Here is a 57,275-nt window from a genome sequence, read left to right as displayed (position 1 = left end):
TCAGCTAACCACAGTCCTCAGAGCTGGGCAGCTGGTCCTTTCTTGAAGGGGGATCTAGAAGTATATCTCCATGTCTTCCACAGAGATCTTTCATTGGCAGGAAAAGATCAAGAATTTGGTTTTAGACAAGAGGAGTCTAAGACAGTTAATTAGACTACTCATTCACTGAATATTTACTGTGCTGCCACAAAAGGCCATCCAAATAGAAATGTAGATAATCTGAGGCAGTCTAAATTTCATAAAAGATGTTTGGGCCAGAAACACTTTTTAAAAATTTTATTAGTATATGTTTGCAGTTCATGCAGTTTACCATCATCTTGGGGGATGGTTACATGTACATATTACAACTTGTTTTTTTTTAATCCCCTTCCCTTATTCTTCCTCTCCCCCTTATCCTCCCCTTATCCCCTTTTTTATACTTGTTGATATTATTTGTCTTAGATCATGTTATGCCGTATAGTGTTTACATTAATTGGGGCTACTAGTTTCCTGGACATTTCCTCTCATTTCCCCTTCCCCTCCTCCATCCCCCACCCTCGTTCCCTTGGACCACTTCCCTATTGCAAAACATCTGCCCCCATACCCCTTTTTATCCATCTTTTATCATTTTCTTTATTTGTACTTTTGCACCACAAATATTTGGTAATGATCACATGTGTGGTGTTTAAGGTCATGGACGGGCTAGAATCACCAAATGGGAGACAAGATGGTTCTTAACCTGGAGATACACCACTTCTCTAGGGATTATTTGCTTATTTTCTTCCTCCTCCTCCTCTTCCTCTTCTTCTTTCTTCCTTCCTCCTCCTCCTTCCTCCTCCTCCCCCTCCTCCTCCTCTTCTTCTACTTCTTCTTCTTCGTCATCTTCGTCTTCTTTCTTCTTCCTTCTTTCTTTCTTCCTCCTCCTCCTTCCTCCTCCTCTTCTTCTTCTTTTCTTTTTCTTTTTTTTTTTTGTACCAGGGATCGAACTCAGGGCCTTTGGCTTGCCAGGCAGGCGCTGCACTACTGAGCTACATCCCCAGCTCAAGGGATTATCTGGAGTCAATTTGGGTTGTCACACTGATTGTGGTTACAAAGAAGAAACTACTGGCATTTAGTGGGTAGGATATAGGAGGGTAAAACATCCTGCAATGTATGGAAAATCCTGCCCAATGAAGAAGTGTCTCTCACACACAAAAATATTAATAGTATCACTATGAAAACAATTGGTTGTAGACAGAGAAGAGGTGCCAGAATCAATTCTTGAAACTTCCATCTTTTAGAAGCTGGATGATGGAGACAAAGCTGACAAAAGAGACTAAAAAGGAGTAGTTAGAAAAGGAGAAAGAAAATTAAAAGAGAATGGTATCAGTTGTCAAGAGAAAAATGTTTTGAGGAGAGGTTGGTCAGCAGCAAACAATGCAGTTGAGTAAGATAAAAGAAAATTGTCCATTCAAAAGTGACTTCAGTAAGAGTAGTTTTAGAAACAGAAAAGTGGTGTTAGAAGCCAGACTGGCACAAAATAAGAGTAAAAATGCAAGTAGAAAAAATTTTCAACATATTTGAACAATAAGATCAACAATTTGAAGGGTGATTTGGGGGTCAAGGAAGAATTTTATTCCCAATGTTACATTAGGAAAGTTCTCAGCATACCAACAAGTTGAAAGAATTTTTTTTTTTGGTACCTAGGATTGAACTTGGGTCGTTGCACTTGCATAGCAGGCGGAGAAACTGCTGAGCAAAATCCCCGGCCCTGAAAGAATTTTTTTTAAAAATAAATTTTATTTTATCCCATTTCTCCCCTACCTCCCCCTTCCTTGTGTACAAAAGCTTTGTTTCCATTTTTTCCTTCTATTTTCACTAAGTTGAAAGAATTTTGCAGCAAAATAACTAAATTTTATAATTAGCATTGCTCTACTTGTTTTTTTTTTAAATCCTTGTTTCAAACTTTATTCCCAGGCTTCTTCATTAATTGCCTGCAAAGACTGAATTGTATGTAAGCAAAAACTGAAAAGAGCTGCAGTGTCCAAGAGGCTTGGGCTTAAAAACATTAGAGATCTAGATTTTATCAGATCCATAAACAAAAAACAATTTTAAAAAGTAGTCATAATATAAAATAGCAGCTCCCAGTAACTTCTTCCAAGTTACATCTTCTTCATAAGTTGACTCAATTCAGTTTGCCTCATTCTTAGAAGCCTCATCAAAATTCTCCACAAGATCTGGAACTTCATCATCATCCTCTCCAGTAGCAAGTGGTGCTTTTCCATCCACAGATTGTTTGGGCAGAGCTTCAGCCAGTCTCCTTAAACTAGTCAGACTGTCTGCACCGAGCTAGTTCAAGATGCTGGGTAGCCAAGCTCCTAGGGCAGAGAAGGTGAGCTGGACGGGCACCAGAAGCAACACCCCCCCCTCCATGGAAATGAGAAGACATGTAAACAAGCCTCAAAAACAAACTTCTGGATCACCTATAGCAACCCCAAAGGGAAACGAGATGGAACACTCTGATACTCAACTACCTAGACTCTCTGAACTGGCAACAAAAGAGGATCTGGGAAAAATGAAATCAGAAATAATTACTCAGATAACAGCAAAGATTGTGCTCATGGTGCAAGACAGGATTAATAAATCTAGAGAGGACACAGATAAAAAAATAGAGGATCTGAGGAACATGATGGAATCCCAACATAGGAAACAAATGGAATCCATAAAACAGATGCAAACAGATTTCCAAGAGATTAAAAACTCCATCGAAAGTCTGTGCAGCAGAATGAACCAATGTGAGGATAGAATTTCAGATATAGAAGAAAAGATTGCAATTAGTGACCAGGAAAAGGAAAATTGCTGTAAAATTGCAAAGGAACACGAGAAATCAATCCAGCAGCTCCTAGACGATGCAAAGAAGAGTAACATAAGACTGATTGGAGTCAATGAAGAAAGAAGAGAGAGTGCAGATGACATAAAAAAACTATTCACAGAAGTGATGGCAGAAAACTTCCCAAGGAGGGGAAAAGAACTTGACGTACAGATAAGTGAGGCATATAGGACTCCAGCTAGCCTTGATCAAAAAAAAAAACTACACATAGGCATATAATAGTTAGGATTCCGGAAATCCAACAGAAGAACAAAATTCTACAAGCAGTGAGAGAAAAGAAACAAATCACATACAAAGGAAAGCCCATCAGAATCACAGCAGACTTCTCAATGCAAACCCTCAAGGCAAGAAGAGCTTGGAGTGATGTATTTCAAGCCCTAAAGGAAAACAGCCTCCAACCCAGATTGATGTACCCTGCAAAACTATCTTTCAAAATTGATGGAGAAATAAGATACTTTCATGATAAAGAGCACCTCAGGAACTTCATGAATATCAAACCGGCACTCCAAAAAATTTTAGACAATACCCTAGGAAAAGACAATGAGGATCACAACCCCAGGAAACCCAGCAGAATGAATCCATTGGGCATGACAAATTAAACGCAAAGGAGGAGAATCCAACAAAAAGAAAAAGTCATGACAAGGCTTTTAAAACTTTTAACTTCATCTCCCTAATGAGTGTATAATTCAATCTTGTTATTGTACTGATTAGTATTTTTCTGATTCTAGAATTGCACACTATTCCTTGTGCTATACTGGCTATTTACCATCTTCTTATGTCTACATTTTAATTGGGTTGTCTATTAATGAGCTCTAAGAATTCTTTATATATTCTGCTCATAGGTTATATACATTGTAAATATGGTCTGTTTAAGGACTACTTTTCATTTTAATGATGTCATTTAAAGTTCTAAATTTTGATGGAATCTCATTTATCAATTTTTTTTCTTTTATACATCATGTCTTTTGTATCCTAGGTAGTTCTTGCCTACCCTGAATTCATAAATATTTTCCCTTATAATTTCTTCTTAAAGTTTTATACTTTTAGTCTTTCTTATTTAGGTTCATAGAGCCCTTCAAGTTATTTTCATGTATGGAAAAAAAGAGTTGAGGTTAATTTTTTACGTACGGATACTAGGTGTTCTAGTGCCGTTTGTTGAAGACACTATCTCTTCCTCGGTTCTTGAATCAAGTTTATATTCTATAAAATGCTAATGTTAAATAATCTTTCAAAACTCAGTGGACCATATACATGTGGTTCTATTTCTAGATTCTCTGTTTTATTCAAATGATCTATGTCTTTCCTTACACCAACACTGCCTTGATTACTGTAGCTTTAGAAGAAGTCTTAAAATTGGGTGCTAAATGTCTCACAACACTGTTTTTGTTTTTGTTTTTGGCTTTTCTGGGTCCTTTGTACTCCTACATAACTTTTAAATTTCAATATCCAGTTCTTCATTTATAGTAAGTATACACAGACCTGAATTTTTTATATATAGCTTGTGTTTTCTAATCCTGCTAAATTCAAATACAAGTTCTAGGGGCTCCTAGAGATTTCTTAGTATTTTCTCTGTAGATGATCATTTCATCTACATATAAATATTTTGCTTCTACCTTGCCAATCCTATCCTAGTTGTGTCATTTTATTGCCAGACTATTTTGGTTTAGACCTATGTTTCAAAGTCTAATGGACAGATGAAGAGTAAGCATATCTGCCCTTGTTCCCCACCTTAAGGAGAAAGCATTGTATCATCTCCATTCATAGAAGGAGTTTTTGTTGGAAGTATGGAGTACATGTCTTTGATCTGTTGAGAAGGTTCTATTCTACTTCTAGTCTCCTGATAGCTTTTACCATGAACAGCTGTAGAATTTAGTCCAATACTCTTTCTCCAACTAGTGACAGGATCATATGGCTTTTTCCTTTCCTCTGTTAAAATTATTGCTTTTGGGGGTGGATCTTTCAATGCTGAACCAACACTGCCATCCCTATAATAAAACTTTCTATATACTGCCAGATCTGACTTCTAAGAGTTCATTTTGTTAAACAAATTTCTATCTATGTTCATACTTTTTTCTTCTATTATCTTTATCCAGTTTTAGGATTAGCACAATGTTGATTTCCTAAAATGAGGGGAGAAGTGTTCCTTCTTTTTTTCTGCTTTAAATGTTTGATATGATTTATCAGTTAAAATGTTTATGAGCCTGCTGTTGTCATATAGGTAGGTTTTCAAGCTAGGAATATACTTTCTTTAATAGGTGCTATTCAAATTTTATATTTCCTCCAGAGTTACTTTCATTAATTTGTCTTCTAAGTTACTTCTTAGAAGTTGTCAAATTTATTTTTAAAAAGATTTTTGTAATATGCTTTCTATATCCTTTTAAATTCTGTAAAATCTGTGGTAATGTCTCCTAGATCTTAATATTGTAAATTTAAAAATGTATAACTGATATTGTGTAACAGGAAGAAAACGTCTAGAAGAGCAGGGGAATTGGGAGGGGTAAGGGAAGGGAAAAAAGGGAAAGGAAAAAATATGAAAAGAGGAAAAAATGGAAACAAGGTCTTTGCAAATAGGGAAGGGTGGAGGGGGTGAAGGGAGGGCAAGGGAAGGAGGAAAAAAATAAGAACCAAGAGACTCACGTAATGGTACAAGATCCCAATAATGAATGTAACTGTATTTTATACCTAAAATGTACCAATAAAGTTAATGGGGAAAAATAAAATAAAATAAAATAAAAAATAAAAATAGAAATGTATGGAAATATGGGGTTGAGGTTAATTTTTTATATACAGATACCAGGTGTTCTAGTGCCTTTTGATGAAAACACTATCTCTCCTTGGCTCTTGAATTGAGTTTATATTCTATAAAATGCTAATGTTAAACAATCTTTCAAAACTCAGTGGACCATATATGTGTGGTTCTATTTCTAGATTCTGTTTTATTCAAATGATCTATATGTCTTTCCTTACACCAACACTGCCTTGATTACTGTAGCTTTAGAAGAAGTCTTAAAATTAGGTATTAAACGTCTTCCAACATTGTTTTTTTATTTTAACTTTTCTAGGTCCTTTATACTCCTACATAACTTTTAAATTTCAATATCCAATTCTTCATTTATAGCAAGTATACACAGACCTGAATTTTTATACATAGCTTGTGTTTTCTAATCCTGCTAAATTCAAATACAAGTTCTAGGGGCTCCTAGAGATTTCTTAGTATTTTCTCTGTAGATAATCATTTCATCTACATATAAAGACTTTGGTTCTACTTTGCCAATCCTATCCTAGTTGTGTCATTTTATTGCCAGACTATTTTGGTGGGGCCTAGGTTTCAAAGTTTAATGGACAGATAAAGAGTAAGCATATCTGCCCTTGTTCCCCACCTTAAGGAGAAAGCATTGTATCTTCTCCATTCATATAAGGCGTTCTCGCTGGAAGTATGGAGTACATGTCTTTAATCTGTTGAGAAAGTTCTGTTCTACTTCTAGTCTCCTGATAGCTTTTACCATGAACAGCTGTAGAATTTAGTCCAATACTTTTTCTCCAACTAGTGACAAGATCATATGGCTTTTTCCTTTCCTCTGATAAAACGATGACTTTTGGGGGTGGATCTTCCAATGCTGAACTAACACTGCCATCCCTATAACAAAACCACTTTCTACATACTGCCAGATCTGATTTCTAAGAGTTTGTTTTGTTAAACAAATTTCTATCTATGTTCATACTTTTTTCTTCTATTATCTTTATCCAGTTTTAGGATTAGCACAATGTTGAGTTCCTAAAATGAGGGGAGAAATGTTCCTTCTTTTTTCTGCTTTAACTGTTTGATATAATTTATCAGTTAAAATGTTTATGAGCCTGCTGTTGTCATATAGGTAGGTTTTCAAGCTAGGAATATACTTTCTTTAATAGGTGCTATTCAAATTTTATATTTCCTCCAGAGTTAGTTTCATCAATTTGTCTTCCAAGGTCCTTCTTAGAAGTTGTCAAATTTATTTCAAAACAGATTTTTGAAATGTGCTTTCTATATCCTTTTAAATTCTATAAAATCTGTGGTAATGTCTCCTAGATCTTGATATTGTAATTTAAAAAATGTATAATTGATATTGTGTAACAGGAAGAAAAGGTCTAAAAGTGCAGGGGAAGTGGGAGGGGTAGGGGAAAGAAAAAATATGAGAAAAGGAAAAAAATGGAAACAAAGTCTTTGGAAATAGGGAAGGGAGGGCAGGGGAAGGGGAAAAATAAAAGAACCAAGATACTCATGTAATGGTACAAGATCCCAGTGATGTTTGTAACTGTATTTTATACCTAAAATGTACCAATAAACTAAATGGGGGGGGAAAAAAAAGATGCTGGGTAGCATTTCTGTCAGCTGTTTTGTCTCAGCATGGCCTGTAATGGTGAAAGTGTTTGCTGCCAGAGATGCCTGAACTTTTGGGTTGTTGAAGTGGATCACTGTTCCTTCGTTTGTAAACATATTCACCTCTTCAATACCAGAGATATTGTTTAGCCCTAACTTCTTTAATGAGAACTGAAGTTTTTTATAATCTGCTGTAGCTGGTCTGTGAACCACCTTCTTCTTCCTGCGAGCAGCTCCTTTCCCACCAATGCGCACTTGTGCCTGGAATTTGGCGAGTTTTTCCTGGTTCATGATAGTTTCTTTCATCTTGTCGGAGTGGTTATGGGGCAGTGCAGGGGACTAGGGCTGGCGCTCAGGGGGTCTTGGGCAGACCAGCTGAGAGTAGGTGCACACATGCGAGGACTCAAGATGGCCTGCTCTACTTGTTTTATCACATCTTTTTATTCATGAGAAAGGGATTTATAAAAGATGGAAGACATTTATTTCCTTTTTTATTTTGATAGTAGGGTGGAACCTAGGTACTTTTCACTGATGTACATTCCTAGTTCTTTTTTATTTTTTATTTTAAGATAGGGTCTCACTAAGTAACTAACTGCTCAGGCTGGGCTTGAACTTGTGATCCTTCTGTCTCAGCCTTCCAGAATGCTGGGATTATAGGCATATGTTAACACGCCCAGCTGGAAGACATTCCTTTAGCATGCTTGTATGCCTGGACAGTGATTCTATAACCAGGGAAAAATTAATCATAAAGGACAGAAAAGGAATAGTAAGATGAAGAAATAAAGTTCTTGAGAGTACTGTCTTTTGCCATTACAAAACAGGAAATGGATCACACAATCATGTGGCATTGTAGATTTTATACTGGGAAGATGTGGCAAGCATGGTGCTGCCGCCTAACTTACTGCTAGACCCTCTTCTTCCCTGTTCATACACCCCAAAATTCGGTGTGGGCGTAGCAATATGCCCAGACCCAGGGGATTAATCTTGATTGCTTCTGTGTAATCATGGCCACTGCATTACCCTTTACAGTGGTACCTTGGTTCACAAACTTAATTCTTTCCATGATTCTGGTTGCAAACTGAATTGGATGAGAAGCAAATCAAATTCAATGGTTAGATTCAATGGGGAAATTTGATTTGGTTCTTGCCCAACTTGCTTAGCGACCAGAATCATGTAAAGAATTAAGTTCACAAACCAAGGTACCACTGTACCAGACACTAACTTTGTTGTCATATCCTGTAGTAAAGACAATGGCCATATAACCTATTGCTAATCATTAGGAGGGTTGTTTGTGGGGCCCACACCGAGGTATGGGGGTTCTGTGAAGGTTTTTCCTTTATTGACAAAAGGAAAAGAAACTTTTCACATAAAAGTTCCTTTTGCTGCTTTCTCCTCAACCCCTATTTTTTCAAATGTGTTTTCTATTTTTAAAATGTGGTCATGATTCATGTCAGAAGATATGGTAGCTATCTTTTAACCCAAGGCAATAAACTTGAGGGAAGAAATTCAGAGCTGAAGAATGGAAATGGCTGTGATGATACTAAAAGCCAAATGAAGCCAACAATTACCTACCTCCAGATTTATTTTTATCATAGAAAAGTAAATGAAATGTATTGTAGCTTCTGGATTCAGGTTATATGTTACCTTAGCTGAATACAAATACAGAATATTAGACACATGGTAGTTATTCTTTTTTTCTGCTCACCATGTCTTCCTAGCTTGAATCTGGTTACAGATCCTATACTCAAGGCCACATCAGCTGTGATCTAGAGGCGACTGTATGAGTTACTGCACTATCCTCTCAATCAATTGTCTTTTTCTTTAAGTTAGCTGAAATTAGTTTCTGTTATTTTAAACTAGTGGTTCTCAAGTAGGGGAGATTTTACTCCTCCATGAACATCTGTCAACATTTACAGGTATTTTTGGTTGACACAGCTGGTGGTGGGTGTTAGTGCCATCTACAGTAGAACCTAAGGGTGCTGCTAGCATCTGAGAAAGCCCAGAACAATCTCCCACAACAAAGACTTATTGGCCCCAATTGTGAACAGTACTGCTATCGAAAACTCTGCTTTAAAAACAAGAGTGACTTAAATGAACATGGATGTTCTCAACAAAACTGACTTAGTCACCTGCTGAAAATAAGTGGGAAGAAAGATTGTAGGTTTGAGGAGTTGTGGGAAGTTCAATGAGGATATGTGAAAGGGAAGACAATAGAGACATATCAGAAGATTGCTGAGTACTGGTTAGGGCCTGTCTGAAGTTGGTGACCATGAATTAGAGATAAAGGTCTAGTGATTTTTCTCCTGCAATGTAGAACAGAATTGGTTTGTGTTGGGTTCATCCAAAGTTGAGTTATTGTCAGGTAAGAGTAACAGAGGGCAAGAAAGCCAGAGGAGTTAATTGTATGGGAGTAATTTTATTCATGAATCAAAGAAATTAAGCTAGATAATGAGGGGAAAAGTGACAGGGGTAATTGATAACAAAAAACCGAGGGGATCAAGTTGATCCAGGAGCACCCTAGAGCAATGGTGGCAAACTTACGACATGTGTGCCACAGCAGGCACGCAGAGCCATCTTTGTCGGAACGTGAGCCAAGTCACCCCAGCTAACGTTTGACAAATTATTAGTATGAATAAAATAGCAAAGATCACATTAATTGTGCAAAAGCCTGCCAAGTGCAAACTTTCACCTTTCAATAAAAAGCTGTTTGTATCATTGAAAACTCTGTTATTGTGTTTTTCTTTTAAGACAAAAGATGTTAATGTATGAGTTGTTTTTTCAAACTAAAACCTCAGAATTCAGGTTTAATTGCAGTATTGGTACTCTGTAATAAATAAGTGGGTTTTGGGTTGCATTTTCTGCACTTGGTCTGTAAACGGTTCGCCATCACTGCCCTAGAGCTAGTCAGAAACAGAATACCTTCTCAGAGTCCTACAAACTCAGCATTTGCACTTTAACAAGATCTTTAATAAGCTCTTCAAATGATTTGTATGTGTATTAAAGACTGAGAAGTATGGAGTAGAAGACTTGATGAAAATGAAGAATTTTTGCCCTGAGGATACTTAAAATAAAATTCCAGGCAAATTGTGTAGACCAGGGGTTATTAATTTTTTTCTGTAAAGGGCCAAGTAGTAAATAATTTTGGTTTTGAGTGCTATAGGGTCTTATGTGTAACAACTTAAGCTTGCTACTGTAGTACAAAAGTAGCCAGAGAGAATATGTAAACAATTACATAAGCTGTGCACCTGTTGAGTGTGGCTGTGTTCCAGTAAAACTACAAAAACAGGTAGTAGGTTGATTTGGACTCAGGGCCATAGTTTGCTGATCTCTGATCTAGACCTTAATAAAACTATAAGTCTTGGCTTCCATGTTAAGTTTTCTGGCTTCTGACTACTTACTGCCTTTTGAGAATAAGTACTCTTCCTCTTTCTTCCCTCTTCTAAATACAAAGAACTTGCCTTGTAATGAATTGGCCAGCTGATGCTCTGCGGGATTCTAGAAGAGGAATTGAGATGGGTTCAAACTGAAGCACTAAGAAGCAGAATCTTCTTAGCACATTTTAAAGCCTGGAAGTACCAAGGGATGGAACAAGGAGCAGGGTTTACATTTTTGGTTCCCTGGGTTTGTCCCCCCTCCTTTTTTTTTCTCCTGGACTCCAGCAAATTCATTTTGAGTTTCTCAACTGAGCTAAAGGAAATCAAAATATTCCTTGGAAATCTAGGAATTTTAAATCAAAGAATCAGTTGCTTAGACCAAGCAAGATCCCCTTGAAGCCAATAGCAGCAATAATCAGAGTTTCCAAGGTAACAAGGTGTAGGTAGGGTGATAAAGAAGGAAAATAAAATCTATTAAGCATCTTCTCTCTAGCATCTTACATACAGCATTTGAATCTTCACAGTAAGTCCAGTATTATGATCTCCAAGTTATGGGTGGAAATTTTTTTGTTTGATTTGAGACGAGGTCTTGCTATGTAGTTCAGGTCTTGAGTACACCTTATAGCCCAGGCTGGCCTCCAACTCACAGCGATCCTCCTGTTTCAGCCTCCCATGTGCTGGGATTACAGGCATGCACCACCATGCCCGGCTGGGAATATTTTAAAATCATTAATCTAACACTTTATGCTAGTTACCCTGTAACTGCTTTACAAATATAGAGACAACTGGGTGTGGTGATGTGCACCTGTAATCCTAGCACTCAGGAGGCTGAGGCAGGAGGATTGCCAGGAGTTCAAGGCCAGCCTGGGGTACAAGGTGAGTTCAAGGCCAGCTTGAATTGCATAGGGAGATCTTGTCTCAAAAAACCAAAAAAGCAAAACAAACAAACAAAATATAGACTCATGGAAACTTCAAAATCTCTATGCTGTGGGAATTGTTACTGCCTCCATTTTACAGATGGAACAGCAGTGCTATGGAGAGAGGTTAATTAGCTAATATGGGTGGAGATGGGCTTTTAATTCAGGCACCCTGACTTTCTTTTTTTTTCTTTTTTTGGTACCGGGGATTGAACTCGGGTCCTTGCGCTTGCGCAGCAGGCGGCAAAAACCACTGAGCTAAATCCCCGGCCCAACCCTGACTTTCTTGTTCATGTTACCTCTCAGTTCAAAAGTTCACTCATTTGATACTTGTTGAACAACTACTCTACTAGAATTCGCATCAGGGGTAGAGTTAGATAACTAAGTTAAGACCACATGTGTGATAAAGAGTAGAGCCAGGGTTGGGGCCCAATTCTGACTCCAAATCCTATGTTGTTTTCCTTGTACGATGATGTGACCATATTCTTCAGTCCTCCTCCTCATCAAGAGATTTCCATCAGTGCTAAAAGTCTAAGTTTGAGATTTTACTTATTAAGTTACTTTTCCTTCTCTCTCTTCTTCCTCCTTCCTCCCTTCTCTGTACTGGGGATTGAACCAGGGCATCACACTTGCTGGGTAAGCATCCTACCACTGAGCTACATCTCCAACCCTTTTTATTTTTGGAGATAGGGTCTCACTAAATTGCCCAGGCTGGTCTTGAACTTATGATCCTCTTGCCTCAGCCTCCCCTGTATATGAGTTTATAGGTGGGTGGCACCAGGTCTGGCTTAACACAGAACAATCGTTATTAATACAAGAATTGCTAGTCTCTGCTTCAATATGCACATGACCTTCTGAAACACTTTCCCCAACTCTCTCCTTCCCCACAGCTTCTTGCTGTTTAATCATTTTTAGCCTTGTTTTCATTGTCTCTGTTCCCTTTGCTGAGAATAATCCTACCCTACCATTTTAGTCACTAAGTTCATGTTCATATCCTTTTCCTTTCATTCTATCACTGGAATAAACCAATCTCTTTATTGGCCAGGTTTTGTTTATCTCCACTGGATTACTCTGAATAATCCAGATTACTCTTGGATCTTTCAAATTTATACCAAAAGGGCCTATACTAAATTTTAGTTCTTAATTTAGACACTTTGTATTTGTTTCTATGCTCCAGAATAGGTAATAAAAATGTGCAAGACAGTTCCTGCCTGTAGTGTATTTACTGTCTAGTACTTTTTACAGCCTTGGAATGTGGCATCATCTCCTGATCTGATCTTACCAATAGTTACTAATAATACCTATCCAATACTTAGGTAATATTTCCCATGTTTTTCAAGCTAAAATTTAGTGTCCCTACACCATAACCTCCCAAATAATCTTTCTTTCTCAAGTGACTTTACTCTTCATTCTATCTCAGTAGAATAAGAATATTTTCCTTACATTTGCTTCTGCCAATAGTGGTAGAGCCACAAAATTCTCAGGCTTTCATAAGAGGGAGACAGGTTGAGATCTTGATTTTTTATTTTTTAATGGACAGAGCTCCTTTTTTTCTGGAACTTCAAAAAAGGAGCTTAACCTTGACACTCTAGACTAAGTATGTGGATTAGAGGTGTTGGAGGCAAGATAACTTGAAGTCCACAGACATGAGTTATAGTCGTACTTTAGCCACTAAGCTGAGAGTGGTTAACATTTATTGAACATCTACAATGTGCCAGTTATTTTTCTATTAGTTTGCTATGCTGTAAGCATGAGGGTACTTGATTATCACAATTTTACAGACAAGGAAAAAAGCAGAGTGCTCAAATAACTTGCCTCAAATGGTGCTAGGGGCAAAGAGAGTTTCACAAGAGGTAGTCTAGCCCCACAGTGGTGCCTGCAGCCATGAACCTATATTAGGTCTTTTTTTTTTTTTTTGGTACTGGGGATCAAACTTGGGACCTTGTGCTTGGGAGGCAGGCGGCAGAACCACTTAGCTAAATCCCCAGCCCCTATATTATATCTTGATAACAGTAGCTTCCATTAGTCTTCGTCTATATCTGTAGATTTCCACTGTGGATTCAACCAACTGTGGATGGGAAATATTAGGGAAAAACATGTCTGTACTGAACATGTACACATTTTTTTCTTGTCATTCCCTAAACAGTATAACAACTACTTACATAGCATTTATATCATTTTAGATATAATAAATAATCAAGATGATTTGAAGTGTATGGGAGGTGCATAGGTTATATGGAAATGCTATGCTTCTTTATCCAAGGAGTTAAAGCATTCCTGGATTTTGGTATCCTAGATGTGTGTGTCCTGGAACCAAACCCCTGTGGATAACGAGGGACAACTGTACTAACATACTGTGCAACAGGTTCTAACTTTTGTTCTTATTTAATCACTAACACCCTTAGATTTATTTTTTTATCCTTTTTTTTTTTTACACCCTTAGATTTATAATACCCAACTTTTTCGGATGAAAAAACAGGGTCTCGGAAAGGTGCTAATATTAATTGAAAGATTCAAGCTTGGAAACCAGTTTGGAGGCTGGCTCCAAACGCTTCTCTAATCCTCCAGCCACGTACCACTTTGAGCCTCAGTTTCCCCGCCTTTGAAATAAGGAGTTGGGAGGTTATCTCAGGTCAATGAAGGTGGGGGTGTAGAAATATATTTGTAGATGGGTGTGAGATAAGGTAGGATGCTGCAGTCAAGGCACAGTGATCCAGGGCCCAGCATAAAAGAGATGAGTGAGATTACAAACACCAGGACCCCTTCTGAGGCCTGTGTGAGAAAGAGCCTGACAGCCCTCTCCGACCCTTAGGGCGACCAAGGCCATCCCTGGGGGTCCAACCGGGTCTCCAGACCGCACCTCACCCGCCCAAGTCCTGCTCCACAGGCTTCTCCAGTAAAGTTAGGGAAGGAAGAGGCGCGGCTTCCTCACCGCGTCGCAGAGCGCCACGTCCCTCTTGGCTAAGCCTCGCCTTGACTCCAGCTCTTAGGCTCTCCGCACCGCCCGCCTTCAGCGGCGCCCGCGCGACTTTGTACCCATCCCGACCAATCGGCGACCTCCGCGATTCCGAGCTGGACCAATCAGCGGCGGCTGGGAGGCGGGGGCTGTCGCCATGGCAGCGAGGAGGCGGAGGCGCGCTCAGTGGGCAGAGGTCCAAGGCAAAGCCTTGGGCAGCCGGCTGAGGAGTCAGATCTGTTCGCGGTAGGCATCCAGCAGGCGGAGGCTTGCGTGTCGAGACCCCACCAGGTGAGGCTGGTGGCCTAGAGGTGGGTGCGGATGGGTACAGCGGGAGGCTAGGGCGGGTGCTGCGATGAGACACAGGTCTTCTCGTGCTGCCAGGGAGGTGAGCATGGCGGGGGCTCAGTGGGCCCCGCGGGTGGAGGGGGCTCCCTGCTCCATCCCGAGGCTCGGGGTCCCCTCCTCCGCTCCACTCGCTGCGGGGCTTTCTTCAGAGTCTCTTGGCGAGAGCAGGCTGGGATAGATGCAGGAGCAAGACTGGGCTGGTCCACCCGGGTCCCGGTGGGTCAGGGGGCGAGGGAGGACCCCGCTGGTGGGGGGTTCTCGCCACCAATCGCAGCTGGTGCTCCCCACCTCTCCGCCGCGGGCGAGCTAGGCCTGGGAATCCTGCTCGCTGCCCATTCTGGGAAGCCAGCGGTCCCTGACACTTAGGAGAAAGTTCGTGCCTTTCTTGTACTATCTACTTCCCTCAAGTGACACATGAAGTGCGAGAGGAGCCCTTTCGGTTTTAGGGGGTCAGGAAGACGGTAGTTCCTGTTGCACCTGCTAAGTGTTAATTAACCCAGGGAGTAAATGTGGTTATTGTGGTTGGTGTCGGTAGCGGTTTTACGTGGCAATTATTTTACAACACGAGAGAGAAAGGGATGGAGGGGGAGACAATGAGAATGAACCTGAGATCTTAATTCCGCTTTTCTTGGAGACAGAACCTCTTGAAAATCTTCGTGACCATTAAATTTCTATGTTGGATAATGTACCTTTTATACAATTGAATTAGTAAACACTATCATCCAAATCTGTTATTAAGGTTCTGTTATATCCATGGATGAAGGTGAACATTAACCCATTTTTAAAACTTAGGTTAAAAAAAAAGGCAGGGGAGAGTAAATGCAAATATTGCTGATAGTTTTATTTGAAGGAAATTGTGGGCTTTTCCTGTAGCAACGTTTAAAAAACCGAGATTATTGCCTAAGGAATTGGCCGAAAGCAGTATGACTAGTGGTAGGGTAGATTTGTTTCAGATAACCTATTGCAGCCTTTTTTACTTATTTCAGTTTGTTTCTTAAGGTCTTCTCTGGTGGATTCTGTTAAATAATTGGACTCTGGAATATCCAGGTTCTTGTAATTTATTCCTCATAGAAATTCCCCGAGGATTCATTCTGATTTTTTTTCTTGGGTACCGGGCATCGAACTCAGGACCTTGTGCTTGTAAGGTAGGTGGGGGCACCATTGAGCTAAATCCTTGGCCCATGGATTCATCCTGATTTAATCTGAGTGTGAATCCTTGTTTTATAAAATCTGAGCAAGTTAAAGAAATATTGGATAAACAAATATTTCAACAAGTGCTCCACAGTTAATAGAGTAAAAGATTTAAATCACAGAAATTTAGAATTATAAGTGGAATCTCAAATAATATCACTGTTGTTATTAGGGTGAACTTTCTCATCTTGGTCTTCACACTCTCCATGGTCCCATCCAGCTTCTAAGGGTGAAGCCTCCTTTATGTATCCCTCCCTCCGCTCTCCTCAGGTACTTATTATTCATGTCATACTTTTTTTTTTGCATTTTGGATTGCATTTTTTGTGCTCTGAATTGAACCCAGGGCCTTCCTACTGAGCTACATGTCCACCCCTTTTTTATGTTTTTATTTTGAGACAGGGTCTTGCTAAATTGGTCATTTGGCCAGGCTGGTCTCAAACTTGTAATCCTCCTACCTGAGTCTCCCAGAGTGCTGGGATTACAGGCATCCACCACCAAGCTCAGTTCATATTATACATTTTATGTATCCTTTCAGCATGCCTTGTGCCAAGTTGATTTGTGATCTGTACATAATAATTGAAATGAAGTCACAATTGAAGCAAATAGGGTACTTTGCAAAAGCACTAATTATTAATTATGGGTACTAACTTAGAATATCAGTAATATGATCAACTCCAGTGTCTTTTTGTTTTAGGATATGTTGTATGTCTCTGAAAATATCCCAAACCAATTTTGTGTTACTTAGAATTATCTAAATCAAAATCACACTAGGCTGGGGATGTAGTTCAGTGGTTCCACCACTAGCCTTGCAAGCGCAAGGTCCGGAGTTCTCAATTCCCGATACCAAAAAAAAAAAAAAAAAAAAATCACATTTTATTCCCTAAGGACCTTTTTTGATAGCTGGGGTAGCAAAATGCACTTACTCAAAAGTGTTAGGTTGGGGCAGGGATTTAGCTCAGTGGTTCCGCCGCCTGCTTCACAAGCACAAGGTCCCAAGTTCAATCTCCAGTACAAAAAAAAAAATGTGTTAGGTAGCTGGAAGAATCAAGTATAGGATATTAAAATGTATTGAAAAAAATCTTTAAAATAGATAATTTTTAAGTGTCATGAATAATTGAGTTGACTATATTTGTTGTGATAGATAACTTTTTTCCCTACAACTAAAGGTCTAATAAGGGAAAATTGACTATTTTTATGTTTAATACATGAAACTAGCTTATAAACTTTAAAAAGCAGGATCCTAGTAACTTAATATAATTTATTCAAGGAAAAGATCTCAATCACTTCAATTTAAAAGTTTTTTAAAGCCCAATGTGGTGACAAGTATATTTAATTCGAATTTCAAGGCCGGATTCCAATCTTTGTTCTGGCAGTTGATCTTAGTGAAGTCAACTTCCTTGTGCTTTTATAACTTTTTATTAAAGTAAAGACTGAACTAGATTACCATTAAGATTCTAAAATCTGGGCTGGGAATTTAGCTCAGTGGTTTCGCCACCTGCTGTGCAAGCGCAAGGACCCGAGTTCCAGCCCTGGTACCAAAGGAAAAAAATAAGATTCTAAAATTCTCAAGCAACCTAAGGGAAACTGAGATATCAGCCCCATGCTTTTATTTTTGGCAGAGATTTTTTTGGACGTATTTTATATATGTAAATATTGAGGTCATTGTAATTTTAATAAACATATTTTTGAGTGGTGCATTTGAACAACAGTTTACGCTTTTCATACGTCTATTTACCAAGCATACTGGAAAAAAGGAAGCTATAATGGTTTCCTTGATTGCTGTCCCTTACTACTGATAGGAACATCAGAAACAAAGCTCTATAATGATGTCTTGATTAAGGAAGAGTTGAAGCCCAGATCAGCTGGTCATACACTTGCTGTTTTGTTTTAAACCTGACTTTTTCACCAACCCTCATTTTCAAAGAGCAAACCATCTGAGCACTGGATTAACTAGTTGCCCTTGTTACTGATGCAATCCAGAAACTCAGAAGCCGTTTATTTTTCCCTGCCCCACCCTTTTCACCCTATGACAGAAAGAAGAAGCAACCCAGGTTTCCTGGCTCAGGAGAGTGCCTTTGCGAAAAAACCCTGGGTCTCTTGTTTCAGCTCAGTGTTTTAACAGGTAGGAGGAAGAGATTGTGTTCTGTTCTTGTTGGATGTGTTCTTGACTTATAGCTGCAGTAGAGCTTTGGTTATAGCAACATTCAGAGAAAAGCTTTAATGTGGCCTTTCAAAAATAAATATTGTATGTAGACATTAATACTTGAGCATTTGCTATTTTCATATACCATATTAGTTGCTTTGTATTCATTCTTATTTTCATCTTGTCAACAAACTTATGAACAAGTATTAATTAAATTTTATAGGTAAGAGAATCAAGACTCAGAAAACCAAGTAGTGCAAGGCATGGTTTGGAGGCTGCTGCATGGGCAGGTGCTGACCAGGAGAGAGAGACAAAGGGTAGGAAAGACTATCTGAGCAAGAAAACCATGATATCAAAATGTACTACCTGGGGTGCTGGAGATTTAGCTCAGTGGTTCCGGCACCTGCCTCGTAAGCGCAAAGTCCCGAGTTCGATCCCCAGTACCCCAAAAAACCCCCCGAAACAAAATGTACTATCTGGGAAGCTGGATGTGGTGGCTTCTGCCTGTAATCCCAGCACTCAGGAGGCTGAGGCAGGAGGATTGCCATGAGTTCAAGGCCAGCATGGGATACGTAGTGAGTTCAAAGCCAGGCTGAACTACAAAGCAAGACCCTGTTTCAAGGAAAAAAAAAAAAAAAAAGAAAACCAAGTAGAATGCTGGGGATATAGCTCCAGTAACATGATAGACCACTTTATTAGCCCTGGGTTCCAGCCTGAGCACCTTAAAAACAAGGGAAAAAAGAAAGGAAAACAAATAGCTTGCCAATAAATGGAAGAAGTTAGGATTTGATTTACCATGGTCTATAAATAAAAGTTATGTACCTTTACAAGCTCCAACATTCATATGACCACTCTGCTGCATAGATGATTTTATATTAAATATAATATCTAAAAAATGAACAGCTGGGCATGATGAACTTTTATAACCTCAGCTACCGAGAAGGTTGAAGCTGGAGCATTACCAGTTTGAAACCAGCCCCGGCAGCCCAGTGAGACCTTGTCTCAAAATGAAAAATTAAAAAGGACTGGGGAGGTGGCTCAGCACTCCCTGGGTTCACTTGCCTGTATTGAGGGGAAAGATGTGTGTGTGTGCATGTGTGGGTGTTATTAAAAATTGAAAATATTTCATTTGCTTATTATTTTTTGGACTACTTAGAAATAATTGATTATGTTCACCAATGAGTTTGTATATGGGCTGTCTTGTATTATGTAGTGGAGTTTCAAAAAAGAATATGAGGGCCGGGGATTTAGCTCAGTGGTTTCCCCGCCTGCTGGGCAAGCTCAAGGACCCAAGTTCGATCCCCGGTACCAAAAAAAAACAAACCAAAAAAGAATATGAAATGTCTTATTGCTGATCTCTATGACAGACTGAATCAAGGCTAATTAAAAAAAATGATAACAGTAAAGAAAGATTCCCATTAAGAATTTAACAGGAAAAGTTACTCCATAACTTAAAGTCTTATTACTGAAAAAAAATTAGCTTTTCACCTGAATTCCTCTTTGTTATTTAAAGGGGGAGCAATGTGGTAAAACTTGGGCACAGTAAATTAGTATCATTAGTTATTCTGGTCTTTGATTCTGTTTATTTTGTGTATCTCTCTTCTCCACTCAAAAGAATGTAACTTAGTCTCCTACATCATAAAAATTTGGTACTTTTCCTTTTCATACCATGTGACAAATGCATGTAGTGTAACGTACCATTACAGTATACTATGTCTAACTGTATTATATTTAATGTGTCTTTATATTTTTCCTTTTTAAAAATTACATTTAGAGCCAAAGAGTCAGTTTGTCATGAAAAAGCATTGGACTAGGAGTCAAGAGTAACTCTTCACTAGCTTGGTATTGTGCAAGTCATCCTACCTCTCTGGATCTTAGTTGCTTCATCTGTAAAAAAGAAGATAAAAATTCTTTACCTGCCTGAAGGTAAGTGCTCAGTTAACTGCTTTTGGTTGGGCTGGGGATTTAGCTCAGTGGTTCTGCTGCCTGCCTTGCAAGCGCAAGGTCCTGAGTTCGATCCCTGGTACCAAAAAAAAAGGGGGGGAAATAACTGATTTTGGTAACAAACCAAAACAACTACCACCAATGACATTAATAAAACCCAGAAAGAAAAAAAAAAAACCCCAAAACAAACTTAATAATGGCTTAAACACACAGTATTTATTTTCTCATTTGAAATTATTCTTGAAATAGGCAGTCTGGAATAGGTATAGTGGCTTCATAAAGTCATAAGACCTAGTCTTCCAGCTTGTTGACCTGTGATTACTAAGGTGTGGCCCTGATTCTCATAGCCCAAAAGGGCTGCCAGATCTCAGCCATCAATCAAGTTCCAGACAGCAAGGCAAAGATGCCTCCTCCTTCTTTCAGGAGATTTTCTCCAGGTTCGTGCTACAAGGGAGCAGGAAAATATAGCTGAGTGCATGGCTGCTCTCAAAATTGGGCTTCTGCTACTGAGGAGGAAGAGAAGATTTGGGTATTAGTGGGAAAATAGCCTTTACCACAGTATGGATCTATTCCTCTTCCATCTCTGAGACCTATAAACTGATAAATACTCATAGAAGCTTCAGTAATTTGCTATAGAAAGAATCTTCTACTGAAAGAATCTGCCTACAGATTTCGTATTTCCAGATTCCATATTTCCTCTAATAAATTGTTTCTCTTTTTCTTTTATCCCATGATTCATTGTAGAAGCATTTCGGTGTTGTTTAGAGTTTTGTCCTGGTTACTACTCATAAATGCTCAATAAATGTTTATCGGGCAATTTATGGTTGTGTTAAAATGAGCTAACATTTATTGAGCTTGCTGTTAGCAAGGCGCTAAAATGGTACAAATAAGTTGTCCCAAGGGTGTCACATCATTGGGAATTAAATTTTAAGTATAATCCATCTCAACATATGTTTAAGTTCAATATGGTCACTTTTACCTCCCTTGCTAGTTAGAAATATATTTTTTTATAAACCACTTATCTGTCACCTGTCTTGAAATCTTTTCCCACTAGCCCTTGCTTAACTTATTTAGGCATATCAACATTTTATTTCCTTCTAGAATTTTTTCTTTGTAAATATTATGTAAATATAGCCTGTCTTATGAGAAATGGTTCAATTGTCATTATTTTTGTTGAAAAAATAAAATAAATACCTTTGAGAAAAGGAAATTGAAATTCAGGGAGTCGAAATTGGAGTGAGGAAGAATCTGAAGACTGAATCAATCTTTTAGGGTTTTTATAAAGGAGATAGGAGGAGCAAGTTAATTTCTGCAAATATTAATTTCTTCAAAGATAATTTTTGCAAGTTAATTTCTGCAAATTAATCTCTGCAAAATATGTACTTTGCTGTTGAGGTACTGGGGATTGAACCTAGGGCCTTTCCACTGAGTTACAACCTTACCCTTTAAAAAAAATTTTTTTAGACATGGTCTCATTAGGTCACTTAGTTGCCCAGACTAAGCTTAAATCTGTAATCCTCCTGTCTCAGCCTCTTAGTATATTTATGGTATTTTTGCAAGCTCTTGAACTTTTCCTTATATCACTTAGGTACAGACTACAGTAATTATTTTGCTACTAGTGCTATAATTTTCTTTCTTTTTCTTTTTTCTTTTTTAAAAACAATCTAGAACCATTCAGCCCAAATAAGCAAAATAATAAAGAGCCTTATTGGCTGGGTATGGCAGTGCTTGCCTGTAATCCCAGTGTGCAGAAGGCCAAGGCCAGAGGAGCACCGTGATTTCAAGACCAGCCTGGGCTACATCATGAGTTCAAGGCCAGCCTGAGCTACATAGAGAGACCCTGTCTCAAAAAAATTTTTTTTGAAGAAAAAAAAGAGCCTTATGACTATAAAAACATACTAGTTCTGTTTTAAGAGACATTTAAGTCACCTGATTAAAAATACCTATTTCTGAAAACCATTTAAATGCCTGTAAATTTTTTTTTTAATTAACAAAAAGGATCATGGTATGTATTGTATTTTGAGCAGGTTTTTTCAAACTATAATTACTGATTGAATACTTGTCTTGCTTGCTAGATTAAAACTCTGTGAGCAGCCAGGTGTAGTGGTGCATGTTTGTAACCCCAGCACTCTGTGGAGCTAAGACAGGAGGATTGCAAGTTCAAGCCCAGCTTAGGCAATTAAGTGACTTGGTGAGAACCTGTCTCAGAATTGAAAAAAAAATTTAATAGATCTGGGTTGTAGCTCAAAGTAAAGGCCCTGGGTTCAATTGCTAGTATTGCAAAACAAAACAAAACAAAACAAACAAAAAACAAAAAACCCCACTAAACAAATAAAACAATACCCTATGAGGGAAAGGATTATGTCTGTCTCATTTACCTTTGTCTTCCAGCACAATATCTGGTGTGGGTACTTAGTACATATATATTTGTTCAAAGAAAACATTCTTTAGCCTTCAAATGAAAAGGATGAGAAAGCAAAAGAAGAGAGTTGAGGGAGGGAGAAAAAGACACTAGGGAGAACAGACTGTTTATAAGAAAAGAGAGACAAACTACTTTCTCCTTTCTGGTCTTTTTTCACCTCTTATCTATGATAATTCTTTTTAACCACTTCCAGAATATCTTGCCCCACAATCAAAATAGGAAACTATTTATACACACACACACACACACACACACACACACACACACACAATTTTAATCTGAATAACTACTGGAGGGAATCAATAGCTGAGAAATCTGCCTTTGTGTATGAATGTCAATTTTAATTTCTCTTTTTAGGACTTGGAAATTCAGGGAAATTGTGTGTACTGAATACTAGAAGATTAAGACGTCTTTTTGCTTTGTAATTCTGCCTGAGGCACTGATGCCTTAGGGATCAGTGCTTTCCCTGCTGCCTTAGGGATCAGTGCTTTCCCTGCTGTCTTGAGATGACCCCTTGATTTACAATTTCCCATCATCCCTACTTTAGAGAATAAATTATCAGCCTATCCAATTTGGATCAGTCTGTTTCACCCTCATCCAGCTCAGTGTCTCTGGTTATATCTTTCTTATGGAAGAAGTGGGTGGTAAAGGAAAGTAGAAGCCCATTCTTCCTGACCTGATGTTGGAATAAAAGTAGGTTAATCTTCACTTCTTTCCTTGGACTCTCTTTATCACTCATCTCTCTTTTTTTTGTATGGGTATTTATATATTTCCCAGGCCATGAAAACCTAGAAACCTGTACGTGACATATTTGACATTACATTTGTAAAGAGACCTTTGTGCCATTCCTCTTCTACTTAATGTACATGAATGCTTTCCATTTCCTTTGTTATTATAGCAGCTGACATTTATTGAAGCTTTATTAAAGAATAAAGTCCTAGTTATGTCTAGAATAAACACTGACTGATTAGAAACTGGTGGAAGGGAAAATAAAACCTCCTTCAAAAAGATAAAGAAACAGGACATGAAAGGAAAGAAAATAAATATTAGAGACAGGGTAAATAAGAGGCCCTAAAGAGGATGGTTGATCTAGAATCAACGTACAATACCTGTATTTCATTGTCTGTAAGACCTCATTGATGATACATCATTGTATGTGAGTAGAAAAATGCTGCCAATTTAACTATGATGCTGTGCTTTATCACTTACAATTCCATTTTAGGTTTACTCAAAAAAGCATTTTATTTATTTATTTTTGGTACTGGGGATCAAACTCGGAACCTTGCGCTTGCACAGCAGGGCCGGAACCACTGAGCTAAATCCCTGGCCCTCAAAAAAGCATTTTTAAAATTAATTTAGAGCTCGGGGTGGTGGTGCACACCTGTAATCCCACCACTTGGGAGGCTGAAGCAGGAGGATCACTGTGTGTTTGAGGCCAGCCTGGGCTACATAGTGAATTCAAGGACAGCCTGAACTACATAGTGAGACCCTGTCTCAAAAAATAAATAAATGTTAATTTAGACATATAGAATTTTTTGCACACCGTTTTTGAGCATAAATGAAAAATTAAAGTAAATTGGTTAAGGTATTCATAAAACTTCTCCACATTCATAGTCTGACTCTTTTGAAACACCTTTAATTGTCATTGTCTGTGTTTCTCTCTACCAGAAAGAGGGAGGGTGATTTTCTTTAAGCCTCTTTGCCTGGGATTTTCTTTTCTTTTCCTTTTTTTTTTTTTTTTTTTTGGTACCAGGGATCGAACTCAGGCCCTTGCGCTTGCGCAGCAGGCGGCGAAACCACTGAGCTAAATCCCTGGCCCCCAACCTGGGATTTTCTTTAAGCCTCTGACACTCATTTTGCAATCTTTGGAGTTGGTGCTTTCTTGATCTTATCAGAAGATGATAATAGAAAGTGTTCAGATTCATGTTCTTTCCTCAAAGCCTCCTTAAGTGGTTTGTTGACCAAAACACTGAAGGCTGGCAGTTGTCCTGACATAGCACCAGGGACAACAACTTATATTACTTTTCAGGTGACCTGCTTGTTGTTGTTGTTTGTGGATTTTTTTTGTGTGTGTGTGATACTAAGAATTGAACCTAGGGCCTTCACACTGAACTATATGCTCACCCCTTCTTAAACTTCCAAAATTTTGAGACAGGGTCTCACTAAATTGTCCAGTCTGGGCTCAAACTTGCAATCCTCCTGCCTCAGCCTCCCAGAGTGCTGAAATTACAGGTATGTGCCACCACGCCTGGCTTCAGGTAACCTGTTCTTTAGTCAAATACATGTTTTAAGAATGTATCCAGACCAAAATCAACACACTTGACAGGTTATTTAGGGTTCTTGAACATTCAAAATAGCTTTAGCTATGTTTTCTTTACTCAGCTATCAGCTGTCTTCCCTTTTATTTTTTGTTTTTTTGGTAGCGGGAATTGAACTTGGGACCTTGTGCTTTCGAGGCAGGTGGCGGCACCACTGAGCTAAATCCCCAGCCCCCATCCTCCCTTTTATTAATGCATACAATAACGTCTTTGGGAAATAATTTTGTAATTTACAATTTAATATTGTACCAACTTCTGTCCAGAGACTCTTATGATAGTTCTTACAGTGGAATGATACAGAGGTACAGGGAGAGTACTATGAGTGATATTTTGCAACCCATTCTTTTATATCAATATCTTTTGCACCTTTAACATTAGTGTATTATTTTGAGGCATATAAAAGTCCATGGTAATTTTGTCAGTATTTCCCATTGACTAAAATCAGCTTTTGCTTTGATTACACATTGCTAGAAGTTATGAAACTTCAGTTCAGTATTAGTAGAAAGTTTCTAAAAAAACCTGACATTTGCCTTAATGATGTTTGAATCCATCAAATCAGCTTCATGTTTCTGAAACTGTTTTAGGGGGCATAGTTTCTGCTGCAGTCATTTGCATCGTTGGCCTGCGATAGGTAATCATATTGTATCTCAGTAACAAAGTACTGAGCTTTTCTTTGTAACAAGTAACAAGCTTGGTCTACTTCCAAGAATCTTCCTGTCTAAAGCCTGGTAAAATATTTAGTTGTTCTTTTATAAGAGAAAGTAAAGTTGTTATTATATCAAATATTTGCTTCACTAACAGCTGCTTCATTTCTGTGCTTATCAGAGAACTTTTCACTTTAATGCCAAATTGTAACAATATTTTGGAAGATATTTAAAGTGACAAGAAGTAGTAATGGAAAAAAACTAAAGTTATGACACAATAATGTTCATGCATGTGCAGATGGTAAAGACTTGTTACTATTGCCACTTGACCAACTATAGTTGTAATTTTCCACTAATTAAAAGACAAGTCAGAGATGCTAAACTGAGGAATTATGTGTCTAAGAATTAAGTACAGAATCAGTAGTTGAAACATCAACAGAAAAAATACCCAGTAGAAGGCAGATTGTCAGGCTGGGTAAAAAAATGGAGTGAGTGTGTGTGTGTGTGTGTGTGTGTGTGTATTAACATACTAATCAAAAGAAAACTGGGTTTACTATATTAGTAACAAATAAAATAGATCTTAAAAGCAAGAGGAGATAATAAAGGTCACTCAAGTGTGATATAAGATTAAATCTACCCAAAGGCTAGGAAATTCTAAATTTGTATATACCTAGTATTTAAGTAAAAATTGACTCAATTATAAAGGAAAAACAGAAAAATCCAAAATCATAACATCAGGTTTTTTACATATTTTTCTGGTAATAGTAGAGTAGGAAGACAAAAACCATTAAGAATATAAAAAATTATAATTATGAAAAATTATAAAGCATGGCTAGTATAGATGGTTGATGATTTATAAACTGTATTTATTCTTTTTTCGGGGGTAGTGGGGACCAAACCTGGGGTGTTCTCCCACTGAGCTACATTCTCAACACTTTTTATTTTTTAAATTTATTTTTATTTATTTTTTTGGTACTGGGGATCGAACTCGGGACCTTGCACTTGTGAGGCAGGCAGTGGCACCACTGAGCTAAATCCCTGGCCCAGCACTTTTTATTTTTTAAGACAGTGTCTCACTAAGTTGTCCAGGCTGGCCTTGAACTTGCATTAGACTCTCAAGTACCTGGGGTTACAAATGTGTGCCACCATACCTGGCTAGTTCTTCTTTTTTTTCTTTTGGTACCAGGGATCGAACTCAGGACCTTGTGCTTGCAAGGCAGACATGGTGCCACTGAGCTAAATCCCCAGCGCTCTGGCTACTTATTCTTTACTTTCATATCTAAATTTTTTTTAGCTTAGATTTTTGCTGTATTTTTGTTTTTAAAAATTGAAATATAATTTACATATCCTGTAATTTACTCTTTTAAAGTACCCAGTTCACTGGTTTTTAGTATATCCATAAATTTATACAACCATTGGGCTGAGGATTTAGCTCAGTGGTTCTGGCGCCTGCCTCAAAAGCACAAGGATCTGAGTTCGATCCCTGGTACAAAAAAAAACCCCACTTATACAACCATCTCTGTTCTCTAATTTTAGGACATTTTCATCACCCTCAAAAGAAAGTACCCATTAATACTTACTGTATTTGTCAATTTCTCTCCACCAACCAAGAGTCCTAGGCAGCCATTAATCTATTTTCTTTCTTTATGGATTTGCCTATTTTATGTAAGCCAAACCATATCATATGTGTCATTTTGCTTCTGGGTGTTTTGTTTTGTTTTTGTTTTTGTTTCTTTGAGATAGGATCTCACTACATTGTTTCTTCCTGCCTCAGCCTCCTAGAGTATTGGGATTATAGGACTGTGCCACCATGTTTGGCTTTGGTGGTATTTTATTAATCAGTTCTGTTGTATTTGATTTCAAAACAAACAAGTTTCTCCTTTAAAATCTCAGTCTTTTGTCCTGTAAAATTATCAATAAGTGAAATAGCTTTTGGTTTTGAAGTGGCAGTAACAATTCATTGTCTCTTTCCTGCAAAAGTTAAAAATAAATCCAACTTGAATGAGATGCAGTTCTGACAATCTCTAAATTTGTTTTTTTTTCCTACTTCCACAGAAACCAGATCTAACTTTGATTAGAGGGTGTAACATTTCGCACCTGTTTGCAATTGTGATGATTTCCTGTTTTTAAATTGTATCTGGACATGAACTTCTTTTCATAGTTGATAGTTGATTTTTGTTGCTGTTAATCTTTGGTTACTGTTAAACTTTATAGTTCATCACCCAAACCTGCTTCTTGCTCTACCAATATAAGTTTAATTTTGTTGAATAAGCAATAATTAAAGGCAATATAAATCATATAAATTAATCATTTTATATAGTTGGTGTGAGTACAAGCTATTTTATTAGTATTTCTGAGTAGGTAACAGAAAAGATCTATACTTTTATTCAAAAGAATAAATAGATGAATTTAAGCTGAGAATAACTACATAAGAGAATTTAGTAGCACAATGAGGTCTAGTGAAATTCCCTTAAAAAAAAAAAATTCCTTAGTTGACATGGTGGCAAATGCCTCTAATCCTAGCACTTGGGAGGCTGAGGCAGGCAGGAACATCTTCAGTTTGAGGCCAGCCTGGTCTACATAGTTAATGGCTGGCCTGGACTACATAGTGAGTTCAAAGCCAGCCTTTATTTTTATGAATGAAAAAACTGAAGTGGAGTAAGAAATTAATTAACCTGTGATCACATAGCAAGTATGTGGTACAACTCAAATTACAGTATACACCTAATTTAATTCTGCTTTATTGTTAGGTTAAAGAGCCATTTTTATATTTTTTAAGGATCCAAATTTACTTTGGAGATAAGCATTCTCTTTGTCTCTTATTTTAAGAGAGGTTAGTAAACAATAAAGCAAAGGAAGGCAGTATGTTCTAGAGTAATGGTTTTCAAACTTCAGCATGCATCAGAATAATCTAAGGGGTTGTTAAAACACAGATTATGGGGCCCCTATTCCGGAGTCCCTGATTTAGGTCTGGAGTCAGCCATGAGAATTTGCATTCCTAGCAAATTCCCAAGGAATGCTGATGTTGCAGGCTCAGGAATCACACTTTGAGAACCACTCTTTAAAAGCAGACATAAACTTTGGCTTGTGGCACTGCCAGGTCTTAACCCTGGCTGTATGTCTCACTGTTGTGTGGTATGGAGCAAAGAGTATGTCTCCACTTCTTGTATTTTAAAATGGGGATAGTAGTATTTTACAGAGTTGTAGACTTAAATGAGTTAACATAAAAATGTTTAGCATGTTGCTTGATCCATAGAAAACACTCAGTAGGTATTTTCTACTGTTATTTATAATAAGCCTAGGGATCAAATGTTTATGAACCATAAATTCAGTCAGTGTTTTAGAGTAGAGACTTTTGGTGATTTTGTCACTTTGAATTGTTAGGACAAATTCGTGTGCACATATGCACACATACACACACATATATGCAAACACGTTTCTCTCTTGTCTTCTATTTATGGTAGACTTGGCACAAGAGTGTGAGCCAGCAAAAAGGACAGTAACACATGGAAGGACCTGGAGAAATTAGAGACTTCATACAAGGTGTGATTGAAAAATACAGGGACTGTTTAAATTTTTAGAAATTACAGTAAAAGACACATCTCCATTAATCCCCCTTAAAATACTTTCCCTCACTTTGAATACACTTATCCCATTGTTGACCCTTTCTGAAGTACTCCTGAAGTATTCTTTGGTGAGTGTCTTTAGTTGTGCTGTCAGCATGTTCTGAATGGATTCAAAACATTTACCTTTTATGGTCATTTAACTTTGGGAATATGCGCACACTGCAGTGTTTTTATGAGCCTACCTTTCTATTGGATGACATCCAGCAGCAGCAGCATTCACAATATCTTCAGTCACACCTTGTAAAGACACTCATGAAAGAGCACTTCCAGAATTGCTTCACAAAGTGGCAAGAACAATGGGATAATTGTGCTTCAAGCAAGGGGAAGTATTTTGAGAGGAATTAATGGTAATGTTTCATTGTAACCCTTTTTAAAAAAAATTAGGCATTAACTATATATTTCAACCACATTGTGTATATTACTGGTGGGAATGTAAAATGATACAGCTACTTTGGAAAACAGTTTGGCAATTCCTCAAAAAGTTAAACAGAGTTTACCAAAATGACCCAGGGATTGTATTCCCGAATGTGTATGACCAAAATAACTGAAAACATGTTAACACGGTAGCTTGAACACAAATGTTCACTGCAGCATTATTTAAAACAGCCCCAAAGTAGAAACCATCTAAATGTCCATCCACTGAAAAATGAATAAACAAATATGGTATATGTATACAATGGAATATCTATTCAGCTCTAAAAAGTAATGAAGTGCTAATGTATGTCACAACATAGTTGAATCCTAAACACATGCTGCTCAGTGAAAAAAGGCAGACACAAAAGACCACATACTGTGGGGTTCCATTTGTCTGGGATGTGCAGAACCAGCAAATCTATATAGGCAGAAAGGAGATTAGTAGCTACTAGGGCATAGGGGAAATGGAATAGGGAGCAACTGCTAATGAGTATAGGGTTTCTTTTCAGATTGATGAAATGTTATAAAAATAGATAGTGATGAGGGTTGCACAGCCTTGTGAATGTACCAAAAAAAAAAAAAAGACACTGAATTATAACTGGTAAAAGTTATATGTCAACAAAATCAAAACAACTACATGTGTGGGCACAAGCATGAATGAGAAACCTTTGTTGTCATTAAAAAATGATTGTGGGGAAAAAGTGATTCATAGTGGGGAGACATTTTATGGAGAAATAAATCATCCTATTAGAGATGATTCATGATGCCCAGTAACCCCTCACAAGTTCTGAAAGTTGCAAAACTGAAAACCTATTTAGCATCATTTAGCCAACATGGCTCAAACATTTTACCATGAAGAACATTTACTCAGAAGAATTATGATTGAGGAGCTGGTGTCCTCAGGCTTCCATATACATCAGAATCACCTGAAAGGTTTGTTGAAGCAGATTCCTGAGTGTCACTGAGAACTGACATTTCTGACAGGCTTCCCGGTGATCCGATCCAGCAAGTTGGGGAACTAAATTTTGAGTAGCATCCTCCTAGATTAGACAAGTTCTGTACCTTAAATGAGTGAATTTTATGGCATGTGAAATATATATCTCAATAAAAATGCTAAAAAATTAATGAAGAAATTGCTCTAAAATGTGAAGTTTTAGTGGTTTTATTAATGAAAGACAATGTTCTGTAAGGGAATTGGTTTAATTATTAATTTGTTCATTTGTAAAAAGCCAGTACCCTGTATGCCACCAAGGATTGAGACAAAATGAAGTTATGAATTGTTTTCCAAAGTGTGATCTGTGAGGAAAAGCATGTTACCTAAAAGCCAACCAATCTAAAACAACAACAACAAAAACCACAGCAACAAAAACAAAGCTCATAGCCAGTTAAGTTCAGGAGATTGTGAAGTTAAATAATGGCTATTCCAGATGAATGGCCCAGCCATTCTTCTTCTCCTTTAACTCCCCTCTTCCTGTTTGTGTGTGTGTGTGTGTGTGTGTGTGTGTGTGTGTGTGTGTACTGAGATTTAACCCAGGGCCTCACACATGCTAGGCATTCACTACCACTGAACTATATCCCTTGACTTGAACCCTATCATAATAGACATGTATAAAATCATAATCATATGCGAAGTTTTTATTCCTCCTTTTTTTTCCTGGTACTGTGAATTGAACACAGGGCCTTTGTGCTAAGCTACATTCCACCCATTTTTACTTTTTATTTTGAGACAAAGTCTTGCTAAGTCACTAAATTACCCAGCTCCAACTCATGATCCTCTTACCTCAGCCACCCAGAGTGCTGGGATTACAGATACGCAGTACTGTGCCTGCTTTCATTCTTATTCTTGTAATGCATCCTCTGGAGCTACTTAGATCTTTATTGAATGGAAACTGAATAAACAAAATTTGAAAAATATTGTGAGAGTAGCAGTAGCTGTTGCTCTTTTGTTTCAACTCCCTTATATTCTACTTGGTAATTTATTGACCTTTTTTACTGAAAAATGTATTGACCATAAAGATTTTTTTAACAAATAACTACTTGCTACAATAAAGTAACTGAATAAGGATTAAATCCAGGGCCTTGTGCATGTTGGGCAAGTGCTATACCATTAAGCTGTTTTTCCACCCCACTCCCCTTTTTCAGATTTTGAGGCAGGTGTCTCTGAGTTGCTCAGACTACCCTCTAACTTATGATCCTTTTTTTTTTTTTTTGGTACCGGGGATTGAACTCAGGACCTTGTGCTTGTGAGGCAGGCGGCAGAACCACTGAGCTAAATCCCTGGCCTAACTTATGATCCTCTTGACTCAATCTCCTGAGTAGTGACAATTACAGATGTGCACCACCACACCTGGCTTTAGATGTTTTCTTCTATAAGCAGTTTAGACTTCAAAATTTTGTGTCCTTTTTAATTTTGGCTAAAAACATTTCTCTGATTTTCTTTACTAATTTAAGCATCATTTTTGATAAATTATACTCAATATTTACCCCTTTCCTAGAATTTTTTGTCATATTAAACCTTTTGAGATTTGGATATATTATAAATGCAACATTGGAAATGCATCTTTTCATGACTTTACCATAATCATTCCTTTATTTCAGATGAGGTGGAGGACCATTCCACTATGCTATTGTTTTCTCTTGGTCACATGTCTACTTGCTGCTCTTCAAGCTGTGCCTATAGACATCGACAAGACAAAAGTACAAAATACTGAACCTGTGGAAAGTGCAAAGATAGAACCACCAGTAAGTAAAGTGGAAGGAATTATAACTAGGTGAAGTAAATTATAACTGAAGTAAAATGGGAAGAATTATAAGTAAAATATTGCTATTACTTATTACATAGAAAGTTGGGCATTTAGGAACTATTTCTGAAACAGCAGTGAAGAGCATATTGGAGAAGCATGTATTGTTTAATCTTAGTTAATGTTCGTTAAATTAGTACATGGAAGAATTAGTCATAAACACCTTAGGTGTTAAGCCAAGGAAACACTGTGTTATATTCGAAGGTGAGACATATGACAATGGGAAAGAAACAATTGTTGCTGGTTATTGTCTACTAGTCTTATCCAATCTACAGCCCATCTTTTTTTTTTTTGTTTTGCCCTGTCTTTTAAATGTTATCATAAAAATTTAAAGGTAAAAGAAATTTTGTTACTTATACGCATTAACTATATTATATATTTTATATGCAAGCCAGGACAATAAAATAAAAAAGTGGGGCACAGGTTGGACATGGCTGGAACCTCTAAGCCATATAGGAAATCTACCTTTATGTTACAATAAAAGATAATATTAGCTATGATAGAAAACTCTTTAAGAAATATAACTTTTTCATCTGAACTGTTGAAACTATCAAAGTAGATATCTTAATGTCACTTTGCCAGATACTGTTTTTCAAGATCAAAATTTTGGATTCAGACAAAGAAAAAATTTCAGAAACATTACTATTTGTTTCTTAATTTGAAGGATACTGGACTTTATTATGATGAATATCTCAAGCAAGTTATTGATGTGCTGGAAACAGATAAACATTTCAGAGAAAAGCTTCAGAAAGCAGACATAGAGGAAATAAAGGTAAGTGTAATTAAATACTTATTTAATAAACATTTGAGCATGGCAGCTCCTGAGCTGAATACTGGGGATATATATGTAAATGAGACTTATTCCTACCTTAAAGAGCCCTTAAGGGAAAATCATCCAGAAATAGATTAGCCAGATGGATATATGTTGAGTTTTAATAGATTACAGAGATGTGAAGGACAGACACATAATCCAGTATGAAGCAGCAGAGAAAGGTATGAAGTCATTCTTCCTAGTAGAGGTGATGCCAGAGCTTAAAGACCAAACTGTGAAAAGGAGAGGGGCTGGATGGCATCCTAGGCAAAGAAGCAAGTGTTCAGAGACAAGCGGTCTATAGGAAATGAGGTAGTAATTGTTGCTGGACCCCACAGTGAGAAATGAGGGGCCATGAGTGTCCAAAAGATGAGGTTGGAGAGTCATGGATCGGATGACAGAGGGTCTTGTATATCAGATAAAGAGGTGGGATTTTGATCTGAGGATAGCAGGAAGATTTCAAAGGTGCAGTATAGGTTCGATTCTGATGTCTTTAATTAGGTCCAGATTAGCAGGAGAGTTAATGGATTATATCTTATGTCAGTAGGGGAGGAATAAACATTTGCTTCTCTTCTGAGAACCCTACCATAGCTTGGACAGTTCCTTAGTATTCGTAATAATTAAGGGAGGGCTGGGGGTGTAGCTCAGTGACACTGCGCCTGGCTGGCAAGGGCAAGGTCCTGAGTTTGATCCCTGGCACACACACACAAAAAATTAAGGCAGTTGTAAAGATATGACATGGGAGATTCTTTTAAAGATTTTCATTGAAGGGAAATGTATCAGTTTAGTGGGGTCCATTTTAAATTCAACAAGTAAAAAATGTTTCTAATTTTAAACTTTCAGCTATGCCTCCTAAGATAGTTTTATTTGCTTATTTACTTTAGTCTCTGTCCCAAGTATGGGCTTCTTTGTCAGACTGGTTCATATCAGGTTGTGGTATTTATTAGAGTTTATGTATGGCTTTTAGCTCACTGTTTTCCTCTTGGAAGTTATGACCTGTTCTGGGGAAAAAGTAACAATGTTATGCCAATAATTCCTCTGAATTATCTTTGAGGATAATCTTGTTCTTCCTCTGAAAGATTAATTTGATCTGTGGAACTAATTTTCTAGGGTGAATGATATTTAATGTAGAACTCTCAATGTCTTCTATCCAGCTGAATTTAAGATTAAAAGCATTATTCGGGAGTAACAGAAAATGTAGATCTTGGGAGGTACTATAAAGAGATTTCAGGGGAAAAAAGTTAAGTTCTTTTATTTATAAAAATACTATAACTTTTATATTTTCTTTCCTTCCCCAGTTAATTTCTGTTACTTATGAAGGAGGAAAAATGAAGTCAAGTAGTAGTACAACGAAAAAGGAAGAAGGATGTAATAGACAATAAAAGTCAAAGTAACAGAATCATCATAAGTAGCCAAGCAAATACTCTTGTCTCAGAAGTAAATGTAAAATTCATTCATTTTTTTTTGAGCTAAGAATTTTGAAAAGAGAAGCATATTATATCTCTTCACTTTCCAAGTATTCCCTAACTCCTTTTGCAGATGGGAATGGGACCAATAGATGGAGGGAGAAGGGAAGTAAAAAGAAATAAGATATGTTGTATACATGTACCACCTCCCCACGGTGAATATAATCATTGTGTACCACAAACATATACTAATGAAAATGAGAAAAAAAATAAGTACAAATCCAAGACAAACAAATGGGGGAAGATTATGGCTTTGCCTTTACTGCTTTGCTGAATATATTTTCATGGAGAGTGTTAATAACTTCTTCATTGTCAATCCAGTGAATACCATAACCCCTTTTACTGCTTATCTTTCTGGGGCCCTTTATTTTATCTCAGTAGTCTTCAGCGTTTAGGCTGTTAAAACACATATTTCTGACCCCCCCTCCCCCGGGCCACAGATCTTTTTTTTTTTTTTTTGAGACAGGGTCTCACTATGTAGTTCAGGCTGACCTTAAATTCACGATGTGGTCCAGGCTAGCCTTGAAATTGTAATGCTTCTCCTGCCTCAGCCTCCTGAGTGCTGGGATTACAAGTGTGTGCCACCACGCCCCACCCCCTACAGAGCTTCTGATGTGGTACATCTGGAGCCTGTCCTGCTAGTGTCCTTAGATGATGCTGATGCCTCCAGTTGGGGACCACAGTTTAACAGCCGATCTTTTACCTGATAATAGTGACTGTTCTACCCTTAAAATATACTTCTCTTTTTACATCTATAACAGCACAAGTCTATTTGGATGGGATGGCCCATGCTTATAATCCTAGCTTGTTGGGAGGCTGAGGCAGGAGGATTGCAGGTTGGAGGCTAGCCTGGCAAGCTCGGTGAGATCCTGTCTAAAAATTAAAAAATGGCTAGGTATGCAGCTCAGTAGTAGAATGCTTGCCTAACGTGTGAGGCCCTGGGTTCTATCCCCAGCACTAAAAACAAATGAAAAACAGTATATTCTCCTAGCTGTAATCACTCACCCATGAAAAAAGTGATCAGAGGGCCGGGGATTTAGCTCAGTAGTGCTGCCACCTGCCTCACAAGCGCAAGGGCCCGAGTTCGATCTCCAGTACCAAAAAAAGAAAAAGAAAAAAGTGATTAAAGGATACAACTTAAAAAAAGGTGAATTATGAAAAACTATTTATATGTGGAACTAACAGCAAGTTAACTTTAAAAAAAAAACCAAAAAACAAAAAACAACTTTAATCGCCACCTGCTGCGCAAGCGCAAGGACCCGAGTTCGATCCCTGGCACCAAAAAAAACAACAAAAAAACCCAACTTTAAGATATAATTTATATACTATAAAATTCACCGCTTAAAGCATACAATTCAGCCATTTCCAGTATATCCACAGAACCATACAGTCATCATCACTATCTAATTTTAAAACATTTTCATTGACCCTAAGAGAAACCCTACATCCATTAAGTACAGTAGTCACTTCCAATTTCCTCTCTCCAGCCACAACTAATCTACTTTCTGACCCTATGGATTTGCCTATTCTAGACATTTGATATAAATAGAATCATCATGATATGTGGTCATTTTCTGTCTTCTTTCATTTAGCATAATGTTTTCAAGGTTCATCTGTGTTATAACATGGGCTAGCATTTTCTTCTTCTCTTTTATATAATATCCCATTGTACAAATATACAGTCAGCCCTTCATGTGTGTGAGTTAGGTCCACATGTGTGGATTAAACTAACCTTAGATCAAAAACATTCAGAAAAAATATCCATCTGTGCAGATTTCTTTCTTGTCATTATTCCCTAAACAATACAGTATAACAGCTCTTTACATAGCATCTACATTGTATTAGGTATTATAAGTAACCTGAAGGTGATTTAAAATATATAGGAGGATATTGCATATGTCATGTGTAAATACCATGGCATTTCACATAAGGGACTTAAACGTCACTGGATTTTTGTATTCACAGAGTGTCCTGGGGCCAATCCCCTGTGGATGCTGAGGGAGGACTGCCCTAGATTTTGTTTATCCATTCATCAGTTGATGGCTATTTGAGTTGTTTCTACTTATTTTAGTATGAATAATGCTGCTGTGAACATTTATGTTCAAGTTAACTGTGTTAACATGTTTTCACTTCTCTTAGGTATATACCCAGGAAAGGAATTGTTGGGTCATCTGATAACTATTTCTAATTTTTTGAGGCACTGTCAAAGTACTTTCCAAAGTGGCGACACCATTTTACAATTCAGCTTTTTAAGTTTCTTCTCTGTTCTTTATACTTTTCTAAGTTATATGATTGTTAGACATCTTGATTTTAGGATTCCGAACTGAATCTCTTCTGATAGAAATGCCTTTTATAATGTTAAATTTATCTAAACTAGTCCAAGTATTTATTGTTAATTTATTATAACCTTATTTTTAGTATGTTGCATCAGATCTAAAATGGAATGTAATAGATAAAACTGTTAATTTTGTTTACAGAGTGGGAAGCTAAGCAAAGAGCTGGACTTGGTAAGTCACCACGTGAGGACAAAACTTGACGAACTGAAAAGGCAAGAAGTAGGAAGGTTAAGAATGCTAATTAAAGCTAAACTGGATTCCTTTCAAGGTGAGGGCTTAAGGAAAAGTGGGAATATTTCAGTATTTGGTTATTGAGGTCAGCTTACATTCAATCCACATACCATATTCTTCTCGCCAAAATTTTTTTAATTGCCAAAATTATATGTAGTGGTTTGGTTTCTCTTAATTTTTAAAATTTAATTTAATTTTTAAACTATGTAACACATTTACATAATTCAAAACTAAAAATGGTTACCTTAAATAGTTATATCCATAAAAGAGGAGAATGAAAACTATAAATAATAGGAAAATTCAACAAAGTAAACATAATCTAAAGAAATATATTTTTGTATGTATAAACAATGGCTAAGTAGAAGACATACTGGATGAAAATACTCTACTTTCAGTAGAAAAAAGTATAAAATATTCAGAATAAACCTGTTAAATGCACAAGATTTACCACAAAAACTTTAAAATATTCCTGAAGGAGGTAAACATAAACTTTAACAAATAGAAAAACATGTACTTTTTTAAATATAAAGATTCAACATTATAAACATGTTCTCCCTCGGTTAATTTATAAGTTTTACATGGTTCACATAAAAATATATGATTTTTTTGTGGTAACGGTCAAGTTAACTTTAAAGTTCATGGGAAAAAAGACTGCATGAGGCTTGGGAGTACATCTAGACACAAGCCATAATATTCCATTCCTGGCCACCCAAAAACTCATGCACATTCCTTTGTGCAAAAGGCATTCAGTCCATTTCTAAGAGTTGTCAGAGTCCTAACAGTTTCAGCATTGCTGAAAAGTTCATGTCCAAAGTCTCCTCTGAGATTTAAGGCAAACTCTTAGCTGCAAGCTAAGAGTACAAATGAAAAAAAAGTTCTTCCAACATGCAATGGCATAAGATAGACATTTCCAGTCCAAAAGGTTCAAATAGGGAGATAGAAAGGAATGGGACCAAAGCAAGTCCTAAATCCAGCAGATCAAACATTAAGTCCTGTAGTTCCATGTGCAGCATCCAAGGCAATCTGTGGCAAAAAGTGAATTCCAAAGGGCTTGGGTGGCTCCACCCCTATGGCACTGCCAGTGGTTGTAGCTCCCAAGGCTTCTCTCTTGAGCCAGCTTGGCTCCCTCCTTGCTGTTTTCCTCAGATGATCCATGTTCCTGGCTTCTCTAAACTTCTGGGGTCTCCACTACACCTTCGGCTTCACACCCACAGCTTCTTCACACACTGCCCTCTGGGGCACACTGCCGGGTTTCCCAGGCCTTCTTCTGAAATCTGGGTGGAAGCCTTCCTGACCCCACAACTCTTGCATTATGCATGCTCATAAAACCAGCACCGTGGAGATGATTCCAAGGTCTGCTGCCAGCTGGAGCAGTAACCAGGCTTCCTTCTCTCTTGGCTGTAGAGGTTGACTGCCTATGAACCAAATCCTGATGAACAACTTCCCTAGGCCATTGCCATTCTGGAACATGGTGCTCTGGGACTCTCTTCTCAAAGCAGTCTTTCACTTTTGCAATTCTGAGGCTACAAAGCCTGGAGTCTTGCTGGTTCTTGTGTTGTCCCCAGGCCATTTTTTCTGTTTTCCACTTCTAAAATACTTGGCTTTTTCTTGCTAGTCTTTTCAGCAACCAGTTTCTCCTCTGTTCCATCTTTTCAGGCTGCAACTTTAATGGAGCTTCCTTTTGGGCCAAACTCAAAATGTTTTAAATCATTCAGCTGGGCTCTTTGTTCTTGATTCTCAATGTAAATCTGGCTTAAAGCCCCCAACAGGAGCCATGCTACCGCCTCAACATTAGACTGCCTTGAAATTTCTTCTCCAAGATTAAGTAGTCCACTGCCCTTAATCTTAGTCTCAGGCAAAGTCTCTGGACATGAGCAAAATGCAGACAAAATTTCTGCCAAGGTATAACACACATTGTTTGTCATCCAACAGCCAATGCAGTACTTCTTCACAGCAGAAACTTCCCGAGCCTGGTCTTTACTAGCAAGATTTCTGTCAGCCTTCTGCTCTTCTGAGCTCTGACTAGAATCTCCTAGCAAGTACTGCCCGAGGTGTTCCAGCTCTACTTTTTTAAGCCAGTATCTCCAAGCCTTTCCAAACTCATCCCACAATACATTCCCAAAGGCTCCTAAACCACATGGTCAGGTACAATCACAGCAATGACTCTGGTACCAAATTCTTAGTTCCTTTTTCTTGTTCCTGGGACAAAATACCCAACACCCAAAGTTAAAGGAGGAAAAGTTTATTTAGCTCATAGTTTGTAGAGGTTTCAGTCCGTAATCAGCTGGCTCTAAGACAGGGTGGCATGGCAGAGGGGCACTGCAGAGGAGAAACAGTTCATGGCAGGCAGAGGGTAGCAAAGGAAGCAAGGGGCAACCACAGCTCTTTCTGTCCCTTATATCTTATCCAGGTTACTTAGGGCAGGTAGCACTCACACCCTTAATTCTAGTGCCCTTGATCTAGCATTGCACCGTGAATCAATCTCAGCATCACATACTGTAGATCCACCCCCACCCCCCGAAAAAGCCCACCTATGACTGCATGAGGCTTTGGGAGGACATCTAGACACAAGCCATAACACATTTACATATATGTTTCCTATACATCCTTTAGGTATCCTAAGTTCACACAGATAGTGCTAATCCCCATCCATCTCCACAGAATTCTTTTATTGTAAGGAGGGGTGATTTGAGGTTAGCCTTGAACTCCTGGACTCAAGTGATCTTTCTGCCCCAGGCTCTTGAATCTCTGGGATTACAGGCCCATGGCATGGTGCCCAGCTTTCCATAGAATTCTTTCTTGTCTTCCACCATTCCATATTTGTAGATTCCAAGTTCCTGAGTGACAACCCTGATCTCCAAAATCAACACATGTGCCCTTTTTACTCAGTTGAAGTAATTCAGAAGCACACTAACTTTTGGTTTTTAAATTTTTTCAAAAAATAGAAATTAGGGCTGGGGATTTAGCTCAGTGGTTCCAGCGCCTGCCTCGAAAGTGAAAGGTCCACAGTTCAATTCCTGGTACCAAAAAAAAATTTGATGTTTTTTTTTTTTAAGTTATAATTTAATTGAACTTATCTGAATTTGATTTTTTATTGTTACATAAATGATTCATTGAAACAGCATACAAAGACTTCCTTCATCTAAATTTTAGAGCAATTAATTCTTTTAAGAAATTCTGTTTAGACCTTTGATGAGGGAACTATGTTAGTTTATCTAATTATAAGTTGGATATTTGGTAATTTGAAGATGATAAAAAAATTTTTGTTATTAGAATCATAGTTGAGTGGTCTTTATAAATATAACATTAAAGTATGCATATTAAGTTGTATTCTGTTCTAGAGTGAAGAATATTACCTTTGCCTATGTGTAATAGAAATATGAATCCTTATTCTAAAATTTTGAATTTTCTTTAAAAAATCCTATAAGAATAAATTTGAATGCTTTTCCTTATATATGGTATATATTCATGTTTCTAGCATCTATTAATTGGTTGTTATAGTTTTCTCATTTTCTTTCAGATATGGGCATGGACCACCAAGCTCTTCTAAAACAATTTGATCACCTAAATCATATGAATCCTGACAAGTTTGAATCCACAGATTTAGATATGCTAATCAAAGCGGTGAGAACAGTTCCAAAAATTGTGGTCTTTACTGTGCCTTTGTAGTTTTGTAATTTAACAAGTAAACTCAAGTGGAAACTGAAGTGGAATTATAACTTATATATATCCTCTAGAATTGGTGATTTTGTTTTGTTTTGTTTTTTAGGCAGTACAAAGGATTGAACCCAAGGAGTTACATCTCTCACACTTTTTAAATTTTTTTTTATTTTGAGATAGGATGTTGCTCAGTTTCTAAATTTCACAGGCTGAGTTGGAACTTACTATCCTTCTGCCTCACCTGCCCAGAGTGCTGAGATTACAGGCATGAGCCACAACCCCCAGCTAGAATGTGTATTTTTAAAGGAAAGTAGCATAAAGTTTATCCGTACAGGTTTCAATATGAAGGTACAGATCTACAATCCCTTATACACAATTCCAAAATCCAAAAAGATGAAAAAAACTAAAACTTGGGCCGGGGATTTAGCTCAGTGGTTTCGCTGCCTCCTACGCAAGCGCAAAGACCCGAGTTCGATCCCTGGTACCAAAAATAACAACAACAACAACAAAAAAACCCCCCCAAAAACCCCTAAAACTTAGCTAGCCTGAACTAACCAATTATAGAAAGGTTTTTTGTAGTTTTTACCTAGTCTACTAGTATATTTATGGATTTTGTTAAGGAACTACTAATTTTTTCATGACAGATTTTGCAAGCATGTCTCATAATATGGCACATATGCCATATTATCTGGAAATCTGGAAAATTCTAAGACATATTTGGCCTCAGATTTTGCCACAGTAAGAAATAGTTCTAATTTTCTATATTATCCAGACTTGATACAGTCCCTTTTAACTCTTTCTTCTTTAAATTAATTTATGTATTTCTTGCTTATGGGAAATCTCTAAAAGTGAAAGTGACTTTGTACTTTTAATTTCTTTGAAAATTTATATCCCCGGTAATAATAGTGACTAAAATAAAATGGTAGAATTAACAAAGATTAGTCTAGTATGGTTTTGCTTTCCCATACTACTTTCTGTCTGAGAGTCTGCTATATTTAAGAGTGACTTTATTTATACTTTCAAAACATTTTAATAATTTAATTCAAATGCATCATGAGCCAGGAATGGTGGTACACACCTGTAATCCCAGTGATTTAGGAGGCTGAGGCAGTTTTGCAAATTCAAGCCCAAACTGGGCAATTTATTAAGACCCTCTCTCAAAATGGAAAAAAAAAGTGATAGAGTATAGCTCAGGGATATAACACCCCTTGTAATAATTGCAACTATATTAAAAAAACAAAAACCAAATATATTATTGAATTCTAGGCAACAAAAGATTTGGAACAGTATGACAAGACTAGACATGAAGAATTTAAAAAATATGAAATGATGAAGGAACATGAACGGAGAGAATATTTAAAAACACTAGATGAAGAAAAGAGAAAAGAAGAAGAATCTAAATTTGAAGAAATGAAGAGGAAGCATGAAAACCATCCCAAAGTTAATCATCCAGTAAGAATTGTGACTTTATGAAACCATTTTTACATGAAGATTTTATACCAGATAGAATTTTATCACATTATTATACTTACATTTTGATCCTTAATGCTGCAAAGTTCCCCAAACATATCTTATTTTGAGTCTATATACATAGATTATATTTTGTTTTGAGCAATTTTTTAAAATTGGTTCACAGGGAAGCAAAGATCAACTAAAAGAGGTATGGGAAGAGACTGATGGATTGGACCCTAATGACTTTGACCCCAAGACATTTTTCAAATTACATGGTAACAGATTTGATACAAATATTGATATTTATATCTGCTGTTTGAAAAAAATATATTTTCTTTACTCTTAAGTGATTTCTACCAAGGTTGGTTATTGAGTCCTATCAATAGTAAATGCCTAGAGTTTTTCTCTAGGGTAATGTGATAATCTTTATTGCTGAAAGGCAGTATTAAAATATTTTGGACCAATGGCTATCTTTCTATCTGCTGTTATTATTGAGTCATTATATGGCTTATTGCAAAGTTTCTGTAAACTGAAGTAATTTTGTGGCTAGTTATGTTGTATCTAAAAATGTTTACACTATAATATTAAAATTTACTTTTACTCTAAAGCATATTGCTCAACAGTATCTTTTTTGAAAAATGGTTAAGATATGTTTTTCTGGGCCAGGGATTTAGCTCAGTGGTTCCAGCGCATGCCTCGCAAGCGCAAGGTCCCAAGTTCGATCCTTAGTACCCCTCAAAAAAGATAGATAAAAAATGATTGTGGATTATAAATATAGAATTGTTTCTACCTGGGCTGCTCTGAAGCTTTGTAAGAAAGGAGAAATCTCCTGCAGCATAATGTTGCTTCATGTTAGTACTAATGTGCAAATCATTTGTGAGTAATTGCATTGTAATCATTTATTTTCTAAGGGTTTAAAATCCATTTTTGCATCTGTAACTTTTAAACTTTAGATGTCAATAGCGATGGATTCCTGGATGAACAAGAATTAGAAGCCCTGTTTACTAAGGAGGTAAAATAGTTTCATACGTACTCAGTGTTCTTACCCTGTCTCATTTTGTCTTATTTTCTTGTCACTGAGACATAGTACCTGACTCCCACGAATTGAAGGAAGAGAGGTTATTTTGGCTCCCAGTTTGCAGAGGTTTCAGTCCATAGTCCACTGGCTCCAAAGTAGGATAGCCTGGGAAAGAAGGATAGTGGAAGAAAAGTAATTACCTCGTGGCAACCAGGAAGCAGAGATAGGGAAGGGAAGAGCCAGGAAAGGAGATAAGCTCTTCCAGGTCTCACCCCAATGACCTGCTCTTCTCAGTAGACCCCACCTCCTATTAGCAAGTCAAGTGTAAGCCCCCATAATCTCAGTCACCTTCCAAGCCCCACCTATGAGCACATGAGGGTCTGGTGTATGTGTGTGGGGGGGCATATAGATATAAGGGCATATAGATATAAAGCCTAACACATTTTTTCCCTTCCATTACTTTCTCTCCTTTCATGTTGATTTTTAAATTTTCTTGTTAGTTGGAGAAAGTGTATGATGCCCAAAATGAGGAGGATGATATGGTGGAAATGGAGGAAGAAAGGCTTAGAATGAGGGAGCATGTAATGAATGAGGTATGCTTTAAAAGTTTAAGGTATTTTTTTATTTCTATGAAGTCTTCAAGTTCTTGGAATAAATCTTACTATAAGATGGAAAAATAAATATACAGAATAAATATTTAATTGAATTTTGCATTTTTGATTTAGCAAATGTGTTAGCAAGTGGTGTACACTTCTGTTCCAGCAAGGTGCAGTGTTGGGAAAAAGAAAGAACGCAAAAGCATCAAGACTCCAATTCAGGGTTTCATCTTATGGGACTCAGCATTTGGTACATCTGTTGCCTGCTCTTTCCTGAAATGATCTCTTCACTTGGACTCTGGGAAACCAAACCTTCGTAGTTTCTTTGTATTATCTTTCTTGTTAGTCTTCTCTGCTGCCTGTCACTCTTCTTCCTGAGATCTAAATGTTGCCATGGCTCGAGCCTATCTCCTTTCTTTTTTTTAGGTACCAGGGATCAAACTCAGGACTTTGCGCTTGTCAGGCAGGTGCGGTGCCACTGAGCTAAATATCCCCGGCCTGGGCCAATCTCCTTTCTATCTTCATTCTTTCCTTAGGTGATATATGAAGAAGTCTTGTGTCTCTCTCTGCTCTATTAGGTGGTGAATGCAAAATTGTTATCACCGTATTTCTTCTTCTGTGAGCTCTAGACTCACAGAAATGTCTATTCGACATCTCCCCTGGCAGGTTTAATATGAATCTTCACCAGACCCTTGGCCTTCACTTCATCGACTGAATCATGATCCATGTTGTTGGTTGAGCCACATCACGCTTTACCTCTCCTTTCCTCACACTCTGTACTGACTATGGGTCCATTTCCATCTGCCTTTCCAACAGGTTCAGGTCTCCCCGCTTCTACTACTTTCCAGTCCCCAGTCACTGTGCTTCACTCCTTACCCCACTGCAGTCTCTTCTCCACACAGCAGGCAGAGTAATCTCTTAACAGCATAAGGGGCTCAGGTCTTGGTGCTCCTATGCTCTGAGTGCTTCAGTGGCTGGCATTTTACTTAGAGTCTGATTCCCAGTCTCCTTGTTCCCGGAAGCTCACGACATGATGCCAATCTCCCCAGCCTGGCTCTCTCACCCATGTCCTATGACTGTGTCTCACTCTGCTCTGGCCACATGGGCCTTCTTGGTGTTTTTCTCTCATTAACTTGCTCCCACTTCAGGCCCGTGAACTTAAGTTTTCATCTTTGCGGAACACTCCCTCTAGATCATTACATGGTCTCACTTCTACCAGGTCTGAGCTCAAATTTTCATTCTTCTGAAAGACCCCATGATCCCCCTAATTCAAATATTTTCCTTTCTTTTCAATACTTGACCTGCTCTCCTCCCTCCAAGCAAAACACTGAAATGGACGTCATATGCAGGTTATCTGAAGTGCAGTGTTTTACTTTGGTGATTTTCACCTGAATGTTTCAGCTGTTAATCCTGAGTTGGAATCTCTGTTGAGTGGTGGCACCTCAAGTTTCAAATGAATTTCTTTGGCCTCTATAGAGTTCACCTTTGTAACTGAACTTAACACAGACTCTATCAAGTATTGAAGAGGATTTGGAGAGGTGTTGACTTTAATTTTGACTTAGTTGTCTTTTCAAGCAAAAAATGTTAAGGGCATTTAAACTTAAACTCCTTCATGCTTGGCTAAAACATTGTAAATTGGTGATATTTTTGCCTGGTTGCAAGAAGGATTATAGAGGCTGAGTGTTGTGGTGCATGCCTGTAATTCCAGCACTTAGGAGGATGGGGCAGGCAGATCGTTGTGAGTATGAGGCCAGCTTGGGCTACTTACTACCTACTGAGACCCTGTCTCAACTCCCCCACCCCTCAAAAAAGAAGAAGGAGAATTGTAGATATTCTGGTGAAAAAGCAAGACAATACCAGCCTAATCAGTCAGATTAGCCAATTCAAATGTATTGATCTGTGAGCTGTCAGATACATAGGTATCTTGTATTTTTTAATTGAAATTATAGTATATTAGGGAAAGATACCTATTTTCTGATTTAGTATAATATGGAGGGTTTGTTTCAATTTTTTTCTTCTAATTTCTGTAAATGTTAGGCTAGTCCTAATTTGCTATATGTTTATGTAGTAGCATCTATTAGAAGACATGTTAATAGCTGGGTAATCTAAGAAAGCTATTATATTATGCATACATTTTCCTTTAATCAGGTTGATACAAACAAAGACCGGTTGGTGACTCTGGAAGAATTTTTGAAAGCTACAGAAAAAAAGGAATTCTTGGAGCCAGATAGCTGGGAGGTAATAGAACCTATATTAAATGGTATATGTCGTCAAGAATTTTTACATCAGTTTATTCTACTTTTAACTTTTATTTCCTATTATGCTTGTCTGTATCATCTTACTGTTCTTACTTCTTGGAAAGCTTACAGCAGTTGATCTGTTTATTTGTAGTCATACTATATATAATCAGAAATCTTATACTTTTTTGTAAGTATAAAATAATGTGTTACTGAAAAATTTAAATATAGATACATTAAAAGAATAAATTAGAAGTCATTTGTGTTTCTACCATCTAGATATAGACACTAAATGATGCATTGTATTGGGAATATTATCAGCTTATACATATACATATGTATACTATACAGTATTAAATATATGCTATCTTATTTTAAATTTATAGATACACATGTATTCATATATTAAATGTCTTTATGCTATACAAGTGAAAACTGTTTAACAATAATATTTCATGAATGTTATCCAATAGCATTCTTTATAAACATGATTTAAAATATGACTAATACCAGCTGTTTGGTTATAGCATCATTTACATAACCATTCTTTCAGATTTAGAAATCTAGGGTAAATTACTATATTACACTATTCATTTTATTTATTATTGTGTATTATTAATACATATGTGGACAATCTTTGATGATTTTCTTGATATTTATTCCCAGGAGTAGAATTATTCTTAAGGTTTATGAACATTTTTTAGTTTCTCAATGTATCTTGTCAAATTGCTCCAGAAAAGTATACCAGATTATATCACAGCCAGCTGTGTATAAATGAATGCATATATAGCTTTAAAAGAATTAATAGGAGGTAACATCCAAAATAGATGAAAGAAAGAACATTGATGTTTTTCCACATAAAAAATTAAAAACATTGCTCTTAAGTTTAGATTTTCAATTGTCCAGAAAATGGGATGCTTTGAAGACTGTTGAGATATATGTGTGTGTGTGTGTGTGTGTGTGTGTGTGTGTGTATATTTGGTACCGGGTATCGAACTCTGGACCTTGCGCTTGCGAGGCAGGCGGCAGAACCACAGAGCTAAATTCCCAGCCCTGTGTTGATATATTTTTGAAAATAATTGAACTGATTTATATTTCCACCAAAAAACTCTTACCAAAAAAGAACTGTCTTGTAGGGCTATCCTTTAAGACTATGTGTAAATGTCTCATTATCTATTACTTTCAGAATCAGAGCCACGTGTTACTGTGATGGTTGCCAAATGATGATTTTTCTAATGTTGAAATTCCTTCTACATTTGTAAATTGGCTTTCTACTATAAGGAAAAAGCTATCCGTTTTCGCAGCATCTCTATATCAATGTAGACTCATGGCTTTTTATTTTATTCAGTAAGCTTTAATCCTTACTGTTACGTTTTATTTCCTTGTTCAAATTATCCCAAATTTGACCAGTGAGAATTTCTTCAAACTGGCTTTTATATCCTTTTGACATATCACAATCATTCTTTGAGGTCTTCTTTGCTTTGCTATAAGAAGATTTTAAGGCTTGTCATTTCTGTGCCCTACTCTCAAAATTAACATTGATATCTCCAAATTCATTCCATTACCTCTGATTTCAACATAGCATTTGTCTTTTGCTCTTTCCATATTTTATGTGAAATCAGACTCCATGTTGTGGAAAACACAAAAATATTTCACTTAAATCTTCAATCCTAGAATGTACAAAGATTTCAGAATTCCCGATCCATGCTTCTAAAATGTTTGAAGAGTTCAGTAGTTCTTTAGATTTTTGTTTTTGTTTTTTTACTGGAGGACATATTATCCAAATACTGTGATCAAGAATTTTTTGGATTAGTTTTTCCCTTTCCCCTTCCCCTACTGTGAGTTATCTTATTAATTAAAATAAAAATACTATTTGTTTGCTTCTGTTTTTATAGTCAAGTTGGGGTTTTCCTGTCCTTGTCAGTTTTCTTTCCTTTTTTAAAAAGTATATTAAAAGGGCTGGGGATTTAGCTCAGTGATGCTGCCGCCTGCCTCGTAAGCGCAAGGTCCGAAGTTCAATCCCCAGTACCAAAAAAAAAAAAGAAAAAGAAAAAGAAAAAGCATATTAAAGATTTGTTTTTCAAAAATTGAATCTGTATTAAAAGTTTTATGTCCCTTCCTGCACTATTTTTGTCCTTCCTACCCAATTCTTACCATTGACCTTTATTATGCAGTCCCTTTAGTCTGAGTTTTCTTCCTGTTTTTTCTTTTGCTCAAATGAATACATAAATATATATTTCTCATTCCTCCTTTTTTACACAAAAGGCATATCATAGATACTCTTATATTTTACTAATCATAAAATTTTAAAGCTAAATCATACCTTATTACTCTATTTCTACAATTATTATTATTATTATTATTTTATTTATTTTTTTTTGGTTCCAGGGATTGAACTTGGGTCCTTGCGCTTGCACAGCAGGTGGCGGTGAAACCAGTGAGCTAAATCCCCCGGCCAATTTCTACAATTATTGTTTTCTCAATTTCATTTTCTTTTAGACACTGGATCAGCAACAACTCTTCACGGAGGAAGAACTAAAAGAATATGAAAATATTATTGCTTTCCAAGAAAATGAGCTTAAGAAGAAGGCAGATGAGCTTCAGAAACAGAAAGAAGAGCTACAGCGTCAGCATGACCAGCTGGAGGCTCAGAAGCAGGAATATCATCAGGTGGTGATTTGTAAAAGGACTATGACATTAAAATGAATGTTGAAGGTTGGACACAGTGGCAAAAACTGTATTTTTAGCTACTTGGGAGGCTGAGTAAGGAGAATTGCTCAAGGAATTTGAGACCACTCTGTGCTACATAGCATGACACTGTCTCCAAAAAAAGAAAAGGAAAAGAATGTTAGAGGCTAGCGATGTAGCTCAGTGGTAGAATGTGTGCTCAGCATATGTAAAAACAGTTCCATCACCATCACTGAAAAATAGAAAAAAAAAAAGCCCAGATATTAGCTGCTTTGCTGAAAACCTCTGTTGTTGTAATATTTCAATATACTATTATCATATTTTAAATTTTAGTATTTTTTTAGAAATTAATTTTGTTGGTACATTTTAGGTATACAATATGATGACATTCATCATTGGAAATTTGTACCTTTACATAATATATCTTAGTTCTTATTTTTTCCCCATTCCACTGCTCTCCCTTCAGCCCCTCCACCCCTCCCCATTTACAAAGACCTTGTTTCCATTTTTTCATTTTCTTATATTAATTCTATTGCCTTCTTTCCTTTCCCCAATCCCTCCCACTTCCCCTTCCCCTTTGGACCTTTTCTTCCTATTTCCCATTATCTATTATGCCTTTTGATCCTTATTTACACTTTCAGTTTCTCACAGCAGAGAAACTATTTGGTATTTACACATGTGTGTCCTATTTTTATTTTACTTAAGAATATCACCTCAGGGCCGGGGATTTAGCTCAGTGGTTTCACCACCTGCTGTGCAAGCGCAAGGACCCGAGTTCGATCCCCAGTACCAAAAAAACCCCAAAACAAAACAAACAAACAAACAAAAGAATATCACCTCAATGTACATCCATTTAGCTATAAATGTCTCTAATTTCTCATTATTTATGGCTGAGTAGTACTAATGGGCATCTGAAATGAACAGACATTTCTCAGACAAAGAAGTAGAAATAGCAGATAAACAGATGAAAAAATATTCAACATCACTGGTCATTTGAGAGATGCAAATGAAAACAACACTGAGATTCCACTTCACTCCAGAAAGAATGGCTGCTATCATGAAATTAGCCAATAACAAATGCTGGTGGGGCTGTGGGGAAAGAGGAACCCTTCTCCACTGTTGGTGGGAGTGTAGACTGGTGCAACCACTGTGGAAATCAGTATGGAGATACCTCAAAGAACTAGGGCTAGAGGTCCCATTTGACCCAGCTATTCCTCTACTGGGTATCTTCCTAAAAGAATTAAAAGAATCATACCACAGCAATATATGTGCACCCATGTTCATAGCAGCACAGTTTTTAATAGCTAAAACTTGGAAACAGGCCAAATGCCCATCACATGGAGACTAGATAAAGAATACCTGGTTTTAAAAATAAATTTTAGTATTTTTAAACCACTGTTTAGAATATTTTCTTAAATTTTAGAGTTTAAAATCTTCACTTCTAAAACAATTTCTAGTCAGTTTATTGTGCTTTGTCCAAGACCACGCATATAACAGAAAGTCAAATAATACTTATTTATGAGATTTTCTTTTTCCATTCGCCAGGCTGTACAGCAAATGGAACAAAGAAAGTTACAACAAGGAATCGCTCCATCAGGTCCAACTGGAGAACAGAAGCTTGAGCCCCGTATGTAATTTTATTTTTGTTTTTTTATTTATGGAAATAAACCACTGTAAATGTGATATCCATATTTATTTCAAATATATTATAATTTTAGATTATTAGATATTTTTCTATGTGGCTTTAGAAACAGAGAAATTTCCATGATAGGACAATGATAACTCAAAAATTTATGTATCAGCCTTTTAAAAATGCTATAAAATTCAGTAAGCATATTTATGGTGAAATGATTTATTTCAACATGATTCATAAGTCTTTCTTATCAATTATATTGATCTTACCAGATAACTTGTTTTAACATTGTAACCTATGATTAGCTACAATTTTTTTAAAAATAACTTGATATATCTGCAAGTAAGTGAGAATAAAGGAAGATATGTTTAAAATGAATATCTTCTGAACAGAGCGTATTTCTTTTGAACAGATGTTTAAAGTTCCGAAGTCCACCAGAACTTGGAAGAAAGCTGTTCATTCAACATCTGTTTTATCTTTTAACTCCTTTTCTTTCTGCTCAATAAATATTTTAAGGCATATTTGGAATAAAGGAAGATACCTTTAAAATGAGAACACTGTTTTTTGGACACTTATGTAAGGATTGAAATCTACCAGAGCCAGGAAGGAAACACTCCTCCATTTGTACCTCCCTTCTTTATTCTTTGTTTTCCTTTAGTGGTGAAGTGGTTCACGCTATAATGAATGAAACTATCAACTAAGTGAAAAATCTCTGCCTATGGCTTTTTCAATAAATTGCTCCCATTTATAAAGATAGGTATTCCTTTATGGATGCTCGTTATGGCCTTTGAATCAATGTCTCTTTGATATAAAGTTACTCTATAAAGGCCATAGTATTCCCCAGGGTTTCCTGATAACTTTTAGCTTTCTTTAGCCACCTATATCCTTTAGAAGTTCTTCAACTAAATAGCTTTCGTACCACTTCAGGTCATTTTTCATTCATATTTTTCTCTATACTTTATCATTTAAAATTAGGTTCTGCTACAAGTAACAGCAAACCAAGATAGCAGAGAAATTTTCCCCTTACATAAAAGAAACCTAGAAGTAGGTGGTATCAAATTCTTATTTTGCTGTTCTGCTATCCTCAGTCCTGATTTTTATCCTCGAGTTACCTCTAGCTGTCAAACTTAGCTGCTGAAAAAAAGGGGAAATTGCCAGGAACTTTCCCCAGTTCCATCAGCTGCCTTCAAGTAGTTTTCAAAAACCTGCAGCCCTTGGATTTGCAGCTCACTGGCCAGAACTGTGTCACGTGACAACATTAGTTGCTAAGGAAGCCAGAAATCCACAGGGCAATGTGACCTGCTAAGAGTTAAGGGTTTTGTTTTGTTTTATTTTTTACTAAGGAAGAGGAAAAAAGGAAATATTTGATTGACACCTTTCAGTTTTAGACGAAATCAGTTTTGTTAGCTACCTAAATCTCTTGTGTTCATTTTTCTTCAGAGACAGAAAAACATTTCACTCCTCCAACACCAAGAAAAAAACTACCAGAAATGCAATCCATTTTTGCATATTAGCTTCAAGATCATGATATCTAGGAATCATCCCCTCCCTGAGGTTGGGGTATAGGTCCACCTATAGACTAAAAGGCAACTTTTCTTTCCCAAAAGCACAGCAAGCATAATGCACAGGTGCAGGAAAACTGCAATAAAATTGATCTTTTAGAAAAGGCAAAAATCAGGAACATAGTAGTGGCTGCTCTGTAGCAATTAAGAAGTACTTCTTGCCAAAAACCAGTAAAGACTCTGTGCTATAGTTTATGAATGTATTACTCGGTTTTCCCATGAGACAACCCCTGATTCACCTTTCAGAGTGCAACTTCTTTATCTAATGCCCTCAGGGGCTTGTGGCTTTGCCCTGTAAAGGGAGTTTTGTTGAATATGAAGGGGCCTTGGCAAGGATGCCCTTCTGGGAAGCTGCCCAGTCTGAGCATGTGATTTTCTGTTATTGTGGTCTTGGGGGTTGAGGCTGATTTTAGGGGCTTCACAATCATAGGGTATTGCATGCTAGAGTTAGGTTGTTATTGTTTTCCAGTTGTTTTTTCCAAGTAGTTCCCTAAAAAATAAGGTTTTGAATTTTTTCTTCAGTTATTTCCATGAGCAACCACAGTCAAAACTTCACTTTAACATAGGTGAAAGATACAGTTTTCAAGAACTTCATGATTTACTTGCTGATCTCTGTGATCTTTTAATGCGTCTTTTAATGATCTTTTAATGTGATCTTTTTGAGTTTCAAAGGAGTGGTATATACTCAAGATGCTTTCTAACTACAGGATAGAATGGCCACATTCTTTCCCCCAGGATGGCTCCAATTACCTGATAGGAAAATCTTAAGGAAAATTATTTGAAAGGGTTGAGGAAGCATTGGCAGAGAAGGTTATCAGATCCTTATAACCATTTTAGTTTGGAGTACAGTAGTAGTTGACATATTGATTCTGCAGGGCTCCAAATTTAAGGCTTTCTCAATTCATACTGCAGACAGAGACCAGTTCCCTTAGCAAAGATCTATTCCTTCTACCTCTCTGTAGGCTTGTGGGCCTTAGCCTGAGGCGCATCTATCATATATCACTTTGCTAAAAGAGGTAACAAGTAGGCAACACATATTAGCTTTCTGAAAGAACTTTTCAGATATGGTGAAATGATTTCTTTGTCAGATATTTTAATCTTGGTTGGTGGAGTTCTCATTGTAAAGCCCTATCTCCTCAACTAAATCAGTTTCCCTCTGTTTGGGGTGCAGTGGATCAATTCCAGAGCCTAACGCATGCTAAGCGTGTGGCATAACACTGAGTTACACACCCAACACCAACCCTATATTTAAGATGTTTTTACTTGCTGCACGTTACTTTTAGCTACCAAATCCTCTATTGGTCATGACTCTTGGTTTTAAGTAAAGGGTCCTTCTTTGAGAAGAACCTTCTTTTTCTTTCATCATAAAGGGATTGAGTAAGAAGTATACATAGCTCACAGAATCTTTGGGAGGTTTTCAGATTTCTCCTGAAGAAGCAGACTTAAGCCAGGTATTAGGAACTATGTCACAAGAATGGGCTGCCCAAGGAACTGCTGCTTTTGGAACAATCAAAAAGCTGCCTTCAGGATCAGTAAGCTGCCTGGTGGATTAGGAAGTCTGAACAGTTGGGAGCTGTGCCATCTTTGATTCAGCAAAAATGGAAGCCTGAGGCCCTGCTCCTCTTCCCATGTGACTGCTGATTAAAAGTCTCAGGTGAGTGTACCTCACTGACTGACGAAATTGTATTAGAACCCTCCCCTTATGGGAGGTTAAGGATTACAGGGTTTGACTTTCCTACCTCTGTGCTACAGTAATGCATGTTAGAAGCTCTTGAGCCGACCAATCCACTCTAGTGCCTCATAATTTTACATAATTTTTAAAACATTATTAAATGTCTGAGTCATTTTATAATAATCATTCCATATTCTTCAAAATATACATTAGATTTTTTTCTGCTGAGTCGTGATCTAAACGTTAAATATAGCACTATAGAAAAGCTCTCCCCATAGACAACTTTAAAACACATATACACAAAGCTGAGTATGGTGGCACATGCCTGTAATCCTAGAACTCAAGAGGCTGAGGCAGGAAGGTGTATGAGAGTTTAAGGCCAGCCTAGGCTACCCAGTGAGTTCAAGACTAGCCTGAACTACATAGCAAGACTCTGTCTCAAAAAAATTTTTTATGTATCTATCTATATATTATTACTCAATCTAGTAATAGTGCTGTTTCTTTAGAGATGGAGTGGAATTTCTATCTCTGTTTTTAAATTGTGGGCAATGCAGCACAGTGGGTTAAATATCCTTTTGTTGATAACTTCTATCCATGACCAGAAATTGATAGGACAGCCACTGCTTGGGTATACTGTTTTAGATGGTGAAGTGGGGTTAAAGTAGAAAGTAATTGGAAGAGAACTTAGACCAATTTTTGGAATTTTTTGACAAGAATAAATAATGGATAGATATTAATGTAGATATTCAGTTTCCAATACACTGTTGTGCTTTATATTAAAAAACCAATCGTGAAACATAAACTTATTCATGGACTTAAGGAATTCTAATTCTTGTGAGTAGGGGGCATTTACAAGTGAATATTATTTCTGAGAAAAATTATAACTAGTAAATATTTTCCAGTGCTGTTTAAAGTATTGGTACTGTGTTTAATGTATACCATTTCAATTTGTATACCAATTTCTTTGGATTATAGTCTTGGGTTTAGTTAACTTAAAGGTATGTATTCATTATTTGTATTTTGTGTCACACATGAATTTTCATGGAACATGTGACTCTTATGTATATAATTCAAGTGAGGTATTAGAGCAGGGTACAGTTCGGTAGGCTTGTCATCCTGGCTGCTCAGGAGGCTCAGGCATGAGGATCACTGAGGAATTGGAATGTCAGTGTGGGTAACACAGCAAAACTCCATCTCTTAAAGGAGAGAGAAAACATAAGCCATGTGTGGTAGCACAAGCCTGTAATCCTAGCACTCTGGATGCTGAGGCAGTTTAAAGGCCAGCCTGGGAAATTTAGTGACTGAGGCCCTGTATCAAAATTAAAAATTAAAAAAAGAACTGGGAGTGTAGTTCAGTGGAGAGGCCTGGGTTCAATCTCCAGAACAACAAAAGGAAAAAAAGGAAGAAAAGAAAATTTTAGATTGAAAAAGTGATTTTTGCTTAGAATATTAAAGTCTCATTAAAGAAAACACTAATTAAGTAAATAGTGGTGAAGCTGTGAATTTTGGTGCATACCTGTAACGCTACCTACCTAGGTAGCATTGAGGCAGGAGGAGGGCCAGTTTGACGCCAGCCGAGGCAATGCAGCAACACCCTGTCTCAAAATAAAATAATCTCAGTGTAAGGCCTTGTGTTCAGTCCCAGTAATAGGAAACAACAAGGAAAGAAGTATTGCAAAAGTACTGAGATGTGGCTATGCACTTTTTAACCAGATTTGCTTATAGCAACATTATTTTTTATGCTACTTGAACAGATCTGTATCATAATAAATGTTATTATTATTAAAATAAGTCTATTTTTCATATATAAGAAAATGCTCATTTTTCATAAAGAAAATGTTCATTTCATATATAAAGAAAATGTGATAATATGATTTTTTAGATAGCCTTGCTAATAAAACAGTGTATAAAAAATTTGTTTTCCTTATGGTAAAACTTTTAACAACCTGCATTCTAGTTAGTGCATAAATTTTAACCTTTTCTAGCTGTGTAGTACAATTAAGAAGAGCTTGAAGGGCTGGGGATTTAGCTCAGTGGTTTAGCTGCCTGCTGCACAAGCGCAAGGACCTGAGTTCTATCCCCGGTACCAAAAAAAGAACAACTTGAAGAAGGGCCAGAGTTAGGGGATGAGTTCCATGTGTTCACCCCAGGTTTTTACCCCTGGAGGAACCTGCTGGAGAAGTTCACCTTCCCCCTTAACCTCTGATGCCTCAACAGAGGATTTTTTAAACTCAGTAGTTTTTGTTGAAATTGGAGACTAAGGTACATTAAGTACAATGTGAAGTTTGCTTTTCAGTTTTTGGTGGGTGACTTAATGGAAAGTTTATAATGACAATCTGCTTTTGAGATGTGATTTTTAAGGAAATCAGGTCTACCTTTTGGGGGTGGTCTATGTGGTTCAGGCTACCTTATAACCTTGAACTTGCTATGTAGCCCAGGCTGACCTCGAACTCACAGTGATCCTCCTGCCTTAGCCTCCTGAGTGTTGGAATTATAGTAATGCACCATCACGCTGGGCTCCTTTTTTCTTTTTAAACACAATTATCATCATCAAGTTTCCAGTCTTTCCTACCTGCTTTTCAACTTACTTCTTTATAAGTTTATAACCATTTCTTGGTGAATCCAAAAACTGAGCCATAACAAGCAGCAGCAAACAGTGAAGATGCCAGACTGAAAAGTCCAGATTTGCAGTGTCCAGCAAGGCAACCTGTTTATCGAGACAGCAAAATGACACTGATGAAACTTTGGATTTAGTTTTAGAAATTTAGAGTTTTTCCAAATATTGCTTCTAGAATTATGTGGGAAAATAATACATTTCATGTATATAGATGTTTATAATTTTTGCTACATTTTCGTTTATGAAACATTTTAACCTCTGCCAGCCGTGCTAGAGGATGCAGGCTTGGCTGCCACCATCCCTTGGCTGTGGACTTCCCTGCATTCTCACCCTGCGGGCCGCTCTCCGGGCTCTGCACTCCTGTGTCAACAAGGCTAATTTTGTTTATATGGATAGCGAAAGATTTGGCTGTTGCTATGAAAATTTGCTTATCTGGTTTTTAGTAATGAGTTTATTTCCCAAGCCTTTTCAGATTTGTGAATACATGTATATCTGAAAATGAAAGTGTGATGCATTTATTTTCCAATTCTTATAATTTTGCTATTCCATGGAATTTTAAATGAGTAAAGGTTAATTTTCTTCATGATTTCAAGGTTATGTCTTGTCCAAGTCATTTGAAAATGAAAGAAATACATCTTGATGTAGTTCTCTTACCTATCTTCCATGAATCATTGGAGTTATTTTTGTTCAATTTCACATGTTCAGTTTTAGCAATGTCACAATATATGTCATTAAATATAGATTTCCTGTATATGGGGTTTGACATGCATAGATGGCCATCTTGTTTGTTTGGTACCACGTTGCTATACCTATGATCTTGCAGTTGCTAAAGCAATTTGGATTTGCTTTACTTTTTATCTTTCTATTCTTGGGGCTATCATTTCTAAATATTTCCTAATTAGAATGATGATATATTGATTTTTTAAAACATATTTACTATATCTTTAACATTTTAAAGTTTCTAATGGTAGTTTTGATACATTGTGGGCAAAC

The 57,275-nt window shown here is 37.1% G+C and overlaps 1 protein-coding gene and 1 pseudogene across 11 annotated transcripts; one reads left to right on the top strand and one right to left on the bottom strand.

Annotated features, from left to right (window-relative positions):
* Nucleotides 1–1,948: 1,948 nt before the first annotated feature.
* LOC147827978 (transcription factor BTF3-like) lies at nt 1,949–7,593 on the bottom strand (annotated as a pseudogene).
* A 6,999-nt stretch (nt 7,594–14,592) lies between these two features.
* Nucleotides 14,593–50,986, top strand: Nucb2 (nucleobindin 2). Of its 11 annotated transcripts, XM_021263858.2 has the most exons (17): nt 14,611–14,743; nt 16,164–16,261; nt 18,025–18,113; nt 18,358–18,451; nt 19,909–20,060; nt 32,101–32,244; nt 32,968–33,075; nt 37,058–37,184; nt 40,668–40,771; nt 42,074–42,259; nt 42,444–42,534; nt 43,213–43,271; nt 43,778–43,870; nt 46,022–46,111; nt 48,610–48,780; nt 50,344–50,425; nt 50,844–50,986. In XM_021263858.2, exons 6-17 carry the CDS (start codon nt 32,101–32,103, stop codon nt 50,849–50,851), a joined length of 1,263 nt encoding a protein of 420 aa, XP_021119517.1. In that variant the 5' UTR covers nt 14,611–14,743; nt 16,164–16,261; nt 18,025–18,113; nt 18,358–18,451; nt 19,909–20,060; the 3' UTR covers nt 50,852–50,986. The 11 variants fall into 11 exon arrangements, with proteins under 11 accessions (XP_021119520.1, XP_021119516.1, XP_004851555.1 ...); XM_021263857.2 differs by lacking the exon at nt 16,164–16,261 and having other exon boundaries at nt 14,594–14,743; XM_004851496.3 differs by lacking the exon at nt 18,358–18,451.
* The last annotated feature ends 6,289 nt before the right edge of the window (nt 50,987–57,275 follow it).

This window comes from Heterocephalus glaber, unplaced genomic scaffold, assembly GCF_053883595.1.
Source record: "Heterocephalus glaber isolate CG9 unplaced genomic scaffold, H.glaber_assembly_v1.0 deba00001428, whole genome shotgun sequence".
Taxonomy (NCBI): Eukaryota; Metazoa; Chordata; class Mammalia; order Rodentia; family Bathyergidae; genus Heterocephalus; species Heterocephalus glaber.
The sequence above is the reverse complement of the archived record's forward strand: the minus strand, read 5'-3'. Positions and strand labels throughout refer to the sequence as shown.

Excerpts from the sequence above, each read along its gene's own strand:
- Nucb2 (XM_004851498.3), top strand. The coding sequence starts at position 32,101 with ATGAGGTGGAGGACCATTCCACTATGCTATTGTTTTCTCTTGGTCACA. Across the intron at positions 40,772-42,073 it reads TAGATATGCTAATCAAAGCG|GCAACAAAAGATTTGGAACA; the intron begins GTGAGAACAGTT and ends ATTGAATTCTAG. Across the intron at positions 48,781-50,343 it reads AGAAGCAGGAATATCATCAG|GCTGTACAGCAAATGGAACA; the intron begins GTGGTGATTTGT and ends TCCATTCGCCAG.